This window comes from Rhinopithecus bieti, unplaced genomic scaffold (assembly GCF_001698545.2).
Source record: "Rhinopithecus bieti isolate Rb0 unplaced genomic scaffold, ASM169854v2 scaffold_115, whole genome shotgun sequence".
In the NCBI taxonomy this organism is placed as follows: Eukaryota; Metazoa; Chordata; class Mammalia; order Primates; family Cercopithecidae; genus Rhinopithecus; species Rhinopithecus bieti.
This window is the reverse complement of record NW_016803181.1, coordinates 9,843-78,354: the sequence shown is the minus strand read 5'-3', so window position 1 is coordinate 78,354 and position 68,512 is coordinate 9,843. Positions and strand designations below refer to the sequence as shown.

Sequence of the window (68,512 nt, the reverse complement as noted above, 5' to 3'; positions counted from 1 at the left end):
GCGACAGAACAAGACCCTGCCTCTAACAAAAAAAGGAAAGAAAATTATCTAATAATTTCGTATCTAAATATCAAAATTATCTAATGTTCCTCCATGCTAGTGCCTTATTTTTTTTTACTTTGTCACTGTTACTGCTCTAAGATTGCTGGAAAGCAAAAAATCCTATGTATGTCTCAACTAAAAATATTTAAGCATATATAGTTGAAGCACTGCAACATGACTTGGATCTGAAAGATAATCAACTTAGAAATATTTGCTCTTAACCAAAATACAGCTCTCCAAACATTCTCACATTTGCTTCCCGTACTGATGATGTAAAATGATATATCTGTATCTTTTACATAATCAAGCCCCTCTCCTCTCTGCTCTCCTCGTTTCTCAGTTCACTGTGTTGACACATGAAGTTATTACTTTGAGACTGGACAGTAAATTTAGATTTATTCTTAATATAGGCTTAGCTACTATCTAGTGAATTCTTTAGCAACCTTGACAGCAGGGTGCTGTGTAAGTAAAGCTTTGTTTCTGAAAGTAGGCTGTGAGGAAAGGGAAGAGAATCTGAGGAAGCTACTTTGTTAGAGAACTTGCATCTGTTTTGCCAACCCTCCTTGCATTCCAGTCTCCTCCAACCCTAGCCCTTCTTTGTAGAGAGGAGAAAAGGCACCTGACCAATTAGGACTTACAATGTCTTAGGTTTTCTGTTTGCCTAAGCATAAAACCACAAAGTGAGATTCTTTCCATTTCCCTTATATTTTATGCTTATTTGTCTTGGGAGAAGGAAGCATTTCCTTTTTGGCAGAAGTTTCAAATGGTTCTTATTTCTTGTCTCACTAAGGCAGTAATAGTGTAGTGATGGACCTGGTTAGGTACTGAGGGACAGCTGAAAAGGCAGGAGTTTTACCTTTGTTTGAAAAGAAACCACATAACATATAGCATCTCACCATTCACAAAGTGTTTGTACACCCACCGATAGTGCTCTAACTGATGCCAAACCTGAACCTGGAAATAAAAAGATTTTCCTGGAGCAGTAGGATTTCAGACTGTTGGTTGAGCTTATTATCTCAAGGTAGATAAGAAAGCCTTTGAGAAGGTTAGCATAAGGTTGTTTGAAATAACTCATTGGTGTCTTTAAGCTGAAGCCTTTAAGCAAAGACAGCAAAGAAGTGCTTTTCTGTTGCATCTGAAAATGAGGAATTCTTCCAACTGCACCAGTTCTTTCTAATGTGCCAAAATTAGCTTCTAATTTGGCTCCTAAAATTAAGGTTTCCCTAGTGAGGAAACTGCATTTTAAAAAATTTTTTTTGTGGCCGGGTGCGGTGGCTCAAGCCTGTAATCCCAGCACTTTGGGAGGCCAAGGCAGGCAGATCACGAGGTCAGGAGATCAAGACCATCCTGGCTAACATGGTGAAACCTCGTCTCTACTAAAAATGCAAAAAATTACCTGGGCGTGGTGGCGGGCGCCTGTAGTCCCAGCTACTTGGGAGGCTGAGGCAGGAGAATGGCATGAACCCAGGAGGCGGAGCTTGCAGTGAGCCGAGATCGCACCACTGCACTCCAGCCTGGGCAACTGAGCGAGACTCCGTCTCAAAAAAAAAAAAAAATTTTTTTTGTAATATGGCAAACTTCTACCTTAACGGGGTCCTTGGTTCTACCAGAGACATAAAAAGCTATGAATATTTAATAGGACAAAGATGGCATTTTAAGTCAGTATGTGAAAAGATTATTTAATAACTGGTGTTAAAACTGTGGATTAGGCTGAGTGCGGTGGCTCACACCTGTAATCTCAACACTTTGGGAGGCTGAGGCAGGCAGATCACCTGAGGTCAGGAGTTCATGACCAGCCTGGCCAACATGGTGAAACCCCATCTCCACTAAAAATACAAAATTAGCCATGTGTGGTGTCGCGTGCCTATAATCCCAGCTACTTGAGAGGCTGAGGCGGGAGCATTGCTTGAACCCAGGAGGTGGAGGTTGCAGTTAGCCAATATCATGCCATTGTACTCCAGCCTGGGCAACAAGAGTGAAACTCTGTCTCAAAAAAAAGAAAGAAAGAAAGGAAACCCACAATGGATTAAAGCTTGAACTCTATCCCCAGTGCCACTACTAGTTCATATAGCACCTTTGTGCAAATTAGAAAAGGCCCCTTCCTCTCGTGGATTCAGTACCTCCCAATGTACCATAGCTTGACTGAATTTCAGTCCCCACTTACGCCCTCAGCCTGGTACCTTCGTGCAGCAAATACACTGTGCAGTCTTAGGCATTGATCTTGCCTGTTTCACTGCTTATCCCCAAAATAATTTTGGAGAAATCAGAAGTTTTAATCAAAATTCAATGTAATAATGGTTTTGCAATCTTTTGCCTGTGTGACATAAAAGCAAGATATAAACAAGAAGATTGCTATTACTATAGTAGATTAAAAAATTAAATATAGCATGGCCACCTATCCTGCCCTCCAAAAAAATTAAAACACCATAAATTCAAACTTGGAACATTTACTGGCAACAAATATTTACATCTTTTTTTTTTGCCTTGACCCAGGGATCTTGTTCTGTCGCCCAGGCTGCAATGCAGTGGTGAAATCGGTCTCCTGGTTTCGAGCCTCCTAAGTAGCTGGGAGTGTCGGTGCACACCACCACACCTTGCTAATTTTTTTAATCTTTAGTAGAGACAAAGTCTCACTGTGTTGTCCAGGCTTGCATTGACTTTCATCTGGTCTCATGACTCATCTCTATTGTTCGTACCCACCTCCAGCCAAATCAGAACCCTCCAAAGACTACCATGGCCTTTAAGACCCTACCCTATCTGACCCCACTCTTTCTCTGACCTCCTCCCTGACTCCCCTCTTCCTCACACACACTGCTGTAGTCAGCCTCCTTGCTGCTTCTCAAATGTGCCAACTAATTTCCCTCTCCCTCTCTTTAAAGCCTTTTGGCTTTAAAGGCCAGATTTTTTTGGCAGAAAAAACATTTCTGCCTGAAAGTTTTTTTCCTTGATCTTCAGGTAAATTACTCCCTTTCTTCCTTTCAGGTAGGTGTCTTCTCAAATCTCCGCTCTATCAGAGAGGCTGTCCCTGACCATTCTGTACACTATACAGAATAGCATCCCATCCCACATACACTGCTATCACTTTCTATCCCTTTTTACCCTCCTTTATTTTTTTTCTATAGCACCTGTCACCGCCTCGTGCGTGTGTCTGTGTTGTGTGTGTGCGTGTATACATACACTTTTTTTTTCTTTATCTTTCTACTAGAATTTGAACTCCTTAAGGGCAGGGATTTTCTTTGTTTCCTGTTTGACTGCACAGTCTAGAACAGTACCTGAACGAATAAAACTGTTTTATCTAAAGTACAAAAAACTCTTAAAATAAAAAATTGAAAACCAAAAGAAACAGGCAAAGGACATGAACAATCCACTAAAACATTTTAATGGCTCATATACATGAGATGTTCATTCCTAACTAAATAAAATGCAAAAGATGAGAAATTGTCATTCACTCTAAATGGCTGAAAATTGCATTTGTAAGGATGATAAGAAACAGGCACTCATATATTATTAATTGGGATGCAAATTGGTACATTATTAGAAGTTGATTTGGCAAAATTCACTTAAATATTCCCTTTAGCTGAGAAATTTTTCTGAGAATTTATCTCACAAAAGCATTGACACAGGAGCTCGGAGAAAGCACTGTTTCTAACACTTGTCCTGTCCGCTTCCAACACTCGACAGTCCCCAGAAGGATAATCCACATGACAGATCCCAGGAAGGTAGTCCTGGCACTAGTGCGGAGGCACTGGCAGACCATCTCTGCAGGCTTCAGGGTGCCTCGCCATTGGCAGGGAACACCCTTCCAATTTGCCATGAGCCCCTGTAGATGGCAGAACCTGAGCTAGGCAGACATTTTCAGCCTACATAGGGAAAAAAGCTGTGGGGAAAAGGTGATTGCCTTTCGTGGGGAGAGTGTATGGGAGTGGAGAGAGGAAAGAATGAAGGCTCTTACTTTTCAATTTGTACATTTATAAGCATTTTGAATTTTCGGACCACGTACATGAATTGCTTTTTTAAAAAATGTACTGGGTTAATCTAGGCTAAGAAATTATAGGCCGTGTTTTTATCATCTTTTCCCTCCTCTATATTATAAAAAAATAAGCCTTGTTAAATGTTCGCTTTTTAAAAAACCTTTGACATTGGAAAGCTTTTATTATCTAAACATGAAAGCAAGGTTGATATGGAATTCAAATGAGAGTAAAATAATTTTAAATCATTGAAGATAATATATCTGAGCTTTTATTTTTAGTATATGAAAATTCATGTTTAAATGTTTTATAATGTTCTATTAGAGATATGCTTTGTAAAATTACCATCTTCCTACTATTACAACTTCCTGTGTCTGTGAACAAAGTATAAAATTATATAAAATCCAACTATTTTCAACACAAAATACATTTTTTATGGCTTTCATATAAAAACTTGAGTTTTCACAAAGTGACGTATGTTTAAGAAAAGAACAAACAGTGATGAACTTAGGCTACACTTCTGTAGACATGTGCTTTGTTCCCTCAAAGCATATTACTTCCGATAATCTTGCTCCTTAGAGGCTTGTGTGACCAACCTTCGGCTTATGAGCAGTGTTGTCCTGTAAATTCATGTTAGCCTTTCCACAGGAAACTGTGGCTGTCCCGCCAAACTGCTAGTGTTTAAGCCCCTTGTGAGCAGGGGACTATGTGTCTATTAATTTTATATACTCCCAGAAATGAGCACATGGTTCTTAAAAATAAGTAGTGAATTAAAATATTGGAAAGGAGGAGCCACAAGTTCAGAAAGTAGTTACATTGGAGCCTTGGTGAGAGGGAAAAATATCTGAATGAGGCTCTAGCTGAAAGTATAATCTCACTTTCATTTTTAGTATGCCGGTTTATACATGTTTCTTTAACATGTAATAATTGACTGCTGACCTTACATTGCAATATACTTCACCATCCTGTTTACACCTTTTTAAATTAAATGTTATTTTCACAAGTATATTCCACCAAAATGTGTACTGTATTTCCTATTAAATTGCATCAGTCTTGAAATTAAAGTGAGGATGGCATTTCATGAAAACAAATACCAATTAAAATCTGTGGACAAAAAGATAGATATGCATTTTATTTGTTTTCTTTTTTAAAACTTTTCTTTTTTTTTTTTTTTTTTTTTTTTTGGCATTTTAAAGCCTAGCTGGCTCCCCATACCCCCGCACTCTCCCACCAAGAAATGGGGTTTCACCATGTTGCCCAGGCTGGTCTTGAACTCCTGAGCTCAAGCAGTTCACCCACCTTGGCCTCCCAAAATGCTGGGACTACAGGCATGAGCCACCACCCTGGCCCTTACTTGTTTCCTTTTACATTTTAAAACAAAATTGAAAAATCTGATAACCCTAGAACAAAATGATCAGTTTAAAAAGATGACACGCATGAATCTTCAATGATATTTTCTCATTCAAGGAAATGATAGCTAAGGGTGAATGAGTGTGCAGTGAGTCCAGAGTCCCAGCGAGTCAAGGGGGTCAGGCTGGCAGAAATATGAGTGAGACAGAGTAGACAAAAGCTAACTAGCATGGCCGGGAGGGACCTTTTCAGATCAAGTGTACCCCATCACTGAACAGATATAAAGGCCATTGCTCAGGACTCACTCACACAGGCATGTTCAATATCCTAACATATGGACCAGTGGTCAAGGTTCCATGGTATAGGCCTTTGGGGGCAGCTGCATAGCTCCTCCCTGTATCATTCCTCTGTGACATTTTATTATGAATTGCCTTGGACTTGTCTATATGTATGGCCTTACCTCTCCAACTCATATGAGTTTGTTGGGGGCAAGTTCTCTTTTTTTTTTTTTCCGGATGGAGTTTCACTCTTGTTGCCCAGGCTGGAGTGTAGTGGCACAATCTCAGCTCACTGCAACCTCCGCCTTCCGGGTTCAAGCGGTTCTCCTGCCTCAGCCTCCTGAGTAGCTGGGGTTACAGGCGCCCACCACCACACCCAGCTAATTTTGTATTTTTAGTATTTTTGTATTTTTAGGGTTTCTCCATCTTGGCCAGGCTGGTCTTGAACTCCCGACCTCAGGTGATCTGCCCCCGTCAGCTTCCCAAAGTGCTGGGATGACAGGCGTGAGCCACCGCGCCCGGCCGGCAAGTTCTCTTTTTATGCCCTGGTTAGGATTTCAATATAGTGCCCACATTATGAGGGGTCGACTTTACAGGCCCAAGGTCTGCTTAGAACCTTCTCAGCATTGAGATGGCGCTCTGCCTATGGTACCAAACCAAACACTAGCATGGTGGCTAGAAATTCTGCCTTTAGCCAAAATATCTGGACTTGAATCCTAGCTGTTATAGCACTGGACAAGTTACTTCACCTCTCTGAACCAGTGTCATCTATAAAATGAGGATAACTGAAGTGCCTACTTTACGGAGTATGGAGAACTGAAGCTTTTAAGTACACACACTTGTAGATGTTTGTATTGATTTAGTTCTAATGGTCTAAGGTTCTCTGGAAACCTCTCAAGTAATTTGAGATCTCCGCTGGTTGATCTCAGCTGGTTGGAGCCTTACTATCTTTTGACTTAATATACACAGTATAGCTAAACCTGTAATATAATAAAGTGAAAGAAATGCAGTATTCTGTAATTTAAAGATAAGGGAAAATTAGTTGTTTCTATCAGGATAAGTTTCAGGGAACCAAATATTTGTACTTAAAGAGATAGTCCTTAAGATCAGCTACATACCAAGGTATCAGGAAAGTCCATCCAGTCCCCATTCTCATTCCACAAGGCCGTTTCAGCCCAAAGGACCTCTGGCTTGCGGCTGGGCTGCTTCTGTGCCATGTTCAGAGTGCAGAGATCTTTAAAAGACTGTCTTGGGTCCTGTTTGCTCCGAGGTACCAGGCAGGGTCTTGCTGCCCACCAGCCACTTACAGGTGCATCTCAGTCTTCCTCTCCCAACCAGGAGAAATGGCTTTCTAGCATAGGGGCATGGCCTACTGATCCCATTTAAGGCATCTAGTCCCTTCCTGAGACTCTCTTGTTGCTAGAGCATCTAGCCACACAACAGTGTTGTGGTCAACAGTGAACCTCATATCTGACTGTGGTCCCGTAAGATATAATACCATAATTTTACTGTACCTTTTCTATGTTTAAATATGTTTACTTTTTATTTTTATTATTTTTTGAGACAGTGTCTCACTCTGTTGCAGGCTGGAGTGTGGTGACATGATCAGAGCTCACTTCAGCTCCATTTTCTAGGCTTCAGCGATTCTCCCACCTAGGCCTCCCAAGTAGCTGGGACTACAGGTGTGTGCTACCACACCTGGCTAATTTTCTTTTTTTTAAATTAGAGACAGTGTCTCACAGTGTTGCCCAGGCTGGTCTCAAACTCCTAAACTCAAGGGATCCTCCCACCTCGGCCTCCCAAAATGCTGGTATTACAGGTGTGGGCAACTGCCTGCAGCCTAAATGTGTTTAGATACACAGATGCGTACCTTTGTGTCACAGCTGCCTACAGTATTCAGTACAGTAACATGCTGTGCAGGTTTGTGGCCTAGGGGCAATAGCCTGCACCATATAGCCTAGGTGTGCAGTAGGTTTATACCATCTAAGTTTGTGTAACTACACTCTGATGTTTGCACGATGAAACTACCTAACAGTGCATTTCTCAGAATGTATCTCTATCATTAAGCTAGTATCTGTCATTAAGCAATGCCTGACTGTATTTCTATTTTATGCTCTGCTACATCCCTCACCTGAGCCAATGAATAAAAGGTGATCACTTGCTTAATAGGAAAAAGGAAAGGGGAAATAATAGGAAGCCCTGTGAACTCAATTCAGGAACTGGAAAACCTGGGCTCAACAGCTGCTTGATCTGGTTAGGTCACTGGCTTTGCTTGCCCATCTAAACTAGTACTGATGGCTCCTACCTCAAAGGGTTCTTTTGAGAATGAACACAAGACAGTAGGTGAGCATGGAAGTTCCCTGACTTAGAGCAAGCAGTGATTCGTGTCTTGTTTCCCCAGCATCCAGCCCAGGGCAAGGCACATGGGAAGCAGTAGGAGCTGGTGCAAACCACTGGTGAATCTAAGCCACTGTTGAGAGAGATGCCTGACATTCTTATTCACTCCGGCCTGCAGCTGCAACCTGTTGACTCCCGTTTTACTCTTTGTTGAACACAGAAATGTGTTCATTTTTGCCCTCCAGGACAGCAAGTAATATCTTGGAATGTGGCAAAAAAGATAAGCCCCTAGGGTCAGGCGCAGTGGCTCACACCTGTAATCCCAGCACTTTGGGAGGCCGAGACAGGCAGATCACCTGAGGTCAGGAGTTCAAGACCCACGTGACCAACATGGAGAAACCCCGTCTCTACTAAAAATACAAAATTAGCCAGGCATGGTGGCATATGCCTATAGTCCCAGTTACTCAGGAGGCTGAAGCAAGAGAATCGCTTGAACCCAGGAGGTGGAGGTTGCAGTGACCTGAGATCATGCCATTGTACTCTAGCCTGAGCAACAAGAGCAAAACTCTACCACCAAAAAAAAAAAAAAAAAAAAGCCCCTATATATTAAGTTTTACTGTGGCCTCCACAGTGATGATGGGTACCACGAAGAATATAACAAAATGTAAGGCATGCTCACTCCCTTCAGATAGCTTATAATTTGGAGAAACAGGCCACAACACTTAAAAGCCAAGATAATATATGAGAGAAATAAGTCAGTTAAAAACGAACATCTCAAGGGAAGCCATGAGCAGGAGCCGATGGAGTGAAGCAGTGTATGTGTTAGACTGAAGTAAGGGCTAGTGTGGCATGACAGGGGCTGGAGCTGGCTTATATTAGGTAGTTTTCAGCTGCAAAAAAAAAAAAGAAGAAGAACAACCAAAATATCGTAAGGGGTAAGAATATCGGTTATTTCACGTAGCAGCAAACCTGGAGCTCAGAAGTTCATGCAGGGCCCAAGTTGTTTCCACCTTCCTATTCCTCCATCCTCAGCATGTTGGCTTTTGTCCTCAAGCTGGTTCCCTTGTGGGTCTCAGTTGGCTACCACAGTTCCAAGTTCCACAACAACTTGGAGCAGCATAAGAAAACTTTCTCCCAGCCGGGCGCGGTGGCTCAAGCCTGTAATCCCAGCACTTTGGGAGGCTGAGACGGGCGGATCACGAGGTCAGGAGATCGAGACCATCCTGACTAACATGGTGAAACCCCGTCTCTACTAAAAAATACAAAAAACTAGCTGGGCGAGGTGGCGGGCGCCTGTAGTCCCAGCTACTCGGGAGGCTGAGGCAGGAGAATGGCGTGAACCCGGGAGGCAGAGCTTGCAGTGAGCTGAGATCCGGCCACTGCACTCCAGCCCAGGCGACAGAGCAAGACTCCGTCTCAAAAAAAAAAAAAGAAAAAGAAAACTTTCTCCCAAAACCCTCCCAGCTGGCTTCCTCACATGTCTGTTGGCCAGATTGTCACATATCTGGGCCTACACCAATCCCTGGCAAAGGGAACTGCGTTACCAAGATCAGTTTAAACTTAAGAGTCACCCCTAAGGGCTGGGGCTGGGGAGGGGCCTTTCGCTGAGTACACAGTTAGGAGTGTACATTCTAATAAACAGGTTTTCTTCCAGCAAGGGAGGTGAGATGGATTTAGAAAGGCAACCAAGCCGAGCATGGTGGCTTACACCTGTAATCCCAGCTACTCAGGAGGCTGAGGCGGGAGGATCAGTTGATCCAAGGAGTTTGAGGTTACTGTAAGCTATGATGGCACCAATACACTCCAGCCTGTGTGACAGAACAAGACCCCATTCTTTTTTTTTTTTTTTTTTTTTCTTTAAACAAAAGGTAACCAACAGTGTCTGCTATATAGGTAGTGTGTTGTTGGGAAGAAAAAAGGAAGGATTTGGTAACACAATAGCATCCTAGACTCTGAAATAGATCACCTGGGTTCAAACCCATGTCCTGTCATTTAATGACCTGAGTTAGTTAACATCACGATGCCTTAGTTGCCTCATCTCTGAAATGGGATTATAATGGTTCCTAGCCAGACTATAAATTTCATGGGGACAGGGTCTCAACTTGCTCACTGAGTTCTCCCCAGCGCCTAGCAGAAAGCATTGTACCTAGCAGGTACTCAGTAGATATTTGTTGAATGGGTTAGTTAATTGTATTGTAAGGATTAAGTGAGTTAGTGTATGGCAAGGGTTCAACACAACACATAATCTAAAGTACGTGCTCAAAAAAATAGTGTTTCACTGCAGGCTTTGTAGAGACCTTTGGAACCCTCTGTCAGCGGTCCCCAACCTTTTTGGCACCAGGGACCAGTCTCATGGAAGATAGTTTTTCCACAGATGAGGGGTGGTGGGGGATGGTTTTGGGGTGACACTAAATTCTCAACCTAGATCCCTTGCATGCACAGTTCACAATAGGGTTCGCATGCCTATGAGAATCTAATGCCACTTGCAGGAGGCAGAGCTCAGGCAGTAATGCTTGCTTGCCTGCTGCTCACCTCCTACTGTACAGCCCAGTTCCTATCAGGCCACAGACTGGTACCAGTCCGCAGCCCAGGGGTTGGGAACCCCTGCTCTGTGTGTGTCTTTTGGCTCCTTTGCACCACCTATGCTGCCAGGCTTAGCAGCAGCCCTAGAAACAGGTGTGTCAAGAAGGCTCTGCTCCTGGTGGGCTGGGGCTGAGATGGCAGAGGCCCATCCCATCATATGCCAGAAAGAGGACACACCTGTGAGCCCAGGACTTGGGACTCTACAGTTTGCAGCTCTGCTCAGACTGGCTTCTGGGCAGCTCCTCACTTGGCCATTAACTCCTCAGAGTCAAGACCCAGACGCCGCGTGGACCAGCCCCACTCCTAAGGTCATCTGGTCAGGGTCTGCAGGGGTGACCCTTTCACTGCCAAAAGGCTTTTATTTTTGGTCCTATCCCTAGTGAAGTCCCAGCCAGTCTTGGTAGTCCCCCTCTTTTCCTGCTCTGACAGAGATGGGCCAGCCCCTCCCATAGGGGCTGCTCTGGGGAAAGGCTCATCCACAGGCTAGGCCTCTGCCGGGCCTGCTGCCAGCCACTGAGCCTTTGGAGATTGAAAGCTGACTCCCCACTGAGGTGTAGTCCTCCATCCAGCCAGCACAGAGGGAGGCACACCCCTTGAAGCAGTACCCACAGCCCCGGTCACAGCAGGCTGTGGCCAGACCCTGACTGAGTGGCTCCCTCTCAGCCATCTGTTCAGTCACCCAGAAACAAGTCAAGTCAAAGCTCCCAGTGAGTTCCTGCCTCAGCCATGTGGTATCACAAGGAAAGCCAGGGCGTTGCGACTTCCTGATTTGGGAGAAGATGTGTACACACACTGAGCCTCAGACTCCTTATCTGTAGAACCTGGAATAATGATACCTACTTCATGGTGTTTTGAGGAGTCCATGGAATCACAGATGGAAACGGCCTAGATGTACTACGCCTGACGTGTTGGAGACTTCACATAAAAGGGTTTTCAGCTGCTGCCACCCCATCTTGTGAAATCAAGTATTTTCACAATTCCATACACCTGGTCCTGGAAAAAAGAATTTCATTCCCTGTTCACTTACTTGAAAATCCCTCCTTTTTTTTCCGAGAGAGAGGGTCTCACTCTGTTGCCCAGGCTGGAGTGCAGTGGCCAAATCTCAGCTCACTGCAACCTCAACCTCCCAAGCAGTTGGGACTACAGATGTGCACCAGCATGCCTGGCTAATTTTGTTTATTTTTTGTGAGACAAGGTCTCGCTGTTGCCCAGGCTGGTCTCGAATTCCTGGACTCAAGAGATCCTCCGGCCTCAGCCTCCCAAAGTGCCAGGATTAAGGCGCGAGCCACCACGCCCAGCCTGAAAACCCTTTCTCCTGAGGGAAAACTGTTCGAGAAGTCAACAGCAGAGTCCCTTGCCAGGGCCTCTTCCAATACTGACGAGATTCTGGTCTGTGCTCCCCTCCCTCATATCTTGTATAGCTTTGTGACTAGAGATTGGGTAAAAAGGGAAGACCTTGCCAAATGGTGCCTTCCTGCTACCCTCTCTGGCTGTCTGCTGACATTGGCTACTTGTCTTGAGTCTTTTGTCACTTACTGTGCCCACCCTTGGCCCCTGCCAGCATCCTCCACACACCTTGCCCACAGGAGGACAGCGGGAGCAGGGCCACAGGGGAGGGCTTGCAAGGGACATATCTGACAAGGCCCTGAAACTTCCCTCCCACTGAGGACCCCAGGACTTCACTTAGTCATCCCCTACTTTGCTGCCAATACTTTGGGGGCAGGCAGATGTCCAGGAAGCGTCTGTTCCTCTGTACCCTCCTGGCCAAGGAAGGCACTTGAGAAAAATCTCTTAAAGGTAGAGACCCTGCTTCTGGCCTCGCTCTCCTGGAGGCGCAGGGCTGACGAGTGCCGCCAAGGTAAGGCCATCTCAGGAGTATGGGATATACATGCCTCCAGTGGCAACACCTCATTAATCAAGCCCTTCCTTTCCGGAACCTGCCCTGACTTGGGATGGTGGGAAGGAAGGAGGGCAGAATCTGTTCCTCCCTTCCTGGCCCTGCGGTGAGAGGCGCTGACTAGTGTAGGTGGATGGAGACAGGCCCATCAGAACGCCTGAGTGAGGCACCTTCTGTACATGCAGCACAAGCGGGTGTGCAGTGTGGGGAGGAATCTAAAGATCTAGAAAAATTTGGCAGCAAATGAATTTTACCCACACACTGGAGCCCTAGGCTTTGTTTCTAGAAGTTTTTATTATTCTTTAGGAAAACTTAGGAAGCACTGGTGTATGAAAATTTTTAGAACTTCATTGCTACATGGCCTTTCCAAAGACATCCCCAGATGGTTATTTTAAAACCATACAGTGGGACAAGGTTGATATAAACAGTTGTTCCAGCTGAATCCAACTCACCAAAATGATGCAGGTGAGGCAAATTACTTTTGAGACTGCAAGTACTGTATATGTCCATTAACAAAAACACAGTAAAAGACTAAGAAATTGTAAGGATACTGGCTTGGCTGATTCATGCTGCTGCAAATCCCTAGGAGCCAAGATTCAAAGGTAGAAATGTCTGTGGTGACAGCACCACCACTGCCTTTGACCAAATTACAGATCTGTCACACTCAGAGCTTGCTGCTAGCATGGGGCTGCCATCGGCAGCAAAGGGAACTCCATGGGTCTGTGAGGAGGAACAGCTGAGTTCCTGACTGCCTTTAATTTTCTCTGAGGCTTTGCTGAATCACCTAATCTCTTGGGGCTGTGGTTTTCTCACCTGTAGAAGGAGGGCCAGGGCTGATGTCCCTAGAGTGCCTTTCAGCTCTGGGATGCACGCATTCTAAGGAGGGTGGCTAGAGCACAGAACCTCTAAAGATGTTCATTCGTTCCTTCAACAAAGTTTACTTGAGCACCTGCCATGTGCTAAGCACCAGGGCCCACCACTGGCCCAGAGACGCAAGCATCTGCTGTCCTGCCCGCTGCAGCAGCAGCCACCTTTGCAGGCTAGTGGAGCCCCCTTTCTACAGCCTGTGGAAAAAAAACTGGTTCTAAATTTGCAGATCCTCTCATCAAATCAGGAAGTCATGAAACATGATATAATAGAGGAACTGATCTCAGTTTGCGCAGGCCATCAGTTTCACAAGACAGGAATCAAATATCAACAATGACTGATTATCACAGGAATTGAAAATAATTAGAAAAAGTGGCAGAGATGCTGTGGCAACCATTGGCTGGTCCCCTTTGGTCTCCAGCACCCATTCCCCCTTTGGTTTAGTAACAGCACCCTAACTTCCCTCCCTATATCGTGTGATAACGGAATAGGATACCCTCCCTGAGAAACAGGCATACGACCTGAGCCAGCCAATCAGACTCCTTCCCTGCAAGGATGCACTAGGTGGACAGCATGGTGGGAGCACCTCTCATCCAGGCAGGGGTGATCTGTGGGACTGCAGTCAGTCCTGACGCTTAAGAGACCCCAGGACTGCCATAGCTTCTGTCCTGGACTTGATTCTCCACGCTGACAGAGAACCTGACTGATGCAGATTCAGGGGAGGTGGTTTGTTTTGTTCTCAGTTCCTTTCATGAAATGGCTATTATCTCTGCTAGCTACTATAGCAGAAATCTGGAAAACATTTTTCTTGATTTATGAAATTACTGATGTTTCTGCAGGAATTTCTGCCTGCTTCTCATAAACAGGCAGAAACTTAGAAATGTTACATTTCTTAAAGAGAGTCATGGTAATTATTATCTGAAAAAGATGATAGTGGTTTGAATTTAACGTAATGTACTCTATCTCCTGCCTTAGTGCCCTCACATTGTCATGCTGCCCTCCCTCTAACAACATTTCTGAAAATTTGAAAGACACGAGGGAAGAAAAAGTATTTTCCACATCCCCACATTTTTGCCTTAAAGTGGAATTTGTAGAGGAAAATGTGCAAATGTACAAGTTGTAAGTGCTCTCCATAGCTCTTGGGTTTCTATTATTAGGTTTTGTTTGTTTGTTTTGAGACTGAGCCTCGTTCTGTTGCTGCCCAGGCTGGAGTGCAATGGCGCAATCTGCTCACAGCAAACTCCACCTCCTGGGTTCGAGCAATTCACCTGCCTCAGCCTCCTGAGTAGCTGAGATTACAGGCGTCCACCACCACACCCTGCTCATTATTGTATTTTTAGTAGAGATGAGGTTTCGCCACGTTGGCCAGGCTGGTCTCGAACTCCTGACCTCAAGTGATCCACCCGCCTCGGCCTCCGAAAGTGCTGGGATTACAGGTGTGTGCCACTGCGCCTGACCTATTATTAGTTTTAAAAGCATACACTCCTTTATTTTTAATTTTGTATTGTTTAAATACAACAATACATGTTCACTGAAACAATGCAAGAGTGTAAAAAGTCCAAAGTGAAAGACCCCTGTCACCAGCACTCCTATTTCCAAGGATAACCATATTGACAGTTTGTGGTTTAAACATACAGATACAGAAATATCTTTAAATAAAAAACTTATATGAGATTATGCCATCTCATATTTTCAAGTTAACATTGATCAACGTGGTCTTTTCTCTCAACTATGGTGGTCATCCTTCCTCATACATACAGACTGACCAAACTCATTCATTTTAAGGCTGCAGATACTTCATTGCATGGGAATGTATCATCCTGTATTAATCTGTCACCCAATTAATCTGCCCAATTGATGCACATTTTGGTGGCTTCCAGTTCTTTGCAGTTACAAACAGTGCTACCATGAATATTCTTATACCAATATCTTCAGGCCGATGTGCAACTATTTCTTAACTTGGATTCCTAGAAGTGCATTTGCTGGATCAAGTACATACACATTTTGAAATTTTGGTCAAAACTGTAAAATTGCCCCCCAAGAAGACTGTACCGATTCACTCTCCCACCTGCCTTTTTTTTTTTTTTTTTTTTCACTGTATTATGGCAGGGAGTTGTATATCCCTTTTGTTTTGGTTTGCATTTCCTGGATCATTCATTAGTGAGACAGAGCAGAAGTGGATTATATGTAAGTTTACACACAAAATTACATGGAGATACAAAAAGAAGAAAAATACAGCGTTCCTCTTCAAAGCGAACTGATAGTTAGAGGGATGTGTTTCATATTCTCCTGCCTCAGCCTCCCGAGTAGCTGGGATTACAGGCACACGCCACCACGCCTGGCTAATTTTTGTATTTTTAGTAGAACGGGGTTTCACCATGTTGGCCAGGCTGGTCTCGATCTCTTGACCTCATGATCCATCCGCCTCGGCCTCCCAAAGTGCTGGGATTACAGGTGTGAGCCATCGTGCCCAGCCACAAATTGAAATTCTTATGTTTAATGCCATGATATCTAACACTGCATTCAATCAAAATGTCTACGCATGCAGCCTGAGACCTTTGCGCAGAAGGTGCCTAGGGTCATGGTTTGGGAAGATTAATCTGCCACCAGTGGAGGGGTGGATAAAAACTAATGTTTATTGGGATCAAGATGAGCAGTCTCTGTGCCAGAAACTTTATTCATTTAATTCCCACAGCCCTGTGAGGCAGGTGAAATCATCACCATTTTATGGATGAGGAAATTGAAGTTCAATTGGTTCAATAACATGCCAACGGTCACTCAACTGACGAACAGTGGAGCTCAGATGCGGAAGACTGAAAACTCAGAGCCTGGGCTTTTAACCAAACACCACATGGCTTCGCTACAGAAGAAAGTTAGAGTTTTCAAAAATAAAATGTGGAGCCGGGTGCCACCTTGGATATAAGGGACTGGGGGACGGAAAGAGTCAAGAACTCCCAGGCTTCCCTGTGGCTGTCAATAGCCAGTGGGTCCTGGCAGTGGGAGCTGGGCCATCAGAGGTGGCGCCTGAAGTGGGGCAGGCACAAAATGGGTTTTGGGGCCAGCGTTTGCCCAGGTGATGGTCAAAGCCACAGAAAAAAGGTGTTTTGATGGAGTGGTGGCTGAATGTGGGGAGAGATGAGCAGGGGACCAAGCCTGGAGCTTGGGGAGCCCACAATTGGACACTGGGAGAAGAAAAGGGGCCAGCGGAGGAGACACTGAGGCTAGGAATGGGAAGGGCACTGTGGAAGTCTGGGCTCCACCTGGCGCTCCGGGGAGCTGGTGGGGGGCACATCAAAGAGCTCAAGCTGCCTCACCAGCAAATGCCTCTGTTTTTGACCAGTGAAATAAAGGCACCCAGTTAAGTAACTGGTTTCTGGTTCCTGCCAACCCAGGAAGCCGGCACCGGCCCTGCCTCACATCCCGTGTGCCACTCTCGCCTTCGAAGCAAAACCAGCTGAGGCCAGCACCTGCCAGGTCTGAATGCGCAGCTCCAAGTTCTGGGGGGTGGGGGTGGGGTGAGCCAAGGAGGTCTGGCTTCTCTAGGGCAAGGGTAGGGAGGACAGTAGGGAGGCTCACCCTGAGCCCGCAGGCAGCCCTTCCTCCTTCTCCCCTTCAGCAAAGAAAGGCAGAGAAAAACGTGTTTTTATAAATAGCTCCAGCCCCAGCTGATTTGTAAATTCCGTGGGTTTTTTTTTCTGTCAATGACATCACCTTCCTCCCCATGGCAACCCCCGACGATATCAAAATTGCCAAGCAACGTTGGAGCAGCTCGGCGCCCCAAACGAGCAGGTCGATGCCTGAGGATTTAATGGAGAAATCCCAAAGTGAGCCGGGGCGCACGGTGGAGGAGGGGCGCGCCGCAGCCGGGGCCGCCAGGCCCTGATGGGCGGGAGCGGGGTGGAGCGGCCTCGCCTGACAGCCCCGGGCGCTGGGCTCCGCGGCCACACTCTGGAGACAGTCACGGTCCAGGCAGGTGGGGGAGGGCGCTGCTCCCGTCCTGATGTACCAGGAGCCGCCAGCAGCCATCCAGGTGACTAAGCCGGCCCACTAGCACTGAGTCACCGCCCGCCTGGAGCTGTTCTTGCTTCTCCTTTGCATCTGATTATTTTGGGAGCTGGAAACTTGGAGCTGCACCTGAGTCCCGCCCCTTCTAGCTCTCCCCTCCCTACCTTGGGCTCCAGGAAGATGGGACTTGCTGTGAGTCTGCTGCCACCCGCTAAAGATATGGAAGACGCTGTGGGGGCCAGAGGTGCCCGGGGGGCTGTGGCAGCAGGCAGAGTGCAATAGCAGATATGGTGGTCAGGCTGCCCGTGTGTGTCCTCTGGAGGTGTAAGGACAGAAGGGCAGTCTTGTCCGAGCTGACTGGAGTCCTCCCGGGCTGGCTGTGAACTCATCTCCCACGGGGATGTTTCTGTAAAGGAGTGGCTTCTGGGGTCGGAGTGGCATTTGGAGAGCGAGGCTGGATTGGCTTAGGCTGGCCTGGGCAGGTAGGTGGCTCTATGCTGGGCGTGGACCCACGTGTGCGTGAGTGCGAGAGTGTGTAAGCCAGTGTGTGTGCCGTCCGCCTGCTGGGGACAGCAGCTGGGTCCAGCAGAGAGCTGGCTGGGGGCCTGACAGCAGTTTATCCTAACTGATGGTGGGTGGGCGCAGGCCCTGAGATGGGCATCAGGGAGAGGGGACGCCAGACACACGGCCTGAGCAGGGTGAGGAGCAGCTGCCAGCCCCGGCAGGCCCAGGCCCTGTCTGGGTGCACAGGACTGAGACACAGCAACATGCCCAGGTAGGAAGCCTTCCGGAGGGGCTGGCCAGGGTGAGAGCCCATCACTGGGGGGCTGGGCTGCCCCTTCATCCTGGCAGGTCTGGGTACCAAGGAAACAGCTTCCTACCAAGAACCTTGTCACTCTCTTAGGCAGAGCCAGTCAGCACCCATGTGTGTCTCTGCTGAGCTCGCAGGGACACCATTCAGTGAGAAGGGTGCTGGCCAGGGCATGGCTTCCCCATGATCAGGACCCAGCGGGTGCCACCCTCAAGCCCCTGGTCCCCACAGGGCATGCCCCAGTGTGTGTCAGGAGGGGGGAGGTCCCACCTCCCCACACAGCTGGCAGCTTTGCGGGCACCAGTGAGTAAGCTGCCAGAGGGAGGGAGGCTGTGTGCCCACAGAGGCAGGACGACACCAACCAGGAGCCTTCAGGAAAAGAGGCTGGGTGAAAAAAGCACTGAGGTTTTCTTTTCCTTTTTTTTTTTTTCTATTTTGCCTGAAGGGAGTGCCGCTTCCTGGGCTAGAAACAAGCACCAGCCTGCAGTGGAGAACGCGGGGCCCCGCTGCCCAGAAGGAGCGGCCACGGTAAGGTTCCCCTGCCGCTGCATGCTCTGGATTCCTGGGCTAGGGACAGGGGTGCTAAGGTGCCCAGGCTGCCTCCCACCTGGGACAGGGAGGCTGACTCCACAGCTGTGGGTTCCTGGGTCAAGGAGCTCCACTCCCAACCCGACCTGCCACCCTCTTTCCAGATTGATTGTGAAACAGTCCAATCCCAACTAGACGCTGGCTCCCTAGCTAGAGGGAGAGGTGCTTGTTTCTGCTGTTCCTGCATGTACTTCCTGCCCCTTCTGGGCCAAGCCAGTGTCACCAGGACACCCCTATACCAGGCCCCTCTCACTGTACTGCCTCTGGGACATTTCCCTTGTGTATTCATTCCACAAATATTTAGGGAGCACTGCTGGGTTCCAGGCTCCAAGTCACACCCTTTTGCTGGGTTTCACCTGGCACAGATTCTGACTCTGAAACTCAGTGTCAGGGCAAGTTCAGGGAGCTGCCTGGCTGAGCATGGTCACTCCTCACAGGCCTTGGGCTCCCCACCCCTGCTGCAGGGTGGATGCCTGGTCAGCTTTGGAGACATCAGGCCCAGTGAGCTTGGGTTTATAAAGCACTGGGCCCCACCAGGAAGCCAGGCTAATGTCCTGCGGTCTCCAGTTTTCCTTTCCCTGGCATCATACACCAAGAGGTTTGTGCGGTTCTGCTTGGGGTCTTCCTGAGGCTGGTTCTGGTGGGAACTGGGCTGCAGGAGGAGAGGATGAGCTTAGGAGGCGTGTGGCCCCAGGCCTGGTGGGCCTGGGACTCAGCCCCACGGGAGCTCATCGAGCTGGGGTTGAAGCATTTGGGGCAAGCAAGGAGTCCCCTCTGCAGGCAGACTTCCCTGGTGGTTGTCCTGGCCAGGCTTGGAGGTGGTACCTGGGAGCCCTAGTGAGCAGAGCGACTGGTCAGGGAAGGGTCAGCGCCAGAGGCAAGCCCTTCTGGGAGCAGCTGATTTAGATGGAAGCTCTGCGCACCTGAGATGGGGAGTGTGGGGACTGCACGGCCTGTCCAGCGCCCCGAGGACAAACGGAAGCCCTCCTGGACTTGCCAGACACAGGGAGGATGCAGTGGGTGGGGTGTCCAGCCAAGGAAAGCCCACTCTGTGCACAACTCCTAAGGATGACCAAAAAATTCCCCATCCTGGAGGAACATGTGCACTCAGAGGCAGGAGGAACCCGTAAGTGTCTCTCACGCCAGTGAATTCCCACACCTGGCTCCCGGATGAGGAGAATGACCCAGCTGTGGGGTATCTCCTGCTGCCTCACAAAAGGTGACTCTGTGCCTAGGAGTCTTCCACGAATGCAGAGCTGAGCAGGGGCTGCTGCCCAGTTGGGGCAGAGGGGCCGAGGCTGTTGAGCACCAGGCAGACAGCAGGCCAGCAGCGGGCAGCAGGCTGGGCCAGGAGGGAGCAGAGAGTACGGGCCAGTGCAGGCTGGGCAGGAGAGGAAAAGGCGCCTGGGGTCCTGAGGGCTCAGGGAGGACTCCAGACAGCTGACCTTCTTATGCCAGCCCACTTCTGTGGGAGAGGTCCCCTGCATAGGGGACTGGGCAGGGAAGAGGCTGAGACACTGAAAGACTGAATTCCTCACCCAAATGGCCCAGAGATGCCCACTGCACACAGTGTCCTGGGTGCGGAAGGCAGGAAGGACTCATGGGAGGCTGTCCTGTGGACTGAAGCAGAAGGTCCTTCCCGTAAGATGCCGTCACCCTGAGCAGGAAGGCCCAGGCTGCGGAAGCAGTGCCTGAGACCTGAGCAGCAGGAAGGATGCCAGTAAAGCTCATCAGGAGGCATCTGTCTGCCTGCACCTAGCGGGCCTCAAGGAGAGAGCTTGGCAGACTAGCCAGCAGGTTGGGGTGGAGCATTGCAAATGCTTCTGACGGCAGAATGAGTTCCCAACTTGCTGAAGCCAAGGCTGGCCCTCCTGCCCAGGGCGAGCAGTCTGCCTGGGCCTGGGAAGCTGCCCCCTTCTGAGAGCTCAGCCCTAGGGCCCAGGAAGGGCTAAGGCGAGCAGAGTGAGGTGTGAGATAGAGGGGACCGTGTCTTTTCCTGGCAGGGTGTGGGGTCCGGCCGCACCTTGTTCTGACGCACAGGCTGCCAAGCAGATGACAGCCATGGCCTGCCTACTAGGTACAAGCACTGGTGGCAGGAAGAGGGGGTGGACCAGGCAGGACAGAGCTCGTGCCCTGGGGATGCTTATAGCCCTGGAGCAGAGCAGTGGAGAGGAAAGCTGAGCTGAGCGTGGGGCCAACTGCACCAGAAACAAGCGGAGCCACACAACCACAATCAGCCCCCGGGCGGCTTCGTCCTTTTGCCCACTCTGTGTCCCAGACTCATCGCTGAACTTGGCAGCCATGACCCATCCAGCCCAGATAATTTATACATTTACACCAACACTGGGCAATGGTTCTTAACATAGAACTTTATAAAGATGGACAAAACAGATAACTTGAGAATGACAAAGGAAGAAGCAGCTTCTATCTGCAGTTGCAGGAGGAGGTGAAGGCTGGGGGAGACAGACCAGGGCGGGAAGAGGCAGGACGGTGGTTGGTTAACATGAAGTCAGCAGCGTGAGCCTCAGGCCCGGTGCTGCCTCTTCCTGGTGACTCGGGCAAGTTACTTCATGTCTCTGGGTCTCAATTTCCTCTCCTGTCCAACAGAGATAATTATAGTACCTACGAGTTAGGGTTGTTGAGAAGATTAAATAAGATAATAAGTGAATGCTCTGAACGGCATGACCGGCACGTACGTACATGTTCAGCAAGAGATAACTATTATCACTGTGATGATAACTGGTGTCAGAGGAACGAAGTGCCAGGAGAGACCATACCTTGTTCAGGGGAATCAGGAAAGGCTTCACGGAGGAGGTGACTTTGAAAGAACCCTCCTCCGAGGAGAAACGAAAGCTCTCAGAATGCCCGGGAAAGCTGGGAAGAAACAATCATGTCAGGTCTATTTTTTTCCCAAATAGCACATTGTTTGTCCACTGAGACTTCCTAAGGAATAACTTGAGATTCCTCCTTCTGGGGTCTAGACTTGGAGATCTTGAGGACTTGAAGTGGGCTGCCCCTGGTGAAGGGATCGAGAGCCCAGCTGTGGCCCTGGCTCTACTCCTTTTGGGGCCTGGAAGCTTTTTTCACATGCTGGCCCTAACTCCATGAGGAACTGCGTTCTGCTGCGTCCCATCTAAAGCCTACACTTGGCGATGCGGCAGGCAGAGGGGCCAGACCGGGCCGCGGCAGGCTCCGGACCACCCTGGCAAGTGATTTAGAAATGCCTAGTAATCGTGGCCCAGGCGCTGTGGTTCATGCCTGTAATCCCAGCGCTTTGGGAGGCTGAGGTGGGCAGATCACGAGGTCAATAGATTGAGACCATCCTGGCCAACATGGTGAAACCCCATCTCTACCAAANTTTTTTTTTTTTTTTTTTTTTGAGATGGAGTTTCGCTCTTGTTGCCTAGCCTGGAGTGCAGTGCCGCGATCTTGGCTCTATGCAACCTCCGCCTCCCAGGTTCAAGCGATTCTCCTGCCTCAGCCTCCCGAGTAGGTGGGATTACAGGCACCCACCACCACACCCGGTTAATTTTTGTATTTTTAGTAGAGATGGGGTTTCACCATGTTGGCCAGGCTGATCTCAAACTCCTGACCTCAGGTGATCTGCCCGCCTCGGCCTCCCAAAATGCTGGGATTACAGGTGTGAGCCACCACACCCAGCCTGTTTTTTCTACAAAGGGTTATCTGTTCTGTGAATTTAGGAAAGGTAATCCTAAAGCCTGTTCACCTAAGAAAAACGAGGCAACCCCAGAGCATGACAGGCTTTCTTGGGCTGGGGGAACTCACATGCGAAAAAAACAGGTTCCCTCATAACCACACGAGAGGCTGCAACCGCCTCGGCCCCAGCAAAGGGACACCTCTGCTGGCCAGCATTTCCTACTAAACCTCATTACGACACATCAGGCAGGCCAGAGACCCATGTATTCACAGAGGGACAGTGACGACTTTTTTTGTACACCTGTGGATTCTCTGTGGCAACCTATTCCCCAAAAGTGCTGTCTCGGTCAGCAAATCCCAGTGTCTCTCTGCCCAGGCAACAGTCTCTTGTGCTCTGGTCTGCCCACAGCCTCCATGCATGCAGCTCCTTGGGCCTCTTGCTATGGGGCCAGAAGCAGAGCTGTGTCCTTCAGGCTGTCAAGGACCTGGCTAGGGAATCCTCTGGGTGTCCAGGGAAGCAGGATCAGAAAGCTCAGTTCAGCTGGGGCTGTGTTTTAATCTCTGATCCCAGTGCAGCGGGGACCAGCCCGCTGAACTCAGGGCAGACAGCAACAAACCAGTCACCTCTCCCGAGGTCTGTTGCCTGCCTGCCTGCCTGCCTGGTGACCAGGACTCCTGAAGGCTGCAGCAGCCACAGAATTAGAACTTTAAAACCGGGAAGACTGGTTATGTGGCTCAGCTTCCTGGCCTGAAGAGGCTCCAGCCTCCATTTTCTTTCTTTGAGCTTAGGGAATTGTGCAAGAAAGCACAGAGGGTGGAGGGAGTGAGGGGACCACTTATGCCACAGCCTCCTGCACCACCAGAGCACAGTGGTGGAGCTCCTCACAGCAAGGAGGAGCTCTGAGGCGGAAAAGGCTGTCCCAGGAATGAGCTGGCCATCTCAGATTGCTGTAGCACATTCAAGCAGAGGGAGTCCCCAGAGGATGTTTCATCCAGCCCCCATAATTTTAAAGCGGGAAAGAGGTCCAGAGAAGGAAAGTGGGAACTGAGGCCACACAGCTAACTAATGGCAGGGTGAGTTTCCAGCCCAGGGATCCTCAGCTGCCTGCCCAGCACTCTTGCTACCCAGACTGCCCCCTACCCCGCCCCCGTGCTACCAAGGGCACATGCAGGAGGAGGCAGCAGTCACTGGGTAACCTGATGGATTGGGAGACGCAGCCTGGCCTGACACATTGGGAGTCTGGGCAGGTCCCTTCCCTCCTGGGTGCCTCCTGCCATCCCCCCAGCATCCTGCTAGACCTGAAACCACAGCCCAGCCCATGCTTGTCAGTCAAGTGCTTCCCGAGGACGAACTTTGCACACGGCACCCAGGCCACTCTTGGGTACCAGGCCACTCTCTGATGAAGAGATCTAACTAATTTATGAATGGATTGATTCAAGTTCTTTTTATCCCAGGTAACTTCATGTCTTAAGCCAAAGAAGGGAGTCATGATGAGTGTCAGAGATGAAACAGAGGTTCTGGGGCGGAGGGTAGGGGAGGCACCTGGGAGGCCCTGTTCCTCAGGTGATCTTCTGATCAGTGTAGACTTTTGACCCCAGGCAGGCATTTACTTGTCCAATAGCCACCATCAGAGGTCAGTTCCCAGAGGCAGGAGGCCTGTCACTTGTCGCCGGTCACCAGGCCCAAGCTAGACAAGAAAACCTTTTCTATTCCACTAGAGTGGATCCTGCTGGAAGACGATGTGTCTGGGATCCAGAAAGGTGGGGAGAGGTAGAGGTCTCAGATCCTGGGGAGGGATGGAGCCGGCCCCGGGGGGAAGAATGCAAGGCCACGAGTGAGCAGCATTCAGAGCTCCTGTGACGAGAGGGTGGTCAGGACAGGAGGAGGGGCTGCCTCATGGACGATGAGGTCCATCATCCTAGCAGAGGCTGTTGTACCAGCCGCTGGTGAGGGTATGGCAGTGGTGTTACCAGGACCCTGCTTTGTCAGCGTTCAACTAAATGTCCCAGCAGGCCAACCACCCCTGCAGTAGTCCAGGGGCTCTGTCCGGTGTGTGCCAGAATACTGGGGAAGGGAGGAAACTGAGAAGCGTGGCAGCACAGCACAGATCCGCCATGTGGCCGTTAGGCCATGCCTTCTGACCCAGGGCACATGCAGAGGTCCACAGACTCTAGGACCAGCTAGTTAGAGTTCCTAGGGGGCCGCACAGCCCAGAGTGTGTGTGTTCTGTGCATCTGGAACTAAGGTGTTCTGCCCAAAGTGTTGGAGGTGGGCCTCAGGCAACAAATACCCTGCTTTCTCACACCCTTTTCTTCCTTGGAGCTTGGGCCTGGGCCCTCACCTAGTCAGGCACAGGCCTCCGCTCCCTCACGCTCACCTGTCCTTCCTGAAAGTCAGCCACTGGGCTCCACGCAGGAGCGTCACAGTCACAGCCCTCCCCCAATCTCAGACCTGGGGCAGTCGCTGGAAGCTCAGAAGGGAGAAGACAAGACAAAGTTTCCCATTCAAGAAGGCATCCAGCTATTAGTTCTCCCAGCAAAAATGCCAGCCAGAGAGCTGAACTGCCAGCAAAAGATATTTGGATGAAAGTTTGGAGGCCATTAAGAGCAGGCGCTGCAAAACAATTGTAGCGAGAAGATATTAAATGAATCCATCATGTCTCTAAAATGAGTGTCCTTACCACAGATCTGGCTCTTGCTGTTCCCCAGCCCTTCCCAGGGTAGCCCAGGATGCACCTGGGATGGGCGCCACAGCCTGCAATGGTCCCTGCATCTGAGGGGCTCCTCCCAGGTCACCAGGCCCCTTTGGGACTGTCAAGCAAGTTTAGCCCCCAGTGTCAGCTTGTGTTTGGAGAGGATGGTTTTATAGATTCTCGTTGGCACAGGAAGCCTAGTACACATGCAGAACCTGAGAGAAAGGCAGGCAGAGAGAGAGAGGCTCGAGGTTCTGCTGAGGCCCAGGGTATCAGCAGGACATGTCTGTCCAGCAGTCAGGCAGGGACCAATGGGCTTTTCCAAAACACCTAACCAGGCCCCAGACAGTGCTACTCCCTAGCGCTGGGCTCTCTTTTCGGAATCTGGGGTGAACAGACCTGTTGGGTTGATTTAGTAGCAAGTGGTAGTAGCCTTGTTTTCTGGACGAATCCTGGGATTCGACTCCGTGGCACATCAAACCAAGCTCCAGTGTGCACGCCCGGGGTCGGGGAGGGGAGCTTTCTCCTTGGTCCCTTCCGCAACTGTGAGGGCTGAGGGTTAAGAACCTCTCACCCCGTTTGGGGGTGCTGCTCCTCCATACTTCTGTATCCCAATGCTCTAGACCTCATTATTCCACCACCCTCCCAAGGGAGGGAGATACTCTTTCCATTACACGCATCAGGAAACTGAGGCCAGAGACATGCCATAAGTCTCGAGAGGCAAGAGAGCTCCCATCCGCAGGACTCCACGGCTCTGCAGCTAGACTCCATCAACTTCTCTCCTGCCTGGGGGCCCCAAGGGCCTGGCAGCGTCAGCTCCCTAGGCTCACACTTCCAGATGCGCGGAGGTCCGGAGGTTTGCACCTCCCTCTTAGTCCCATCAGCAGAGAGAGATGGGTGGTCCCATCGGGGTGAGGAGCAGGAAGAAGCAGGTGCCGGGCAGCCTGGAGGAGAGTGGGAGGAAGGGATTTTCCCCCAAGAGTGCCTCTCTCCCAGGCCTCGGGCTCCAGGGTGAGTGGGCGGGGACCCCTCTGGGAGCCTCGGCTCCTCAGGGCTCCTCCTGCCAAGCATCCAGCACACGTGCCCCCACCTCCCTGGCAGGTCCTGCCTGAGGGCCTGAGGCGGCTGGGCCGCTGGGTCTGTGAAGGTCAGGCGTGGGATGCAGGAACTTCAGGCAGGGTGCTGGCTTGTGGCCAGGAAAGCCTAGCACCTGATTCCTAGCAGGGAACTCAGTGACAGAGTGGGGGAACCTGAGGACCCCTCTGCCCCTCACACCCAGTGCCATGTGGGGGTCCTCATATGTTACTCAGAAACAGGGAGGGACAGTCCCCTACCCCACCCCAGCCCTCTTGTGTCTCATGTGACAGCCTTCCTGGGCAGTGATTTTTTAAAAATACAAATGCCTTATATTAAGGTCTGAGTTGGTCTCTCCCCACTGCCTGTTCAAACATTCCATGGCGCCAGCAGCCATGAGAGAACCAGCTGTGGGGTCAGATACACTTCCATTCAAATGCCAGCTCCTCCACTCAGTAACTGGCTTACATAGTCTTTCTGGACTGGATAACAAAATACTGTGGACTGGTGGTTTATAAACAACAGAAATTTATTTCTCACAGTTCTGGAAGCTGAGAAGCCCAAGAGCAAGATGCTGGCAGATCTGGTGTCTGGGGAGGGCCTGCGTCCAGGTTCAGAGGTGGCTGTCTTTTTGCTACAATCTCACATGATGGAAAGGGCCAGGGATCTCTCTGGGGGCCTCTTTCATAAAGGCATGAAGCCCATTCATGAGGGCCCTGCTTTTGTGACTTAATCACCTGCCAACAACCCCACCTCCTAATACCCTCGTATTGGTGATTAGGTTTCAACAAATGAATCTTGGGGGGGGACATAGGTTTCAACAGATGACTCTTGGGGGGACACAAACATTCAGTCTATAGCAGTAATTAGGACACCTTCAGCTGTTCTTTAACCGCCCCGGGCCTCAGTTTCCTCATTCGTCAAATGTGAATAATGAGTGTACAGGACTTCCATCCCAGGGTTGTTGTGAAGACTAAGGGAGGTAGCACAGGTACATAGCTTTGTACGGGGCCTGGTCCACGGGAAGCATGCCATCATTGGCAGCCATTATTATTTCTATTATTAGGGGAGGGCGGAGTCGCCCAATGGAAGGAGGCTGGAAGGAGTAAAAGAGCTAGTTAGTCGCCTTCCTCATCCCCAGGAAGCTTTTCAAGTCATGGAGCAGAAAGATGCAGGGAAGGGATAATGTGTTTGTCTTTCTAAACCACAAGCTGATCCCTATCTTTCCTCTTTGGCCCTAGCCCGAGCACTCAGCCCTGGCTGTTGGCGCTCAGATGTTACAACAGGCCCCGACAGCCACAGGCTGAGGGAGAACCGGGAAGTACCTGCCCCACCCGACGTGCCCGCCTTGCTGCCCTCCCAGACCATACTGGTCTGCCAATACCTCCGAGATGGCACCACTCCAAGAGCCATGTCCCGTGGTGAAATGTCTGTTTTGGGTGTCTCTTCCAGAGCTCCTACCCAATTTGTAGAATGGGAGTGCCTGGACAATTCCTTCAACCAGAAGGTCTGTGCCAGCAGCCAAGGTTCCTCAAAGGAGGATGTGCCTGGCGCTCCCTGTGCTCAGCATGGCAACCTGGGAACAAGGCAGAGGGTGGCACGTGGACGCTGCAGGAGACACTGTCCCCAGACTGCTCCTGACACTTCCCGTGCTGTTGTTCTACCCTTTCCTCCCGGGCAGGGCTGAACTGGGCATGGATCAGAGGAGAATAGAGAAGGGAGAGAGTCACACACAGGAATGAATCACTCAGGACCTACCCTCAATGGATGATTCAGTGTGGATCCCCAGCTGTCTCAATGTGTGGGGAGGGGGGCGGCAACGGGGGGGACCATGCAACCCAGTGCAGCTGAACTTCACGTAGATGAGACTGGAAGTGCAAAAAACTGGTGCTGTGATGGACCTGAGGGATTCCCCAGTGTAGTCTTATATCCAGTTCTCTGGCCTACCTGACTGACAGTTATTCTTGAATACCTCCAGTGATGGGGCACTCATTACCTCCTTGGTCAGTCTAACTTGACCCTCTGCCTCTCTCAAGGCCCCAAACCCACTGTAGCTCCCAAGGAGTGGGAGGAACCCAGGGTTTCCTAGAGTTACTCTCTATAGGGTGAGGATGGGACTTGGCTAGTAGCCATTCTAGGGTACCTAAGCCTGGATTCAAACCAAATTAAATACCAGTTCATTTCTGGTAATATTCTAACATTCACACTTTATCATAGTTCTGTTCAAAAGTACTGCTTGGAGCTGTGATTTGGGTATATAAGGCATTTGTAGTAAAAGAAAATAATTCGCATGTGCATTCATGAATCAGTAAAAATAATTTAGGGTGTTGATTCCAGGTTAGACAATATAATGCATTTCATTCTAGCTTTGGTTCATGGTTCCTTTCAAATCCTCAGCAACGAATCTCTCCCGCCTCCACGCAGCATATTCTGCTTCTGCAGCCAGCATCCGGCCAGTGCACCCATGTCCTTGGGTAACTCATCTGTGGGGGGAGCCATTCTTGTATCACCTGGTCCCCCTCCCACTGCCCCCTCATCCGAGGCCTAGCAGTCAGCTTCCTGGGTGACCAAAGGAGGTCAGAGTTTGTCTAAGTGGGTCAGGCCTACAGTATTGTCCAGTCAGAGGAAAGAGAAAGAATCCGCGTGGGAAAGACACAAAGAGGAGGAGGAGGAGAGGACGGAGTAAGGGGAGGAGAACAGAAACTAAATATAAATATTGTGTTGGGGATGTTGGGGATGGCAGCGAGGACCTATGGTTAGCTGGCTGGCTCCCACACCACTGTCCCATGGCACACAGGGCCAGCATCTGCACCTGGCACCATGCTTTTCCAAGGAAAGCTGAGGGCATTGGACTTGTGGTGCAGCCACACAGGGTACAGACCTGTTTGGGGCTGGCAGGTTCCCACGGGTTGCCTGAGCTCTATTTGGTGGGTGCCTTAGAGTAAACTGTGTGTAACCAATACAGCCTGTAATGCAAAAGATTGAGCCATGAGTAGCATTGATACGTCTAAAGAATCAGTGAACAAAGATAAGTGGCCATAGTGACCTCAGTTAATCATTGAAGTCTGAGGTGCCCAACAATGATTTTTTTAAATCCCTGCACTGTCCTTGGTCCCCGCTCTGTGACACTGGCAGCCACCCAGCCACCACTTGAGGGCAGCCATTTAGAGTCCACATGTACTGAGTTTCCAAGCCAGAACCTCCTCAGCACTCAGCACTCAGAGAGAAGAGCACACATCTTCTCTCTGGGGGCCCAAGACAAGGAGAGCAAAGGTCTTCTCAGTTCTTTATTTGGGGAAGAGACAGGTGATCCCTGTCCCTTCCCCCAATATAGAAAACACCCGGTACCCCAAAAGAAACATGGCCCGGGGGGCAGCCAGGAGTGAGCCCCTTGGAATGGCCATTCTGATCTCAGGCAGGGACTGCTGAGGACAAGCAGGGGATGCCGACTCTGGAACAAAATCACAGGCAGAGAGCTCCGAAACAGGCCCCAGCGGCGCTCCTGGAAGCTTTCTGTCGGTGCGGGTCTTCTGCCCTAGGACTCTCAGGCTAGAAAGTCCTCAGGACTCAGGACTGCGCAAGGTCTGACAAGGGAACTGGAATCCCTTAAATCCCACTTTCCTGCCTGCGCAAGGGGCTACCTCAGCACAGTCTTGGGGCCCTGTCCACATGGGACAGATCATCCAACGTGACGGGTTTTCGGACTTCCGCGTGGGCTCTCCAGGATGTGTGGGTGGGCACACGCGGCCCCGCGACAAAGGAGAGTCGGCCCGCGGCTCTGGAGCGTGCATCTGCGATGCCAGTGAACCAGGTGATTACACACAGCCGGCACCCAGCTGGTTCTCCGGGTCGGGTTTCCGCGAGGCGGCCACCGGGCCGTGGAGCCGCAGGCAGGTCCCCGCGGCTGTGGCCGGCCAGGGCCCGGAGGCGAAGGGCGGGCGGGAGCTGGGGGCAAGCAGGTGGAGAGAGAGTTAGGCAGCGGGGCGCCCCTCGGGCAGAGGCCCCGGCGACCCTGGGCAACTTCTCCCGCGCTCTGGGTTCGCCGCCGCGTCCTACCTGAGGCCACACCCTGAAATCAAAACCGCGGCCAGGTGAAGCCGGCGCTGCACCAACGTGTAAGCGCGGCCCCTCCTCGGCGTTCCCGCGCCGAGGTCCCTCCCGCAGAGGGCGGGCCCGGCTCCCACGGCCTCTTCGAGCGTTCCTGGGCTTCCCGCTCCTCAGGTGGGTGCCCCGGCTGCCCTGGAGGGTCGCGGCGAGAGGACAGGCCTCCCAACACGCGCGGCCCCCTTCCTGGGTGCCCATGCCCCGAAGTTCGGGACCAGCTGGCGCCAGGCGAGGGGCTTTGGGCGTAAGCATCTGGAGTTCCGCGCCCCTGGAGCGGGACCTCCCTCCGCGGGCGCCCGCCCGGCTCGGGGCATTCGCGTCCCCGAGAGGGCGCAGCAGTGGGGCCTGCGAGCGGGGGCCGGATGGCCGCGCCAGGTCGGAGTGCGGCGGGAGAGGGGCCGCCCCGGAAGCGGTGCTGCGCCCAACGTCCCCTTCTCCCCGTGAACCCCGCAAGGAGGCTGCCGCCTCTTGCACCTGAGCCAGGAGTTCAGTGGGGAGGCGGGAGCGGGGCGGTTCCCAACGCCTGGACGCCAGCCAGTCGCAACACCCGCGGGAACACTTGCTGCATTTGCCATAATGCATTTCTGATCTGTTTCCGCGCAGGCCTGCGGAGGACTGGCCCAGGAAGGTCCCAGGTCTTCCCTCTCCTCGGCACCTAAGAGAGCTGTCCAGAGCGGGTGAGGAGTCTCGAGGAACAGGCGAAAGGCGCCGGAAGGTGAGTGAGCGAGCGTACCCCGGCCCTAGAGCCTTCTGTACCCATTTTGAAGAGCAGGCAGGGAGGGACAGTGGGAAGGCAGGTGGCCCTCCTGGGCTGGCTCCTTCCTGGAACTGCTAGGCAGCGGAGGTGGTCCCTTCCAAGTGCCGTCTCTCGATCCTTAGTGGGTGCATGTTAAGTCACTTCCACCACTTTGCCCCATGGCCCCACGGTAGGCTGGTAGACGTCAAGGCCTCAAATGGCCCGCCCTGCCCCTGGGTCCATCTTCAGGTCTGATTGCCATCAGGTCTGATGCCAGTCCTGGGTGAGGGTGTCACCGCGGCAGAGTGCAGGGAATTCATGCTGGGGAAGAGGTTTCCAAACAAGAAGGGTGGTGGCAGGCCCAGTGGCTGTGCAGGGCAGGGTGGGAGGCAGCCGCGGGAGACTCCTGCAGGAGTCACACGTGAAGCTGCCGCGCTCCACACACCCCAGCCCACTGCTCATTCCCCAGGTCTCCAGACCTGCTCAGGTGGCATCCATCCGATCTGGAGTGCAGGTGCTGCTAGGAGCACTGGAGGCTAAGCCATGAAGAGCTCCCAGGGTTGCATTTTCTGTATCTTGCTCCATTCTGGTGTTTTGTTTTGTTGGGGGGGGGGGCGGGGGGCTTTTCTGACTTGTTTTTCTGGGTGAAGGGGGCAGAGGGGCTCAGGTCTGTATCCATGCTCATTTTTTGTGGCTGGTGTGGCATAGGTTGCCACACTGGGTAAAAAAACGCCTGATTCCATGCAAGGTTAAGAGTCAGCCTGCAATGCCATGAATTCTACATGGTATATAGGACAGTAGTCAAAGACACATTTGGAACCAAAGAGAGTGGGGTTTGAATCCATCCAGACTTTGCCTTTGACTCCTTAGACAAGTTGCTTCACTTCTCTACGAACTTATAAAAGGCCTCATCTGTAAAATGGGAATGTGAATGCCTTCCTCATAAGGCGGTTGTGGGGAGTAACTGCCTCATCAGCCTCCAGCTGCTATGTTGGGAAGGGCTAAACCACTCTGAGTGCTCCCATCCTGGAGAGCTTTGAGGGCAGTCTGGCTGTTTGGCAAGCTATTGTCAGAGGGTATTAGAGCAAAGCAATAAGAATAAAGTAAAGGTAGGGGTCCTTGGAGGTCACTCGAGTAGTAAGAGACCCTAATTCAGGGTCTCTGGACCTTGTGGTGACCGAGGGAAGGGGCCATTTCTGGAAGAGGATCTGGCTTGGGCATCAGAAACAGCAGCATCCCCTGCATGTCACACATGTTCATGTGTTCATGGGTGACTCTGGAACCTCAACTGTTGCCTGGGACAGAGGGAGCCTCTGGCTTGAGCTTCCAGTCCCATCTCTGCTCTGCATAGCTGTGTGATCCAGGGCAGGTCATTTGACTTCTCTGGGCACTGGGCATTGTGGATGAACCTGGAGTTTGGAGTCGGAGAGATCTGACTTTGAATCCCAGCTCCACACTTCATGTCTTGGACAGTTACTTCTCTCTGAGGCTCAGTTTCTTCATCTGTAAAACAGAGCTTGCACTGGCTACAAATAGTACCATTAAATACATGAATAAAAAGCACCTAGCACCATCTTTCCTGATGGGCACTTTATAAGCATACCTTTCTTTTCTTACCTCCTCCTCCTCTCTCCAGCTCCCTGCTTTCTTTAAAATGGGCCCAGCAGGTTCAGCCCAACTCACAGTGGTGTTGTGAGTATAAGGAGGTGAAATAGAGGTCTGGAAAGTTAAGGGCTGTAGGAAAAAAAGGCAATCTTGTGATTAGGGATGCCAGAGGTTCCTTCTACCTAGGCATTGAGGACCCTGTGCTGAGGACTCAGACCTTTGTGTGCAGAGGCTGTGGAGAATCTGGGGTAGTGAGAAGGTTCCTGGCTTGCAGCCCTCCCAGGAAGCCATTCTTCAGGTCTTGCCTTAGAAATAACCGCACGCCCAGGAAAGCCCAGTGCTGTGCAGCAGGAGGGGACAGGCAAGAGTTGGGATTCGAGGTACAGTAAATGGAAGTCAGAGGGCTGGTCTGGCCTGAGCTGCTGCTGGACCGCAGCACTGTGTGTACAGGCTGAAGCTGGGCCCAGGAGGAGGGCCTGAGTCAATATTGACCTTCCTTGGCTGGCCGGCCTGCTCTTCAGCATCTCATTCAGCTGGAGTGTTGACACAAGTGACTGAACGAGCTGTATTATTGTATTCTTTTAAACAGCAGCCCATTATCTCTCCTCTGGGGGTTCACTGGGGCCAGTGGTGTGTGAATGGTGACAAAGGCAGGCAGCCCAAACATTTTGACAGATTACCTGTCCTGCTCTCTGCCCTGGCCCATGCCGCATCTCTCTGGGTCCCTCAAGTGGGACAGCAGAACTTCAGGGTCCTGCTCATCCTCCCAGGGCCTCTCCACACTTCAGCACAGTGACCCTGGGCAGGTTGCCTGAAGCTTGTGGGCATCCACATGAGGGCCACGACCTGCGTCTAGCACCCTCCTCCCCTGCAGGTGACAGCTGAGCAGAAAAGCAGATGGAATGTCCTTCCTCCATGTATTTTGGGGGCCAGGATAGGGTGCTGGGGTGCCGCCTCTCCTGACTCTTGAGTCACGTGAAGAGGAGCAAATGGCAGACTCGGACCCCAGTGGAGGCTGAGGTGAGACAGAGTTCAGCTCCACATAAGGATCAGCGAGGGGACAGAGGGGACAGAAGGCAGGGGCTGCAGGGGGAAGTTTTCATCGCTGAATGAGTTCTGGCAGAGTGCGGGCAGCCTCCTGTTGGGAATACCAGAGGGACTGCAATTTGGGCTGAGGGGAAGGTCAGACCATGTCAGGAGCCCCACAGATCTTGCATTACCATCTCTTCTGGCTGCAGAAGGTTGGCCTAGGGCAACATCTGTTTGGAAGAAGCAAGCAACCGCACAGGAGTGAGGATTTCCTCTCGTTTACCATGGTCCCCAGAGCCTGGAGTAGAGTAGGTCCGTAACAGATACTTTTTGAATAAAGGAATAGTATGATTTCCCAGCCGGGCACAGTGGTGTGCTCCTCTAGTCCTAACTACTCAAGCAACTGAGGTGGGAGGGTGGGTTGAGGCCAGAAGTTCGAGGCTGCAGTAAGCTCTGATCGTGCTACTGCATTTCAGCCTGGGCGACTGAGCGAGACTCTGTCTCTAAAAAAAAAAATTTTTTTTTTTAAACAAACTTCTGAAAGTAAAGTTTGAGAAAAATCCTTCTGGCCAATGAGAATAGTCCAGTGAAAGACTGTCTTCTGTTCACAGTAATTCTCAGCCAAGGGGTCGGGTGAGGCCTGTCACCTGTCAGAATGTGTGTGGGATGACAGTTCCCAAAGGGGGTCACGAAGAGGTCAAGAAACCCTGCTGCAGGTCTCAGGGCGTCAGGGCCCAGCCCTGGAGGTGACAGGGTCCTCCGGAGGCCACTCAGACAAGATGGTGATGGTAGTCGGGTACTTACCTAAGTTTTGTAGCACTCGAGGGCTCACCTCTGTCTTGGGGCTGTGATTCTAGAATGGGCCCTTCCCCAAAGTGTCTTGGGTGGGCCTGAGAATAAAAGAGGGTGGTGGTAGGAGCAGATGGCCACTGCAGCCAAGTTCACATCCGGTTCTGGGTCAGACTCGTGGCTGCCTCTTCTTTGCCTCTTGGCTTGAACAAGTCACTTCGTCTCTCCTTCTCTGCATAATGGAGACAGTACTCGTGCTACCTCACAGGCTTGTGGCGAGGAGATCACATGTGTGAAATGCTCAGCCCAGAGCCTGCTGCTTACAACTTACGCTAGGCGTTTCCTGAGTGACGACCATGAGAAATACCCAAAGCTCCTCCGTGAGCAGGAACAGATGCTCCCCCTCACTGTGCCTGGAGAAGCTGGCAGAGGTGAATGAATCCATCCCTTGTCACCTACAAAAATGCCGAGGGCTACAGAAGGCAAGTAGGCCAAGGTCACAAGCTGGAACTTAGGAACACCAAGCCCAAGGTCCACGCCCGCTCGGCCTTGTGGCTCAGCCACGCTGAACCGGTGCTCGGCCTTGTGGTCAGGACTTGAGCCCTGATAAGCAGACATGAGCCTCGCTGTGAGAAAGCCGGGGCATGACAACCCCCTCTCACTCCCTGGCACCTTCAGCAACCCAGGAGCTGGCCCACTAGGCAGCAGCCTCCTCTCTTCCCAGTCACCCGGAAATGGCAGGGAATTCCACCAGCTTCATTTCTAACAGCTTCCCAGCAATCCGAGCACTTACACAGCCAACCCAAAGCTGACCCCTCCAGGTGGCTGCAAAGCCCTTTAGACTCACTTTTTGAAAGCCAGCTTCCCAGCCTCAGCACGTTCTCGGGAATCCCTTCAGTGGGCTGTGCCCTTTCCTTGAAAGGGACTCAATATGTGCAAACAGCCCAAACTTACCTGAGGCCAGGTCTGGAGGGTCAGGTGGGTGACCACGTGGGATACCACCACTTCTGGTGAAAAGTGGGGTGACGGGTTAGGAGGACAGCTGAGGTGGGCTCACAGTGGCCCCAAAGGCAGTTCCCAAAGAGGAGTTCTGGAAATACCAGAGCATGTTTGAAACAGGCAGGTACATTCCCAAGGGGTCTGCCTCGCACAGCAATGCTCATTTGAATGCCCACGCTCTGGCTTGAGGTTTAAAGGCAGACTCATCCTCTGTAGTGCCACCCTGCATTTGTGGGACCCTGATGGCTCTGGTGGCCCTGGCATCCCAGGGCCTGGCACAGGGATGTCTCCTCTCCAGGGAGGAGACGTTGTTGGGGAGGGTAGTCCACCCACAGCGCAGCTGCTTTTCTCAGCTGTGGACACTAGACCAGCCAAGCCTCAGTGCTGTGCTCTGGGAATCCCCTTGTCTCTGCGGAACAGCAGCATCTGCCACAAAACTTACCCCGCTTCAAGCCAAGGCTGCAGGTTGCCTTGGGCTTGGTGTTCCTAAGTTCCGGCTTCAGGCTGAGCCCCTGCAGAAGGGTTGTGGGCGCACCCTGTGCTGGAGAGAACACGCACCTGCTGTTTCTGTAGCTTTTCCTAGATGCCAGGCCCTGACCATCACAGCCCCCACCATGACCTCTTGGAAACATTTTACTCACCTCTTGCTGGGCGGAAAAACACCTGGTTCCTTGCAAGGTAAGGGTCAGCCTGCAAGTTAGGACGGCCCCAGGCCCCGTGGCCTCTGACTCACAGGTCAGCCCAGGAAAGAACTTAGCAGGCTCCTTCCCTGGAGGGGCCAGCCCTGTCCTACATATCTCACCATATCTCACCCGTTTCTGTTCATAAAGACCTCCAGCAAGAGAGAAGAACCACAGCCAACTCAGTCTGGGGTGAGCATGGTGGACAGAGCAGGGGCTCCGGAATCAGATCTGGGTTCAAACCTCAGCTCGGTCATTTCCTGGTTCTGCGCCCTCAGGCAAGCTGTTGAACCTCTTTGAGCCACATCTGGATTTGTGGATAACAATTCCTCCTCTCAGGGGCGCTGTGAGGATTAAATGAGTTAACCCTCGGAAAGGGCTTGGCACCTAATAGGTACTCAAGAAAAGTTCCTTCCCTTTCTGTGTCTGAGACTGCCACTCCTCCAACACCACTGTCCCACTCCTCAGCGACCCCAGGTGCACGGCTCCCTGAACTGTCCACCGGCTCTGCCTGAACTCCTCAGCTCCCTGAACTCCTCAGCGACCCCAGGTGCACCAGCTCTGCCCTTGGCTCCCTCAACTGTCCACCAGCTCTGCCCTCAGGTTTACTGGAGGTAGCAGCATTTCCTTCAGAAAGCCTGTGCCAGGAACTGTTGGCCCCCACTGGCCAGGCTCCGGCTGGAGGAAGCCCCACAGCAGGGGAGCTTCCTTCTTGAACTGGTTTGGGCTGGACCCTTCCCTCCCAGCCCTGGGCATCCCATCCCCCTGATGCAGTTATGGGTCAGCCAGCAGGAAGATGTCCGCAGACATCCAGAAGAGGGAAATTCAAAGCAGTCCTCACATACCGCGGTGCATTTCCAGCCTGAGGTGGAATCTTCAGTGTGGCCTCCCTCCCCTGTGTTAGGGCAAGGTGTCAGCCAGGAGGGGCTGGGGCTGTGCCCGAGCTGGCCATCGCGCTCTGCTTGTTGCCACTTCAGGGTCTTAGGCTCACATCACTTCTTTCAAGCTAGGCAGGAGAAATGGCAGAGTCTGGCTGGCTGAGGGGAAGTCCTCCTCCTTCCTCCTCCTGGTGTCTTCTTGAAGGAAAGCTGCTCCACTAGATGAATTGCGTGCCAATGGAGATGCTAGAGGGGTGACAGGTAACAGCTGGCATGGCCTGTTTGACTTAACCTTGGGGCCTCATGGCTGGTACAGCACCTGCCTCCGTCAGCCCGGCGGCCTTGGAGATATGGATGGGAAAAGGAGCCCTGGAAATGGCAAGTGGAGGCCCTGCTGACCGGGTGGGTGTGCTCTGAGGACGTGGCCTGATGCTGAGGAGAGTCAGGGCATGTTTTGTCCTGGATGATTCACTCACGATGACCAGGGCAACACTGGTCCCATTCAGGTGGGCGAACGTCTCTTAGGCACTCAGTCTCCATGGATCACTCTTCTCTGTATTTAAAAATACTTTGTTTTTGGCCGGACGCAGTGGCTCACGCCTGTAATCCCAACACTTTGGGAGGCTGAGGCGGGTGGATCACCTAAGGTCAGGAGTTGAAGACCAGTCCGGTCAACATGGTGAAACCTCATCTCTACTAAAAATACAAAAATTAGCCAGACGTGGTGGTGGGCGCCTATAGTCCCAGCTACTCAGGAGGCTGAGGCAGGATAATCACTTGAACCTGGAAGGCAGAGGTTGCAGTGAGCCAAGATTGCACCACTGTACACCAGCCTGGGCAACAGAATAAAATTCTGTCTCAAAAAAAAAAAAAAAAAAAAGTGTTTTTTTAAGAGAAGCAATCGTCATCTTTAAGGAAAACTTAGAAAAAGAGTAGAAAGATGTGACAGAAGGACGTCACCTGTAGCCCCACCAGGAAAATGGGACAACTAATATTTTGATGTATTTCCTTCAAATAGCCATTGTATTCACACTGCATTGACAAATTACCATAGGCAAAATCTTTAGAAATCCCCTACCCCTAATCTATATCATCAAGAATTCCACTTTGGGCAAAGAAAACCTTGATCTTTAATTTGTGTCTGGGACATATCAGTGTAGACAGGTTTAGGCCCCAGCAGGTTGTGGGCTCCAGGAGAGCCCACCAAACCGGGCCCCTCAGAATGACCACACTGGACCTCAGGGAAGGGACAGCCAGGCTACGGGTGCCCGCCACCACTCCCACTGGCTTTATTATTTTACTTTTCACGCTGAGGTCTGTGATCTGTCTGTATAATTTTGGAGTATGATATGAGCTCATTCTTCCAGATTCATTTTTTTTCATGCAGATATCAAATTATTTCAACTACATTTATTAAAAAGATCATCCATTCCCCCAGCATGTTGCAGGGTCACCTTTGTCATTAATCAAATGACCTCATAAGAGTGGGTCTATTTTTGGATTCTCTCTTCTGTTCCATTGGTCTATTTGTCAATCTTTTTGCCAATTCCATACTAAATTGATTATTGTAGCCTTATAATAAATCTTAGTATCTATTTAGTATAATCCTCCAATTTTGTTCGTTAAGATTGTCTTGGCTATTCCTAGTTCTTTATGTTTCTGTATACATTTTAGAATCCGTTTATCAATTTCTACCAAAGGAAATATGCTGGGATTTTGTTTGAGATTTAAGTAAATCTGCAGGTTAACTTGGGAATAATTGACATTTTTACAGTATTGAATCTTCTAATCTATGAACATTCTTTAATATCTTTAATAATATTTTGTATTTTCCAATATAAGGACTTTTATATCTTTTGTTAGATTTATTCTAGATATTTTGTATTTTTAATGTAAAATGGTATCTTAAAAAAAATTTTTTTTTTCTTTTTATTTTTTTGAGACAGAGTCTCACTGTGTCACCCAGGCTGGAGTGCAGTGGCACGATTTCGGCTCACTGCAAGCTCCGCCTCCCGGGTTCACACCATTCTTCTGCCTCAGCCTCCTGAGTAGCTGGGACTACAGGCACCCACCACCATGCCCGGCTAATGTTTTGTATTTTTAGTAGAGACGGGGTTTCACTGTGTTAGCCAGGACGGTCTCGATCTCCTGACCTCGTGATCTGCCCACCTCGGCCTCCCAAAGTTCTGGGATTACAGGCGTGAGCCACTGCGCCTGGCCCCTTTTAAAATTTTTATGTTGTTACTGGTGTGTAGAAATCCAGTTGATTTTTTAAAATATTGACCTTGAGGCCAGGCATGGTGGCTCACGCCTGTAATCCCAGCACTTTGGGAGGCTCAGGTGAGTCGATCACAAGGTCAAGAGATCAAGACCATCCTGGCCAACATGGTAAAACCCCATCTCTACTAAAAATACAGAAAGTAGAGCTGGGCGTGTTGATGCACGCCTGTAGTCCCAGCTACTTGAGAGGCTGAGGCAGGAGAAGCACTTGAACCTGGGAGGCGGAGTTCTCAGTGAGTCGAGATCACTGCACTCCAGCCTGGGCAACAGAGCAAGACTCCATCTCAAAAAGATATATGTGTGTGTATATATATATATATAGTCCTTGAATCAAGGACCTTTTAAATTCACTCCCTTAATCCCAGTTTTATGTAGATTCTTCCGCATTTCCTACTTACACAGTCATGTTGTCCCACGCAGTGTTGGCCTCACATTTCAAATGAGTCCTGGCAGCCCCCTTTACGTGGTTGATTTTCCAGAGCTAAGTGATGGCCTCTGGTTTCTAAAGCTCTACTCCCTAGGCCTCAAAGCCTGAGCTCAGCTGATTGCTTCTGCCGACTCCCACCCTCACCATCACCACTCCTGGCCCTGGGACAGCCTCTGGGCTGTCCTTCTTTCTTCTCCAGCCTCCCTGCTGCCTCTGGGAAGAACTTGTGCCGGAATGGCTCACTATTAGAGTGGACTCAGGAGAGGCCCCCAGAGTCACTGAGACCATTTGCTAAAGATGCTCTCCCTGTGCATCTCCAGAGCAAAAGCTGAGTGCATGGGAGGGGCAGGGGAGCTGGGGAGAGGGGTGCTCTCGGGTGGGTGGTGAGGGGCGAATTCGCCAGCTCTTCTTCAGCTGCAGTCTGTGTCCCTGCACCTCCAGAAGACTTCACAGAGCTAGGGAGGAGGGCAAAACAGGCAGCTCAACTAATCCAGGGATAGCGGGTCTGTCCAAGAGACTGGGGGAATAGACCTGCTGAATAAAGCCTCTTCTGTAGCAAAAGGCAAAGGCTGTAATCTCAGCACTTTGGGAGGCCAAGGCAGGTGGATCATTTGAGGTCAGAAGTAAGAGACCAGCCTGGCCAATATGGTGAAATCCGTCTATACTAAAAATACAAAAATTAGCCGGGTATGGTGGTGGGTGCCTGTAATCTCAGTTATTCAGGTGGCTGAGGCAAGAGAATCACTTGAACCTGGGAGATGGAGATTGTAGTGAGCCCAGATGGTGCCACTACACTCCAGTCTGGGCGACAGGGCAGCAAGACTCCTAGAAAAAAAAAAAAAAAAAAAAAAGGCAAAGGCCAAATGGGAGGAGGACAAATTCTACCAAGCCATGATGTATATATGGCAAGGTCCCCAGGTCCCAGACCCCTGACATCAGGCATGACCCCTTTGACTGGTAAGTCTAAGCAGAAAGTGGTTTGGTGTTACTCCCAGACTTGTATCTGCCCAAGTGCCAGTGTATGGAGGGCCTGAGCGTCAAGACAGGGATACAAAGAGAGGTGACATCCCAAGAGAAACAGCCATCATGTATGGGGACTCTGCTTACTTCACACACCCTAAACCCTATGAGCTGTGTTTCATTAACCCCACTGGCTCAGATCATTTCGGTAACTTGTTCAAAGTCTCTCCAAATTAGTGGGAGACTCCCTACAACTCACCTGCAGCTCACACAGGTTATTTTATTGCAAAGTGGTTGGTCTGTAAGGGTCCCGCCCATGTGGCTCTGCCTCTAGGGAGTGTCTGGTGGACTCCCGAACCTCCAGACCCAGCAGCACGACTGACATTGAGATGTGACGTGGGTTCTGATTGAGTCATGCATGGTGAACTCCTAGTGGGGAACCACTGGCTGTCCAGGGTCCCTGCCTTTCTGCCAGCTGCCTCCCAGGTCTGCGACCTCCTTCAGAACCTGCCAAAATGACTAGGAAAATGCTGTTTCCAGAGGAGGAGCCAAAAGAGAACACGACGGCCCTGCACTCCAGATCCTCGGGTGGATGAGTAATCCAAGCTTTCAGTTCAAGAATCACGTTTCAGTGTGTTTCTTGAAGCCTGGAAGTGACCTTTTCCGATACATAAGAACCCAGTGAGCTGTTTCGAACCTCTTCAGATCCGAAAGCATTCAAGTGGCAGCCCTGACCCTGTCTGCCATCAACATGTGATCCCAGGTCCTGGGCTCCCCTGAAGGCAAAACTAGAGCAGCCCTTTGGAAGTGTCCTTCCCCTTCCCAGGCCCCCAGCTCCCCACTCTCCAATCTAGCCACGCTATCCATTGCAAGCCTGTATCACATCTGTGGATGGAGCTCAGCACAACCTTAGGCAAAGCCAGAATCAGCAAGGCATGAGACACAGGCTTGATTGCAGGTTAAGTGTTTTTGTTTTGTTTATTTTTTTGAGACAGAGTCTCACTCTGTTGCCCAGCCTGGAGTGCAGGGGTGCAATATCGGCTCACCGCAACCTCAGCCCCCTGGGTTCAGGCGATTCTCCTCCCTCAACCCCATGGGTATCTGGGACTACAGGCACGTGCCACCAGGCCCGGCTAATTTTTTTGTATTTTTAGTGAAGACAGGTTTTCACCATGTTGGCCAGGCTGGTCTCAAACTCCTGACCTCAGGTAATCCACCTGCCTCGGCCTCCCAAAGTGCTGGGATTACAGGCACGAGCCACCATGCCCAGCCCAGGTGATGTTTTACATAGAGCTCCAACACCAGAGAGAAGAGTGTCAAGGGGAGGTGGTGCTTTCTGCCTTCTCTGGAGAGCTTGACACCTAAGTTAGCTGCTCCTCACCCGCCCCAGGCTCTCCTCTTGGCTCAAGGCCTTTCTGGAATTGAGGTAAAGCACCTGGTAATCGTGAAGGCCCTTTGGAGGATCCCTGATACATAATAGTCCCAGCCCAGGCGGCATGTCTGTGATCAGCTGGTTGGTTTTTTATTAATGTATCATATTAACAGGTTCGGCCATCCGGGGACAAAGCTGAATTGTAATAAAAAAAAACAAAAAGCCAACAAAAAAATAACTTTAATATACTGTTGGATTCAATGTGATCGTTTTGTTTAAGATTTTCATAGTTATGTTCCTAAATGATATTGAGTCAAATTTTCCTTTCTTGTACTCTCCTTATCTGGTTTTAATAATCAGGGTCATACTCGTTTCGTAAAACAAGCTTGCTAACTTTCCTCCCTCTTTCCCCCTTTTTAAAATTCGTTGACAGTGGAATGATACTTGTAATGGGCTTTGGATTTTATAGAAACAAACGCCCCGAGTCTGCCTGCTCCGCAGGGGACTTGGCACAGACAAGAAGACACCTCTTTTCCTTGTTTATAGTCTGCATTGGCTTATTTATGGCGCTTTTGTTGTTTCTGGGACTGTTCTGCTGGGAGCCAGCCATTTCCCTGAGGAAGCAGAGATGAAAGTGGAGGGAAGCCCTAGGCTTTTAGGGGAGTTTTGCTGGGGGAGGGGAGGGAGCCCTGAGCCTGGTGCCCCAGCCCCTGCTGCAGCCACCCCTCTTTCCTGCAGGAGCTCAACCTGACTCTACCTTTACAGGCATCATGTTCCGCAAGAAAAAGAAGAAACGCCCTGAGATCTCAGCCCCACAGAACTTCCAGCACCGTGTCCACACCTCCTTCGACCCCAAAGAAGGCAAGTTTGTGGGCCTTCCCCCACAATGGCAGAACATCCTGGACACACTGCGGCGCCCCAAGCCCGTGGTGGACCCTTCGCGAATCACACGGGTGCAGCTCCAGCCCATGAAGGTAAGAGGGGCAGGCAGGGATGAGGTTCAGCCTCTCCCAGTACACAGACAACCATGCCTGGTTAAACTTCAGAAAGGCCCCTGGAGGAACCACCTACTTCACAGCTATCAATTAACCAGTCATTTTAACTCCCTGCCTGTCAGCCTGCCATTCTCTCCCTGGGTAAGCCAGGGTGAAGGAGCCTGGGGAGACCCTCTCTCCAGGATGGTGGGGTTGCCAGACTCAGCACATGAAAATGTAAGATGCTCAATTGCATTTATATTTTAGATGACAACGAATAGTCTTTTAGAACATGTCCCATTCAGTATTTGGACCTGCAGCCCCATAGGGACTGAGGGCTCTCCCAGACCAGGAGAATTTTAGTTGTGAGGGTCAGGACTAGTAGACCCAAGAGCCTGGTAGAAGTTGGGATCAGGGGCCCTATCAGGGTTTGGAGCCCACGACGCCAGTGTGTGTGGAGGAGCCTCCTGGCCTGGTCTCTTTTCCTCAGTGGGCTGGGCACATCTCTCCCAGCCACCCGTGGAGCTAGAGAATGGAGCCCCGCCCCCTGAGCCTCAGCTCCCTGGCCCAGCCGACCACACCCCTGGGCATGCTGGATGCAGCCCCATGGCACTCACCATCTGCTCTGCTGATGCTGGGCCTTCTCCCCGCATCCCTGCATCGGGCACAGGTGGGACCCACAGTGGCCCTATTAATGGAAGCAGGGAAGGTCTTTAGGCAGTCCTCCCCAGGGCCCCCAAGGACATTCTCTGACCCTGATCTCCCGGCTGCCCCTCCCTGCCACAGTCAGGCGGCTCCCACATACTTCTCTCTTCCCCCTACAGACAGTGGTGCGGGGCAGCGCGGTGCCTGTGGATGGCTACATCTCGGGGCTGCTCAACGACATCCAGAAGTTGTCAGTCATCAGCTCCAACACCCTGCGCGGCCGCAGCCCCACCAGCCGGCGGCGGGCACAGTCCCTGGGGCTGCTGGGGGATGAGCACTGGGCCACCGACCCAGACATGTACCTCCAGAGTCCCCAGTCTGAGCGCACCGACCCCCACGGCCTCTACCTCAGCTGCAACGGGGGCACACCAGCAGGCCACAAGCAGATGCTGTGGCCCGAGCCACAGAGCCCACGGGTCCTGCCCAATGGGCTGGCTGCAAAGGCACAGTCCCTGGGCCCCGCCGAATTTCAGGGTGCCTCACAGCGCTGTCTGCAGCTGGGTGCTTGCCTGCAGAGCTCCCCACCAGGAGCCTCACCCCCCACAGCCACTGGTAGGCGTGGAATGAAGGCTGCCAAGCATGGCTCTGAGGAGGCCCGGCCACAGTCCTGCCTGGTGGGCTCAGCCACGGGCAGGCCAGGTGGGGAAGGCAGCCCTAGCCCTAAGACCCAGGAGAGCAGCCTGAAGCGTAGGCTATTCCGAAGCATGTTCCTGTCCACTGCTGCCACGGCCCCTCCAAGCAGCAGCAAGCCAGGCCCTCCACCACAGAGCAAGGTAAGTCAGGAGCCTGGTCTGCAGCTGTCCACTGGGGAGTGGGTGTAGGGACACAGGCCCTGCCTGGCCTTCCCCTTGGAGGACTTACAAAGAGGCTCCCTGGACTGCTTCCGCCTAAGGCGGCAGAAATGTGCACGGTAACCTCTCCTCTAAGGAGGGTGGCTTGCCGCCTCCTTCCCTCCCTTCCTTTCCTTCTTTTCTCTGTGGCAGTTGTGTTGTTTCCCATTTCTGTCATTATTTGTTCCCGAGTGTGTGGCCATAGGAAAAGCTGGATTTGCCTTGTCCGGGGGCAGCAGGAGGCCGACTTGTGGCATGTGTGACTGGACTGCTTCAGATGCGCATTTTTCTTGTGAGAAAGGAAAAGATGAAGGGAGCCCCGTGGTGGCATTTCTTGGCAGGCAGAGTGGAGCACCTTGCCACTTCTTGTAGGCTCTCCAGCATCCTGTCCGTAGCGACGGTAACCTCCTTCCCCATTTGGCAAAGAGGAGACTGACAGAGAGAGGGTGAGACACCCCAGGCATGATGGAGAATGAGTCAGAGAAGGAAGGTGGGGAGTACTCTGGGGCTGCCTGTCTGGCCCGGGCCCTCTTGGCTCATGACTCTTGCGTATGAAGGCTTTACAAGCACAGCAGTCGCTTGTTCTTTAGCTCCTTCCTGGGAGGGTGGAAGGCAGGCCTAAGAAACGACTGCTGATAGTGGCATGGGTCATACAGCCTCCCCTCCCTCCTGGGAGGGCTTTAAGACAAGCCTGGGTCCTCCCCTGTCATCGGTGGGGTGAGTGTGGCCTGCACAGGGTATCGGTTTGGGGATGGCCTGGACTACAACCTCCCTCGGTTACTGCCTGCCGGCTGAGGTACTCAGAGAAGGTTCTTGGCATTGTGCACTCCAGTCCCCTACTAGGTTAAAGGACAGTGGGTTGGGGTCCCCATGGGGTGTGGCTTGATGTACCTGTGAGAGGAACATGAGAATCTGTGAGCTGCAGGGTGTTGGGAAGGCTGTGCCCCTGGGGAGACTCGGCCAGAAAACTAAGGTAAGATCAGGACAGTGCACCCTGCTGGGAAGGTGAGAATCACAGCCTGACCTCCCTCTGTCTCTCAGGAGTCCTGCTGGGAGGCCTCAGGGATTTGGAGAAAGGGGTTGTCAACACTGGGCTGGGCACTCATTTGCATATTTCTGGGCTCCTACCAGCTCCCCACAGCACGGGGGAGGCCTGTCCATCCCTGCACAGTGCACTGAGTACTCACCATGGGCCACTGCTGCGGGGAGAGGCCTGTCCATCCCTGCACAATGGACTGAGTACTCACCGTGGGCCACTGCTGCGGGGTGTGCTGGAATGCCCCCCATGCTTGTGGGAGCAGGTGGTAGTTATCTTGAGTTCGACAAATCCAGGGCAGTGGTTTCCTTCTGGGCAACTCAGACACACCTTTTGAGAGTGCTGCTCTGGAGCCAGACCTCTCAATGGCAAGGCTGAGACCCCCTGAGCTGCTCTGGGCCAGGGCTTCTCAGTGTCCGCACTGCTGACGCTCAAGTCAGGCCATCCTTTGTGGTGGGCTCTCCTTGCACTGTAGCAGCCTCCCTGGCCTCTACTCACTAGAAGCTGGTGGTACCCCCGGTTGGAATAACCAAAAATGCCTCCAGATATTGCCAAATGTCATTTGAGCACCCCCATTAAGAACCACTGCCTTAAGCAAATTCAATAACACAGATGGGGAGCATCAGCCTTCCTCCTCCTCCTCCTCCACCACCTACCCCAGGAGCCCCCAGATCAAGCCAGCAGCCCTTGGCACTGGAGCTGACTCTGGACACTCGCAGCAGCTTCCAGAATGGCAGTTAGGCCACAGAGGCCATGCAGTGTGCCAGGCATGGCTGCAGGACGGTCTGAGTATAGACTCCGGGGCTCCTGTACCTAGCTCCAGGCAGGGAGGCCTGGAGTCTCTCTAGCAAAAGAGAACAGGAAGACATGGCTTGGGGGCACAGAGGCCAAAGAGGCAAGACAGTTTGTTAGGAGCTTGCAGGGTTTAGACATGTTCCACTTAGAGTCGGAAGGGCAAACATTGGTTAAGCACCCACTGTGTACTCCGATATATGTCAAGGATACATGGCACCAGTGGGATTGCAGCAGGGGAGTCGCAGCCACGGGCGTCCGTGGGTTCCAATGCCTACAGGACAACCAGACAAGCCACAGGGTTATGAGGATTACATGAGATAGAGCATTGAAGGCACTTGTCAAAGTGCTAAGCCCTCAATAAATGGCTTTATTAGTAGTATATGAGATGGCTTCTCGCTCTGTTGCCCAGGCTGGAGTGCAGTGGCGCAATCTTGGCTCACTGCAACCCCCACCTCCTGGGTTCAAGTGATCCTCCCACCTCAGCCTCCCAAGTAGCTGGTGTTACAGGCATGCTCCACCATACCCAGCTAATTTTTATATTTTTAGTAGAGATGGGGTTTCACCATGTTGGCCAGGCTGGTCTCGAACTCCTGACCTCAAGTGATCCATCTGCCTTGGCCTCCCAAAGTGCTGGGATTACAGGCACCTGAGCCACTATGCCAGGCCGGCTTTATTATTTTTAAAAATATTATGCCATGGCCTCTCCCCTTTAGGATACTTACAGTACAGCCCCCTAAGCCCGCAGCTGGAGAACCATGGCTCAGGGCGGGAAATGAGGCATTGATGTAAATGTATGCATGACTCTTCTAGTGGCTTTCTTCCCAAGAGGTCTGTCACATGAGTAACTTCAGAATTAATCCAGAGCCCATAACAATTAATTAATTCCACTGTCGTGTCCCCCTTTCCCTTTCTTGTGTGGCTTCACAAGTTTCATCTGATCCTTGCTTGTGATTACATCGATAAAAGCTCCCTCCCTGTGGAACAGGCAGTGAAGCCAATGAAAGGACACTGGGAACCCGACCTTGCCAGGCTGAAGACCGAGCCAGCTCCTGGGACTCCCCAGCCGGTGTTGCAGACTCTGCTGGTGCTGGGCTACCCCTCCCCCAGTCTCCAGACGCAGGCTCCGCCCTGAGCCCAGCCAGCACCTGCAGCAGCAGCAGCACAGGGACCTGGCCCGTGGAGACAGGGAAGGAACCCCCACCTCGGCCTGTCCACGTGGCTCTCGCTCCCACGCCCACACGTCCTCAGAGTAGAGCTGGCCCATGCAGAAGCCCTGGAGGCCAGGAGGGGAATGATCTCATTTTAGAGCCTTTCTTAGGAGCTTCAGGATGAGAGGTCATCAGAGCCACCTCAAGAGGAGCTTTAGGTGGTCCCCAAGCTTCTGCCCCGACCCACATGGATGGGTGCCTGGAGAGCATGTTTTCTGAGTTAAGTCCACACTCAAGCCAGCAGGCAGCCTCCTTAGCACCCCGAGCCTTTCTACAGGTTGACTGTGTGATGCAGTGAGCCCTGCCCCACTTCCCTCCCTGTCCCTGCCTGGTGACGTCTCATGGAACCTCTGTTCCCAGGACCTGGCATCATAGCCTCAGTCATGGCCATGCTCCGTCCACCCCCTTCATAGCCCTCCCAGAGGCTCCCTGAGGCCATAAGATCATACTGCCCACTCATGCAGAGCTTCTCAAAGTATGTTCCATGAGCCTCCTAGGACGCAGGGACATTGTTCAAGTGCAGAGTCTCTGCTCTAGGGCCCCACTGAATCAGACTGTGAGGCGGGAAGTCCGCAGTTTACCTAGCTCCCCCGATCACTGTGTATGTCCCTGCATCGTAGCGGAGACGGGGGCGCAGAGAAGATGACTCGCCTAAGGCTCACTGCAGGGCAGAGCAGCCCAGGGCCAGGCCCCAGGTCCTGACAGCCCAGTCCAGGGTTCCCACTGCTCCACCACACAGTGGATGGTGACAGTGTCACAGTGGATGGTGACAGTCAGGTGCTGGCGACGACATGGGAGAATGTTTACTGTCCAAATGCACTCATTAGGGATGGAGTGAGTCCAGGCAGTCCTGGGAGAATTTCTAGCTTCTTTCCTGTGAAGGTCAAGCACACACTCGGGTGGGCAGGCAGGTGTGGGGGTGGCAGAGGTCTGCCCCAGCATGGCTTTGGGCCAGTAGGTGTACCTGTTCCACCCTAAGCAGGCCAGGGATTTGACTGGAGAGTGGAAGCCCTGAAGCCGTGGGGAGTCGGGAAGGAAGGGAGTGAGGGTTGCTAAAGACGTTGAAAAGACTGTGGTGGGGCCCAAGGCCCAGATTTGGGGTTTGGGGTCCCTGAGCAAGCATCCCAGCTCAAACTTACTGCTTGAGATTTCCTGCAAGTTGTTTCAGCTCTGGGATCAGGACCAGGACCCACTGGGCACCTAAGACAATGGCTTCCATGATGGGTTTGCAGAAGTTCCTAGAAGGCTTTCTCTGCAGCCCCTGAAGCATCCCTCTCCAGGTGCCCTTTAAAACACATAATCCCTGGGAGGGGTCATGGTGCACATCACCGCTCTTTGGGGAGAACCCAAAGATGGGCGGGTGCCTTTCCTGCCAGAGAGAGCAGGAGGGCTTGGGCTCAGAAAAGCAAGAAGCCCCACAGGCTTCCAGGGCTGGGCCTGAGCAGGGCTCACTGGGCGCCCAGGCTGCCCCTCTGCTCCCCCTTCCCTCCCTCCCCGCCAGAGCCCACGAGGATAGGCCCCCTACCTTCTCCTTCCTCCGGGAGGCTCCTTAGCCAGGAGTTTCATGCCTAGGAGGAAGTGGAAGGATTCCTTTATGGGGTCTTTAAGACATCTCCTCATCCCTGGCCTCAAGGCTTGGGTTTGGCTGGACCTACCCTCCTAACTCCAGATCTCTCTGGCACCAGATTCCCAGCCCAGGGGAGACACCTGAGGACCCCCCAGATGGTGACATACCTCTGTGGTCCTCTGTCAGGGACATAACCTCCCAGCACAGATTCACAAGCAGGCCTATCAGGCCCCAGGTGTGGCTCCCCTGCCTTGGTTCGGGGAGTGGAGACACAGCTGCCCACTGCTCCCCACCCCACTGCCTGGGCCTCTTCTGCCCCCATGGGTTCTGGAGTGGAGGAGCCTTGGGAGTGAAGAATGCCTCTGACCCAGATTCTTCAAGCAGCCTCTTAGCACAGAGGAAGATTCGGCCTTACAGCAGCCTCCCTGGGTCTAGCTACCAATCGCCAAGGAAGAAATACCCAGCACAGGACCCGGTGGGGAGTGGCCTGCCCTGTCTTCCCCGGTGCAGTAGGGCAAGTGGAAGCAGCTGTCTTGGGCCTGCCCAGCTTGGCGCCCTGCGGGGGGCTGCTCACACAGGACTGTGGCTGGGCTTCAGCTCCGTCTGAAAATCTTTGCTCAGAGCACCTCCCTAGTTTGATCTGACACCCTGCCTGACCCTGCCAGAGTCCAGAGGTCACGGCGGCCAGTCCCTGCCTCTGGGAAAGTTATTCCAAATGCTCACACAGCCATGCCCCTTCCTGTTGCTTTGTCCCTGCAGCCCAACTCCTCTTTCCGACCACCACAGAAAGACAACCCTCCAAGCCTGGTGGCCAAGGCCCAGTCCTTGCCCTCGGACCAGCCGGTGGGGACCTTCAGCCCTCTGACCACTTCGGATACCAGCAGCCCCCAGAAGTCCCTCCGCACAGCCGCGGCCGCAGGCCCGCTTCCAGGCCGGTCTTCCCCAGCAGGTTCCCCCCGCACCTGGCATGCCCAGATCAGCACCAGCAACCTGTACCTGCCCCAGGACCCCACGGTTGCCAAGGGCGCTCTGGCTGGTGAGGACACAGGTGTTGTGACACATGAGCAGTTCAAGGCTGCACTCAGGATGGTGGTGGACCAGGGTGACCCCCGGCTGTTGCTGGACAGCTACGTGAAGATTGGCGAGGGCTCCACCGGCATCGTCTGTTTGGCCCGGGAGAAGCACTCGGGCCGCCAGGTGGCCGTCAAGATGATGGACCTCAGGAAGCAGCAGCGCAGGGAGTTGCTCTTCAATGAGGTGGGAGGACAGGGTGGGACAGGCGGGGGCGTTGGGGATGGGCAGTGAACAGCCAGCCAGGCTGGACATCTGTGAGCAGGGGCAGTGGGTGGCCATGCTTCTGGGCACCGTGCCCGGCACTCAGGCCCCCACCTGCCCCCAGGTGGTGATCATGCGGGACTACCAGCACTTCAACGTGGTGGAGATGTACAAGAGCTACCTAGTGGGCGAGGAGCTGTGGGTGCTCATGGAGTTCCTGCAGGGAGGAGCCCTCACAGACATCGTCTCCCAAGTCAGGTGGGCAGCTGGGAGGGCTGGATCCTGAGTGCGGGCTGCCCTCACCATGGCCCTGCCAGAGCAATGTGTTGTTTTGCCTGTGGCCCAGAAGACTTGGGATACCTGTTGGATCATCCTGGGCTCCCCTGCCTGCTGGGGTAACTGACATCCAGGGGTCTTGGGACTGGAGAAGAGAAGGGTGGCTTCTATCCAAGGCTCAGGCCCGTTTTCACCAGGGCTATGGCCTGAATGTGCTGCCAAACAGATTGCCTGGGAGCCATGGGGCCTAGCACCAGGGACTCCTACTCTGCTCAGCCACCCCACAACCTGCCAGAGCTAACGCTCTCTTCCATCGGGCGGCCCCACCTTCCTATCCAGGCTGAATGAAGAGCAGATCGCCACTGTGTGTGAGGCTGTGCTGCAGGCCCTGGCTTACCTGCATGCCCAGGGTGTCATCCACCGGGACATCAAGAGTGACTCCATCCTGCTGACCCTGGATGGCAGGGTAGGTTCCATACTGTCCCTGGCATAGCCACGCTCCCACTTCCTCCTGGTCCACCACTCACTCCCCTTTCAACCCTAGGTGAAGCTCTCGGACTTCGGATTCTGTGCTCAGATCAGCAAAGACGTCCCTAAGAGGAAGTCCCTGGTGGGAACCCCCTACTGGATGGCTCCTGAAGTGATCTCCAGGTCTTTGTATGCCACTGAGGTAATCGTTCCCTCCACCCGCCAGACCTCCCAAAAGCAACTTGGAAACTGGCAGCCCTTCTGTTGTGGCCCCTCCAGTGACCTCACCAAAAGCAGCCCTGGTTTTCAGAGTCCCACCTAGTCAACACTCTTCCCCCTTTCCATGGGGCTGCTCTCGCCCATGACCTTGCTGCCAGGAACAAGTCCTGCAAGTGCTTTCCTCAGCTCAAGGGCAGAATGGGGTATGGCCAGGCCTCCCATGGATGATGGCCTTTCTCTGAGTGACTGACAGCTGTGTCCCTATAGGCAGTGGTCACTCATGCAGGCAGTAACTGGCCACAGGGCAGGTGGCCGGGGGAGGAAGAAGACAGACTCACGAAGGAGAGCTGGGGCCAGCTGTCCCCCCTCCACCACTGCCGCCACCAGGACACGGCTACCAACGGGCCGGGCCAGGCCAGGCTCTGGCCATGGGGTCAGGGACATTTTCCTCCTGCAGGTGGATATCTGGTCTCTGGGCATCATGGTGATTGAGATGGTGGATGGGGAGCCACCCTACTTCAGTGACTCCCCGGTGCAAGCCATGAAGAGGCTCCGGGACAGCCCCCCGCCCAAGCTGAAAAACTCTCACAAGGTCAGTTGGCACACAAGGGTGCGACCTCGCAGACCCCATTCCTCCTGAGGCAAGAGGACCAGAGCCTAGGCTCCCAGCATCTCCCTCCCACAGAAGCTACACGGTCTGGGCTCCTGGAAAAGGCTCCTCTTTTTCCACACAAAACCTGCCCCTGGGTGTGGAGCCGCATCTATGCACAAGTTCGCATGTGCGCTCCAACAAGTCGCCTCCCACGGCTGTGGAGGGTTGCTACTCGGCAGGCACTGGTCGGAAGCCCAGGTGGGCCCATGAACAGGGAAGGCCAGGACACCAGCAATCCCTGCTGTCCCAGAAGGAATCCGGGGAAGCTTCACTGAGCACAAACCTTTCTACCCCAAGTGTCGGGAGATCCATACCATGATTCGATGTCCCTGTCCATCACGGCGAGTCGGCTCATGCTTCATTATTGCACACCCCGACACAGCTGAGCCACAGCATTCCCCTTAAAGCCAGTATATGTGCATGGACGTGTGTGTATACATGTAACCCTTTTTGCCAAATCCGCCCCAACCCCGCAGGCCTTACTGTGGACGCCCCCTGCTGGCAGGTCAGCACGAGGCTGCTAAGTGGCATCGCCATCTGGTGGCCAAAGCTAGAAATGTCTCAGGGGGCTGAAGCCTCGCCTCTAAATGGCAAAAAAAGAGTTCTGTGGCCCCAATACAAAGCTGGATGAGAGGACCAACAGGAAACATCTTCCAGGACAACCGCCCCTTGGAGCCTGCACTGCTAACTCCAAAATTAGCATATAAAGATCTCTAGTTGGCTAATTGCTCAGAGGATGTAGCCTTCTGCCCAAGACTCAGCCTCATCTCAAGATACTGGCTCAAAATGAACCAAGATAAGCCCTTGCCTTAGACTCTAAGGCCTAGAGCAACAAAGAAATCTTCCTTTTCATGTCTCACTTTCTTTTCTATTTTTCAGAACACTTCCTCATCCTTGACCTGTTTGTTTTGTTGTTTTGTTTTTTGTTTTGTTTTGAGATGGAGTCTCTGTTGCTCAGGCTGGAATGCAGTGGTGCAATCTCAGCTCACTGCAGCCTCCGCCTCCTGGGTTCAAGCAATTCTCCTGCTTCAGCCTCCTGAGTAGCTGGGAATACAGGCACGTGCCACCACGCCCGGCTAATTTTTGCATTTTTAGTAGAGACGGGGTTTTGCCATGTTGGTCAGGCTGGTCTACAAACTCCTGACCTTGTGATCTGCCCAACTTGGCCTCCCAAAGTGCTGGGATTACAGGCAATGAGCCACTGCACCCAACGACCTGTTTTTAAAATTTTCTCGAAAGCCCTATGTGGCAGACAGGGCAAGCATACTTTATCACTAGCCCATTTTACAGATGAGAAAACTGAGGCCTAGAGAAAACTGTGACTTGCCTGAGATCAGGGATAGAGCCAGGCCTGGATCACTGATGCCAATTCTCTGCCCCTTCCACAGAGCTATAGCATCTGAATGCTGAGAGCCTTGGGGGGTGGGGAGGGGCAAGGGGACAGGAAGTTAAAAAACCAGCGAATTCAAGACTTTCAAACAATGACAGGGCCAGGCAATCAGGTCACCCCAAAGTGACTACAAATGTGGCTTAATCTCACTGCCCTGTCTCTACAGGTCTCCCCAGTACTGCGAGACTTCCTGGAGCGGATGCTGGTGCGGGACCCCCAAGAGAGAGCCACAGCCCAGGAGCTCCTAGACCACCCCTTCCTGCTGCAGACAGGGCTACCCGAGTGCCTGGTGCCCCTGATCCAGCTCTACCGCAAGCAGACCTCCACCTGCTGAGCCCACCCTGAGTACAACCTGCCACCTGTGCCCACAGGCAGGGCACACGGGGCAGCCAGCCTGCCGGCAGGGCTTGCCTGCCTCCTCCTCTCAGTATTCTCTCCAAAGATTGAAATGTGAAGCCCCAGCCCCACCCTCTGCCCCTCAGCCCACTGGGCCAGGCCGGACCTGCCCCCTCAGTGTCTCTCCCTCCTGAGTGAGTCCCCAGATGGAGACCCCTTCTACAGGATGACCCCTTGATATTTGCACAGGGATTATTTCTAAGAAACACAGAGACCAGCGTTCCTGGCCTCTGCAGCCAACACAGTAGAAAAGGCTACTGTGGTTTTTTAAAGGTAGTTGTCCACTAGTGTCCTAGGCCACTGCAGAGGGCAGACTGCTGGTCTCCACAGATACTTGCTGTTCTCAGCTCCAGCTTCAAACCTCGGGTCTCGAGAGGGCCACGGGGTGGTTTTTATGACCTGAATCCCACTTCCTCCCTCACGTCTGATGTCCTGAAGGTACAGTCCCAGCTGTACGGCCCCTCCCCACCCAGAACTGTGAATGGCCTGCTCCAGGCCATGGCTGTGGGCAGGGAGTGAGGGGGCAATTTCTGAGTGAAAAAGAATGGGGTCGGTGGTGAAGGTGCTCTCACTTTACAGAATGGAGAGAACATCGTGTGTGTGTGTTTGTGTATGTGTGTGTGTGTGTGTGTGTGTGTGTGTGTGTGTAAGGGGGAGGAAAGCCACCTTGACAGCCCAGGTCCCTTCAGGTCACCCACAGCCAGCTTCAGGAAGGCTGCCCCATCCTCTCTCCCACTAAGTTCTGGCCTAAAGGGACCTGCTTTCTTGGCCTGGCTTCCACCTCTCCAGTCCTGTGTCTACCTGGCCATTGGAGTGGTCCATGCTAAGTCTAACACATCCTGGGGGCTCAGGAGGCTTCTGAGCTTCTCCTGTACTGTGCAGTGTGAGGGCCAGAGACAGCAATGTAAGGAATGGTAACTGTGTTACCTTTCAAGTTTATCCCAATAACCAGGCCATCAGGGACCCATTGTTCTCTTCAGAACCCTATCTGGGAGAGAAGGCGAACCACCTCCGGGTTTCCATCACGCCAAGGTCACAGGCACCCGTTTGTGCAAACCATCTGCCCCGGCTGCCTCCACAGACAGCTGTCTCCTTGTCCTCCTCAGCCCCGCCCCACTTCAGGGCTGCTGTGAGATGGAATTCCAGGAAAGAACTTCAGGTGTCTGGACCCTTTCTATCTAGATAATATTTTTAGATTCTTCTGCTCCCTAGTGACCTACCTGGGGGCAAAGAAATTGCAAGGACTTTTTTTTAAGGGTCAGAGTTTTCAAAACAAAACATCTTCCCTAGAAATTTTGTGAATTGTTTGCACTTGTGCCTGTTTTAAATTAAATTGAGTGTTCAAAGCCATTGGGCTTCCTGTGTCTCTGGGAGTGGAGACCGGCCGTCTTGGAGGGGGGGCCGCCTGTGGTGGGTGAATCTCGTGGAGCCTCCCCTCCTCCCCCACGTGAGCTCTCCAGCAGCCAGGCCACAGAACACCCAACTTCCCTGGTGACCTGTGGGCCGGAAAGGAAGGCAGAGAGGAAGGGAAACAGGAAGTGAACGGCCCTTGGGAATGAAGGCGATGAAAAATAGACGGGGCTACTTCCCCAGGGGAGAAGAGCCCACGAGGAAAGCCAGGGCCCTGCGCTGCGTTTGCTAAGGGTGGCCACAGTGGCTGACGACCACCCTACGTGTCGGCTTCTCCCATCCTCTGCGGCGCCTCACCCCCACCCCGGACCTCCAGCCGTCCACAGGAAGTGGTCTGAAACTGCTTCCAGTGGGAGAGCAGTCCCTGTCTCACTCCTCAGTACTGAGGCAGATGGTGTGGAGTTGAGAAAGAACGGAGCGGAGCCTGGAAACCAGGGAGCCTGGGCTCTCGTCCTGGGGGTGGGGAGGTGGATACAATTATCTTGCGATTTCCAGCTCCCACATGGATTCCCGCACTTCCTTCCTGAGATCTCCCACTGCCCAGGGTTCAGGAGCAAGCCAGGAGCAAGAAACCATGCAGCCTTTCTTTCACTTCCCAGTGCATTCACACCGACAGGTGCCCTGGTGCTGCGGTCAGGCCCGGCCCCGCCACCCAGCTCAGCAGAAGCAGCACCTGTGACTTACCTTCAGGAGCCAGCACAGTGGGACGGGCAGGGCAGAGGCTCACTAAGGCAGGGGCCTCCATAGGAGGCAAGGGCTCAGTCCATCTCTCCAAAGGGAGCCGAGGGTCAGGAGTGCTTGATAAGGCAAAGAGAGGCCAGTTCTCGCAACGGAATAATACTGGATTTATTAACTATTCTTTGAGTTCTAACAGTCCTTCCACCACACAATATCACTCTGAAAGGGTGTGCGTATGTCCCACAGCTCACACACAGACCGCTTCTGATCTTAGGGTACCGAGCGCTAGCATCCTGGGTGACTCTTCACAATGACAAAAGCAACAAGAATTGGAAAAGCAAAAGATTTAGAAAAGTCTCTTCTGAAGGTAGAGATTGCTAGAGAGGACCCAGCCTCAACACCCTGGGGCTGACAAAGGGAGTTCAGGGGAGAAAACTGTGGAAGTTCTGCATGGAGCCGGGCCTGGGAAGGAGTCTGTACGGACAGCAAGGCAGTCAGACACACGATGCAGTTGTTTAGGAACGTCACTTTCTACCACCAAGCTCTTGGCAGCTCCACAGAGAAGAGCCCTCATGGTGGTTTATCCAGTCAAGAGGGCCCAGGGTGACATTCAACCAGAAAGCCGCATATCAGAGATACTGGAAAGATTACGGCACCTCTGATACAATGTGGAACCCAGACTTCATGCTGTTGAGCCAAAATACTTGCATTCCTACACCACTAAAAACGTCATTAAAATGCAACACAGTTGAAAAGGGAGTACATGAGCAAGCAACGGTCAGAAAGCAGCAGTTTGCACTCGGGGTGTCCAGTGGTCCCCACCCCTCTCCCTGATCAAGGACTTTTCAGGCACTCGGTATTGTGCACCCACCACCCAGACAGGGGGACTGAGGAGAGGCAGATGTTTTGGGAGAAGAGGGGAGGGAGAGGGCAGAATACCTCAGAAACCAAAGCAAGTATCAGAAAAAAACTGCATAATCGGCAGGCCCCAAGGGAAGGGTTGGCAGCTCCGACTTTTCGGAAGAGAGCAGTAGCTCTCAGGACACGCAGCCTTAACTTGGAAGATTTAACTTGGGGTCCTTAGTGAAGGGTCTGGGCTCCTGCTACTTTCAATACGAGTGTTTTGTTCATTGTTCCCTCGCTTCACTGCTGTGAAGTGACTTCAAGTATCCGGATTTAATATTCAACAAGAGGAAGAGGATTCCACGATAAATGCACATGGAGGAAGAAGTACACAGGTGTGATCCCAAAGAAAACCAGGTGTCTGAGCTCCGAGCCGCGGCCCAGCGGGGAGGGCCCAACGCTGCCACCAGGGGGCACCAGAGATCACGTCCAGTGCGCCGGCCTGCGTGGCCTAGCGGATGGGGGCAGCGGGGTGCAAGGACTGGGTAGGTGTCCTGACACCTGCACGAGGCCCACTCCTGGCCCCCCACCCCTCACCGCCAGGCCCAGCAGTATCTCGGCACAGTCATTCTCGCTCTGGGCAGTTCCCTGGGAGTTACTGGCGAGAAACCGTCCATACTGTAAAGGCAAACAGATCGACGTCTTGCAAAGACCCCACTGCAGGCAGGTGCAAAGGCTTCAAGTTCCACCCTCAGGGTTCACAAAAGAGCCCCACCTGCCGCCTCCCCGTGGGCCCGGCGCACTGACACACGTGCTAGCACTTCCGCAGGGTCCTAGCGCACGCGCCCCGCCGGACCCCCGCCCCCAACCCCGCCGCCTCGCTAGGCTAGCACGGGGCAGAGGGGTGGAGGCGAGCAGGCAGGGGACAATGTCAGGAAAGGGACTCTGACTCACTCATCTGCCCAGTAATAAACCTGGGCCGGCCTGCTTCCCACGCGGTGGGACCAATGCAGGAGTCCCGGGTCTCTACCTACAAGCATCGATCATCCGCCCTGCCCTCCATTAACGGCCCAGCGAGAAGCAGGAGCCGTTTAACAGGCCCCTTCCAGCTCTCGCCAGAGTTTGATGTAATTTAAACCTGGGCCTGCGGCTCGTGTGGGCTCCCGACTCCCGCGCGCCGCCGTTTCACGTCGCAAACACTTCAGTCAATTATCCCCCTCGCGGAGCTTCTATTTAAAGAGATATTGTCAGGCTCTTAAGCCTCGGAATCAGACCCGCTGCTTTCTGCTTCATATACAAAGGCTTAAAACACGAGTTCTTTGAGGATTGGAAGAAATACAATTAAGCACAGCCTTCGCAACCGTTCCACCCCGCGGGAGCACCCACGTGCGGGACGGGGGAGCTGGGAGACGGGGAAGCGCTCAGTCCTTTCCTTTTCAGGCCTCTGTGAGCCAGCGGAAAGAGGGCTTGGGCCTCCAGGGGTGAGGTGTTGAACCTCGATGATGGAATTCAAATGCATCCGAGCTGAAGAGCGGGCTGGCTCAGGAGCCCGGATTTGGCCTGGGTAGGGGTTGTGTGGAGCAGTGACCCCACATTATCAATGAAGCTGAATCCTGGGGCAGAGACAGAGGGAGCTGGCGTTACCCAGGAGCTGATTCAAGGGACAATTGGTGTTCAACACTAGGGACTCTCCCACTCCCAAAATATGCTTTCATTGTCTTGAGGCAGGAGTTTCTACCCTAGAAAAACAAAACAGCCAGACCCCTTCCTCCTCAACCCTCCAGTCCAGAAAGGCTCTAGGGCCCCCTCGGTCCTTTCCTTCTCCCACACTTCGAGGGAAAGGAGACTTTGGTAGTTTGTGGGATTATTCTCAGCATCAGTAGGCAGAGAGTGGGGAGGCTGGGTCTTGATTCTCCAAGGTGGACCCTTCTATTTGCCTGGCTGCCCGGGTGTTAGGAAACCCAGCGAGGGGAGGGGGCCGGAGAGGAGCGACAGGTGGCTAGGCAGACCCAGGACTGAACCTGAGGGCTGGGGAGGGGGAATCCACCTTCCTGGCTGTAGCCTACGGAACCAGTCAATCGACACCTCTAGACCTAGGCCGGGAATACCGAGGAACACAAAAAAGATGGAGGTCCCTTAGGGCTGGTGGAGGTCTCGCCTTGGCAGGGAGGCAGGTTCCAAAATGGGCTGCGGGGGGCGGCTGCCGAAAAGGTGAGGGACCTATAAGGAAGAAATACCAGTGGAGTAGAAACGGGAGGGTGGGGGAAGCAGGCCTCGGGCCTTGGCGCCGTTTACCGTTGAGCACGCAGCACCACAGCCTCGGTGCCCGCCTGCCAAGGGTTCGGCCCAGGCACCGAGACAGGCAGAGCGTTGGCCTCTAACTCCGGGCCACTCTCGGGCCCTGGCGCCTCCCCGACCAGGCTGGGGATATCTGGGGCTGTGGAGCGTCGGCGCAAACCCAGGCGGCCGGAGCCGGGGCCGCCCTCCGGATGGGGGCTGAGGCCAATGGGTGCTTGCACTAAGGTTGGGGCCGCTCCCTCCAGCACCTCCTGTGAGCGCCACCGCCCAGTCCCCGAAGACTGGGGCGAGTTTGGTAGGGCCATCAGGGCCCCAGCCCGCAGGCGGGCCGCCTCCTCCTCGGTCACCGCACCCAGCGCCAGGCTCATGCTCCGGCCCAGCTCGGGCCGTTCACTGCCCTGCGCCCGGTGCCGGCCCGAATTCTTGCCGCCAGCGCCCGCGCCATGGGGCCCGAGGCGAGCCGGGCCGCGCGCTCGCGCAAAGCCGCCAGGAGAGGCCGCGGGAGGCGGCGGGGGCTGGGTGTCGACGCTCGGGGCTGGGCGCGGGGGGGTCGGGGCGCCAGGGGGGACTATCGGAGTTGGAGCCCCGGGCCGCGGCTGCGGCGGCAGCGCGGCCCCAGGGCCCGGTGAGGGCCTGCACACAGGTCCCATGGCCGCGGGAGGCAGCCAGTTGCAGCGCGGTGAGCCCCGCACGGTTGGTGCGGTCGAGGCGCAGGCCTAGGCGGCGGAAGGACCGCACCAGGAACTCGAGCACTGCCCCGTGGCCGCAGGCCGCCGCCCACATCACCGGGCTGTTGCCCGCAGAGTCGGCCGCCTCGGGGTCACCACTGAACTGCACCAGCAGCTGCACGGCGTCCAGGTGGCCTCGCTCGCACGCCAGGCTGAGTGCGGTGCGGCCGCGCTCGTCCCGCAGGTTCACGGCAGCACCCTGCTCAAGCAGCAGCCGCACGAAGCGCGCGCGCAGAGCGGGGTCCGGCAGCCCCACGGCCACCATGAGCGGCGTACGGCCCTGCTCCGCGCGGCAGTCGATGATGCTGCGGTCCAGCGCATCCAACACGAAGCGGGCCAAGTGCACTTTGCCCGCCTGCATGGCCTCCAGGAAGGTGCGCGTCCCCGCTCGGGGACACAGGTCCTTGGGTTTGAGCATGGCCCCGACCGCCGCGCCCGGGCAGCCTGGCACCTCCGCACGGGGGCGCCCCTGTTCTCGCGCCCCGCGGGGCACCGGCCTCCGCCCGCGCTCTGATACCTCTCCCTCCGCGCGTGGGCGGCTGCAGCCGACGGTCCCGAGGTTCCTACTCCGGTGTCCCGGAGGCTCCGACTGCCCCGGAGGCTCCGACTGCCCCGCCGCTGCTGGGCCGTACGCCTGGCGTCTCGCCGCTCCTTCCCCGGGCCTCCCGCCTGGAGGTGTTGATTGCTCGCTACTCCGGGCTCCGCTCCTGGCCCGCCACCAAACGTCGGCAGCCGAGGCTCGACCCTCTCCCGGCTCTCCCGCCGCTTTCCCCGTGTCCGGCGCCCCTCAGTCCTCGTGGTTTGGAGCCGTGCCACTCACCCGCACCCAGGGCAGCCCCCGCTCCCCCGCAGCGACGGTGGCGCCCGCCGTGCACGCCTGCCTCCAGCCCTGGCGGGGCGCGCCGCTCCTCAAGCTGCTGGCGCCGTTCCTCCGCCTCCTCCCCTCTCGCGGGGGCCGGGCCACGCCGGGGCGCTTGCTCCTTTCTTGGGGGGCTCGGCGGCGTGGGAGCTGCCGCCCGCCTAGATACCTGACTTTATAGCCTTGGGGGTCTCCATGGCAATGGCTGCCCTGGAAGCCGACTGCCCCGTCAGGGCAGAGACGGACGGGGCGGGGGAGACCGCTCCTGACCCCCACCCCTTCGTGGCCCACGAAGTCGGGGAGCGGCTCCTCCTCCGCGCTCCGCTGGGAATGCGGCGGCGGTTGCGGGGCGGGGCGGGGCTGCTCGCCGGGGCCACATGCACCCGACCGGGCCAATCCCAAAGTTGCAGTCTTCTCTCCCCGCCCTCCGCCCCCACCCGAGTCCGTGCCCTCGGCTCCTTAGAAACTGGCGGGAGCTCGGGCTCGTCGGGGAAGACTGAGAGCTGCCCCCAGCAGTCCAGGGTGAAAGGAAATGGGACCCCATGAGCGCAGAACTGGACCACGCGCGAGCTAGGGGTGGCAGCGAAAGGCGGATGAGGAGTAACTTGGGGGAGGGGGTATACGTGCCGCGGGTTGGGGGCGCTCAGCCTGGCTGGAAACTGCTACTCGAAGTGCAGAGAATCACGCACTCACACACAATTGTTCCTCCCGCACACGCTCCGTGGAACGAGAGGTGGGGGCCGAGTGCACTCTCCAATTTCAGACGTCTCCAACCCCGACAACGCACCCGCGTGTCAACTCCCGGTGGCTGCCGAGCGGGCAGAGTGTAGACGCCCAAACCAGGAAGGGGCTCCTTAGGACCCGGGAGTGCCGCGGGCATGTTAGGAGTTCCCTGGCGCCGCCACCCTGGAAAGAGCTAGGGACCCACGCGAGGTTGCCTGCCCCTCGCTTCTCCCTTGAGCACAAAACAACCCCCAGGCCACAGGGTTCTGGCTCTGACCACGGGCTGGCCCCTAAGGACAGGAGGCGAGCACAAGTTCCATTTGCTGTAAGATGCTTAGAGAAACCACTGCATCTCCTCTCCCTCCGGCCAGCAGGTCCCCCTCGGTCCTGGAGGAGGGGGATGATACACAAGCCTGGGCGGAGCGGAGTTAGGGCGCATCAGAGCCCGGGTGTGGGTGGTGGGGGGGGAGTGAGTAGGGTTGGAATGGATATTTGTAAAGGAGTGAAGCAGGTATCAGCTGCAGAATTGACTGAGACTTTTCATGAGCCGCACATTTTGTTGCCGGCAGCGGTAAGAGAGAGGCAGAAGCTCGGTTCTGGATGCGAGACGTTCCCCCTCTTAAGAAGACAACACTGGGACTTAAAAAGTGGACGTTGTCATCTGAGGGCTGAATACATCTGCTAAATACCTACCAACACAGTCCTTGGATGAAAAGATGGAGTTGTGGGGAGGAGAGGGCTCTGGGGCCTTCTAAAGATGGGACTTCGAGGATGTGCGGGATCTGGGCTATTTCCAAGGAAGGAATCCCAGGCCGGGCGCAGTGGCTCACGCTTGTAATCCCAACACTTTGGGAGGCCAAGACGGGCGGATCACGAGTTCAAGGGATGGAGACCATCCTGGCCAACATGGTGAAACCCCGTCTCTACTAAAAATACAAAAATTACCTGGGCGTGGTGGCACGCGCCTGCAGTCCCAGCTACTTGGGAGGCTGAGGCAGGAGAATCGCTTGAACCTGGAAGGCGGAGGTTGCAGTGAGCCAAGATCACACTACTGCACTCCAGCCTGGGTGACACAGCGAGACTCTGTCTCAAAAAAAAAAAAAAAAAAAAAAGGAAGTAATTCCAAACGGGTTCTGGAGGCAAAGACTTGGAAGCAGGATAAACCTTCAGGGGACACTATTGAGGGCTGCTTTAAGGGGTCCCTTCCTATCAGAGACGGGAAATAAGGAAAGAATGATGGTGTTCTCAGCCTGAGCAGATGAGCTCAGATGAGCAAAGCTCATCTCCTCAGCTTTGCAGTAGGAGATGCCTGGGGAAAGGTACTGGGCATAGATGGGCGTGGCAAGTGGGCTCATGGCCCTGCACCCTGAGCCCCTTGCCTCTCTCCAGCTCCCAGGCTCCAGTGATGTCTATCTTGAATTTGGCGCCCAGGCCGTGGAGCAGAGGCTCCCACTCCCCTCTGTCACGTGAGGAGCATGTGATGTGTACCTGCACCCACTATGAAGCCCCCCTTTTCTCTTTTTGCGTTTGTTAAGCCTTTGGTCAGGGCTCTGCCAGTTTTCTTTCCTGGTGTCATAGAAAGGCCACAGATCTGACATCAGCGTTAAGTCCCAGCTTAAAGGCATTTACTAGCATTGTGGCTCCAAGCCTGCATATTCTCAGCTGCAAAATGAGACTGATAAATACCAGCCTTGCCTGCTTTACACGAGAACAAGTTAGAGAGTGTCAGGGAAAGAGCTGCATAGTTATTTCAATTTTTTTTGTTTTGTTTTGTTTTTTCTAGAACTGCATAGTTATTTAGAGTGCAACCCTCAAAGCTGCTCCCGCCCCCAGAGCTAGGGCCCCCTTCTGGGGTGGCCCCAGGAATGGGTACAGACTCTCCACCCCCGATAACTGGGCAGGAATGCTCTCCTTCTTTACTCAGCAGAAGAAAGGCTTTTCTTCCCTTTATGACTCAACTTCTCTTTTCAGCAGTGTGAGGGAAATTGCTTTCTTCCCTTCTATTTCCAAGGTCAGAGGCGGGAGCAACCCTGGGACCTGCGTGTGGCCCGCCAGCCTGATGAGCCATGACTCGCACCCCCAGGTGGAGGAGAGAAACAGTAGAAACCCCGAATGGGCACTTTCTTGGTCCTGAAGAGCCCCCCTCCCTGAGACAACTGAGCTTCATTTCTGTCCCTGTTCCCCGTGGCAGATTGAGACAGTTCCAGAGAAGAAGAGTTGGGGCAGAAAGTGCTGTGCTGGGTACCCTTTGGAAGGAGCAGTTGGTTCCCATGGCAGGAAGGGGGTGGTGGTGCCAGGTCTCGAGCCCTGGAGCCTTTGCTCTGACTTCCCTGTGGGCTCAGTATGTTCTGAACAGAAAAGAAACAGCAAAGCTGAAAAAAAGCTGAGACTTTGCTGCAGAGCACAGAGGCACCAACAGCCGGAATTAGAAGCTGTCGCTTAGGGAGCTGAAGGCTGACAGGAGATGGAGCCCAGGCAGGCAGGGGGCAGGCAGACACGTCATACTCACCTCCCCTCTTCTCCCCTCCCATCCCACCGGCTGGGCCTGTCCCCCCAGCAGGCCTCAGGCTGGCAAAAGGGCTCCCTCCCCAAGATGCCTCAGTGTGGTCTGTCACTGTGTCTGCAACTGCCTCCTTTCTGGGCCCCTTCTTTCCTCAAGTGTCACCAGCCCCCTCACACTGTCACGTTGCACCAGCTTGGCAGGGTTGGGCCTGGTGCACGTGTCTGGGAGATCCCGAGGGCTGCTCAGGGGATGCAGGGGGTGGGGTGAGTCAGCAGGGGACTTGAGTCTGAGTCAGCAATGGGATTGGGAAAAGGGTAGAGACCCTTCTCTTTGTGCAAAAGATGAAACTGAGGCATGAGGGGTGAAAGAGAGCCTTGCCCCAGTCCCATAGATACATAGCAGTGATGGAACCCAGGTGTCCTTCACCTGCCCCAGTACCCCAAGGGAGGGCATCAGCTCTTCCTCTGTACATCCCCTGCAGCAAGAGACTAATTCATCTCCAAGGCCCAGAGATGGCATTTGCCCAAGGGGCACCTTGCCTTTTTGGGAGGAAAGCAGGGAGGCGGGTATCCAGGCCTGGCCACATGGGAAGGCCCCAGTCTGCTCTGCAGAGGCGTCTCCAGGGGCAGAATTGCATCGCCTTCCCCATTCCTGGGCTACCCAGCTCCAAACTGGGAGCCCAGAGACTCTGCATGACCTGGCCCAGAGGCGAGGGGAAGGCAGCTTTTCCTTCTTCTGAACAGTCATCAGCAAAATCTGGGGGCTGCCCAGTGGGCTCCACTGAGCTCTGGCTCTGGCCCACATGTACATGCCTGGGTCAGTGAGTTCCTCTAGGCCTGAATCCTCACCTTTACACCCCAGTGCCTGGCAGAAAGGTTGAACATAGGGCACTGCCCTGGGGTGTAGGTGGTCTGCCCCAGTGTATCCAGTCTGTAGTGATGTAGCGAGCAGGCTGATCAATGCTAGGCCTTAGTCCAGTAAATGATCAGGCCCCCTCACCTCACCCTACAGCCAGGGCCTGGTAGAATCCCAGAGGTCAGACTCCCAGAGGGATGGGATGGCAGGGTGGGGGCAGGAGGACCTGTTTACCTTCCAGAGGAACAGGTGCTCACAGCTAATGGCATCTGCTGTAACTCTAATAAGAAGACAACCTCTTCCCAGAATCAACCCCCTCTGCCTCTCCTAAGACAGTGCCTATCCCTATTTGGGATATGGGATCATGTCATCGGTGCAGTGAGTGGCTGCCCACCAGCCCCTCTACAACAAGTTTTGAGGTCAACCAAAGCTGCCATAGGGGCCTGAGCATCCAACCACTCTGTCTTCCTAAAGGGGCCTAGATTGCCTAAAAGTTTGGAGTTCCCCCAAAATAGGGGACATCTTTGTACTCAGCTCTTCTGCTCCAACCCTGAGAGTGGAAACAATGAAGGGCCACATCTGTGTGGGGCAAAGAGGGGTGACATAATTTTCCAGTGATCGTGGCATCAGGGCCAGCAGAAGGGGAAATGAATCCTCTTCAAGCCCAGAGGCAGGGCCGTTTCACTGGACTCTGGACAGGACCTCACCCTGGGTTCAGCTCCCAAGAGAATTTTTTTCCCCAGCCTGTTTCATTTCAGGGGCACTCCACTACCCTGCTCCCCATTTCCTACCTGTAGAATAGAGACCAAGCTTAAGCAGGAAACACTGGGATGAGGTTCTTTAATAAGAGCAGGAAGGAGAAAAATAAATAAACCTCATAAATTCAGGAGAGCAAATGATGCCGACGTCAGGCAGGCAGCCTGAGAGGGGTACATGCTAGGAAGAGTCTGCCCCCAGGCCTAGGAAGAGGGGCGAGCCAGGTTCAGGGTAGAAGAGCACCCGAGAGGCCACTGCCCCTCGTGACTCAGCCAAGCAGGGTGGAGGCAGCTTTTCCATTTCAGCCTCTGGTTCTGGACAGGCAGAGGGGAGGGGAGGGCCCTCAGCCGGGGAGTGGCCGTCCCCAGGGAGCTGTGAGGTAGTGCCAGGCTCTGCCTCAAGGAGTGGACAAGGCCAACTCAGGGCAGGCCTGATGGGGCCTGGAAGCCTGGCAGAGCTGCTAACATTGGGGCAGGAGGGTTTGGGGCTAGAGTGGAGGTTCCAGGTGGGTGGGTCCAACCCTCCAGGTGAGGAAACTGAGCCCAGAGTGGGGTACCACTGGTTGCTCAATAGAAAAGGCAGAGCGGGGCCAGGACCCCACTTTCTGCCTCCCAGTCCATAGTCTTTTGCCTTCAACAAATATATGACACTTATCTAGAGATGTGGGGGTAGGAAGTCAGCTTGAGAAGACTTCTAGGCCCCAGAGAGGCCCTGCTGTGAGGGTGCCTAAGTCCTGTCTCGGCCTCTGGCCTGGCTGTTGAGGAGGGGGCTGCAGCGTCCAAGGCAGCCATAGCTTCCCACAGCCTCAGAAGGCCGGGGCTCCTTTTTCCTGGGGGAATAGAGCCACATCCCAGAGAAGGGGCTGAACATCCTTGCTAAATATCCCACTGGGATGGGGGCATCAAAGGCGGCTCTCCTGGGCATCTGCCTTTGCTATGACTGGGTCCCGCTCACACAGCTCTGAGGGGCACTCGCAGTCCCTCTCAGGCTTGTCCTTGGTCTCAGAGGGAAAGCAGGTCCTGAAGCAGGCCCTCACCGACTCCTTCACCTCTGCCTCCAGACCCTTCATCCTGGCCTCATACTCTGCCAGCGCCTCCTTCTGGAACTGTGGAGACAGCAAGGACCCCTGCCTGGCTCAGGAGGGCCCCCTGTCCACCCTCGCTCCCTGGACAGTGGGAAAAGGAGATGCCCAATATCCATGTTCGGAGCTCCTAGGAGACTGGGGTGAGAGGCGGGGTGGGGGAGTGGTGGAGCCCATCAGGAGCCTGTCAAGAAAGGGATCCCAGCCAGGCAGAGATCTGCAGAGCTGCCTCATTTGAAAGGGCCTCGGGACCCCACAGTGAAGGATGATGGCCCCTTCCCTGCCCTCTGACCGGCAGCTCCCTGGGGCAGGGCCCCTTTACACCCCAGAACCCATTCAGTTCTGCTGGGGGCCCCAGTAGTGAACCTGTTACCTGCTTTTCCATCTCCCGTATCTGTTCCAGGCAAGCAGCCTGCTTCTCTTCCAGCTTCTCCTGGTGCTTCTCCAAGTTCTCTGTCATCTGGGTGGGAGTGGATGGCAGAGAATCAGGACAGCACAGACGGGCAAGCTGGGTCAGAATCCAGCTGTAATCCCAGCTAACTAGTTGTAAGACCTTGGGCAAATTCCTTAACATTTAGGTAGTTTTTTAAATTTGTAAGATAAGGATAGCAGCACCTGTCTCACTGGACTGTAAAAGATTATACAAGACAGCTCATGTGAGGCACCTGGCAGAGTGCCTGGCACAGGTCAGGACCCAGTAGGTGGCAGCTCTGTTCTGTGGTTAATCCCCAGGGGAGCTTCAGGTCCATTCTCTCTTCTAACTCCTTGGCACCTCAGGAAGCCTCCTCACTCGCTCTTCATCCCCCGACCCTTGCCAGTCCCAGCCTCCCTGGCCCTGATACGGGCGTTAGCCCATACCATTTCCACACATGAGAACTGGCCAGAGACAGACCCCTTCAGGCTGGTACCCCAACCTCCATACACAGGCCAGAACCCCAGGATGTCCCCTTCCACCCCAGCTGCATGGACAGTGCTGGACAGTGCATCTCCTAAGGGCAAAGTCAGGGCCTGGGGCCACCCCTTCCCACTCGTGAAGAGAGATTGTGTGTGTGTGTGTGTGTGTTTAGGAAGAACACAGCCCTTACACACCTGCTTGATCACCTGCACCACTTCCTGGATGTGGGAGTTGTTAATCTCTCTCTTCAACCTGTTGGTGTAATTGGAGTTTTAGAAAAGGGAGAAAAGCCCTAGGGAGAGTGGGGTAACATGCAGTCTACGCAGGGTGCAGGCAAATGAGAAATCCAACATAGGGCAGGAAGCAGCTGGGGGCAGGCGTGGGGACCCAAGGAGTATGTAGGGGCCACTGGGAGTCATGGGGCCCTCTGAGGGAACCATTTCCCCACCAAAACCCGCTGTCCTTTAAGGCTTCCGTGGGAAACAGTGACACTACAGTGGACAGGCTGCGGTCCCAAGGCCTCAGCTCCCTCCCTGCAGGCTCGGCTGCCTCCAGGGCTCTGCCCCTGTAGTGTCCGCCTCCGTGTTTTGTCTGAGGAGGACACTCTGATCAAAGGTGACAGGTGGGATCCGCTTTTTGGAGAACCAGGGGACAGGTGAATCTTTGGGAAGTGAGTCAGGATCCACTTGTAGAGAGGCCCCTTTCCACCTGAAGTGGGGTCTGCCCAGCCCTGGGCCTCCCCTCCAGGGCTCACCTCTCCTGGGCCATCTTATCTGTGGTGACTTTGGTCATGCCCTGGATCTGCTCCAGTCTCTTGGTCTCCAGCTTTTTCTTCATCTCTTTGGTGTCGCTGCAGAGAGACAGGCATGAAGGAGCTGTTTTGGGCGGCCGAGCCCTTGCTGGGAGGTGAGGCAGGTGTGGGAGGGAGGCAGTCGTACATCTCCGCCATCTCCTTCAGGGCCTTCAGCTCTGCCGCCTGTTTCTCTCTGGCCAGCTCCATCATTTTGGAGATTTGCTGCAGGGAGAGGAAGCAGGTTTGGCGAGAAGCCCTTTGTTGTGCAAAGGGAGTTCAGGGTAGGGGGG

At 53.5% G+C, this 68,512-nt stretch overlaps 4 protein-coding genes across 9 annotated transcripts in view; 1 reads left to right on the top strand and 3 right to left on the bottom strand.

Annotated features, from left to right (window-relative positions):
* Positions 1-16,970: 16,970 nt before the first annotated feature.
* PAK6 (p21 (RAC1) activated kinase 6) lies at positions 16,971-55,150 on the top strand. 5 transcript variants are annotated; one of them, XM_017867914.1, is made up of 11 exons: positions 16,971-17,146; positions 18,584-18,666; positions 30,858-30,969; positions 42,775-42,983; positions 43,808-44,461; positions 49,884-50,381; positions 50,524-50,657; positions 51,015-51,141; positions 51,220-51,345; positions 51,820-51,954; positions 53,571-55,150. In XM_017867914.1, the coding sequence occupies exons 4-11, from the start codon at positions 42,780-42,782 to the stop codon at positions 53,736-53,738; spliced, it is 2,046 nt and encodes a 681-aa protein (XP_017723403.1). In that variant the 5' UTR covers positions 16,971-17,146; positions 18,584-18,666; positions 30,858-30,969; positions 42,775-42,779; the 3' UTR covers positions 53,739-55,150. The 5 variants fall into 5 exon arrangements, with proteins under 5 accessions (XP_017723403.1, XP_017723413.1, XP_017723423.1 ...); XM_017867924.1 differs by having other exon boundaries at positions 16,971-17,809; XM_017867934.1 differs by lacking the exon at positions 16,971-17,146 and adding an exon at positions 17,804-18,102.
* On the bottom strand, positions 29,793-34,858 carry LOC108526792 (uncharacterized). Its single transcript, XM_017867686.1, has 3 exons — positions 34,745-34,858; positions 30,207-31,004; positions 29,793-30,095 (listed from the first exon to the last, which is right to left on the bottom strand). Exons 1-3 carry the CDS (start codon positions 34,856-34,858, stop codon positions 29,793-29,795), a joined length of 1,215 nt encoding a protein of 404 aa, XP_017723175.1.
* A 3,872-nt stretch (positions 55,151-59,022) lies between the features above and the next one.
* Positions 59,023-60,175, bottom strand: ANKRD63 (ankyrin repeat domain 63). The gene is given in 3 exon segments (XM_017867855.1): positions 59,023-59,513; positions 59,516-59,551; positions 59,554-60,175. Coding segments are annotated over 3 exon segments (1,149 nt in total).
* Positions 60,176-65,520: 5,345 nt separating this feature from the next.
* Positions 65,521-68,512, bottom strand: part of PLCB2 (phospholipase C beta 2) — a 12,304-nt gene continuing 9,312 nt past the window's right edge. For both annotated transcript variants that reach the window (XM_017867870.1, XM_017867880.1), the window contains exons 20-24: positions 68,368-68,444; positions 68,184-68,279; positions 67,624-67,681; positions 66,908-66,994; positions 65,521-66,558 (exon numbers count right to left, since the gene is read on the bottom strand). In XM_017867870.1, coding sequence (XP_017723359.1) covers positions 66,355-66,558; positions 66,908-66,994; positions 67,624-67,681; positions 68,184-68,279; positions 68,368-68,444 — 522 coding nt within the window. In that variant the 3' untranslated portion in view covers positions 65,521-66,354. The remainder of the gene's footprint in view (positions 66,559-66,907; positions 66,995-67,623; positions 67,682-68,183; positions 68,280-68,367; positions 68,445-68,512) is intronic.

What these genes read in the sequence shown, in the direction of transcription:
- LOC108526792 (XM_017867686.1), bottom strand. Translation starts at nt 34,858, where the DNA reads ATGGATTCATTCACCTCTGCCAGCTTCTCCAGGCACAGTGAGGGGGAG. An exon ending in TCACTCAGGAAACGCCTAGC is followed by an intron (nt 31,005 to 34,744) that starts GTAAGTTGTAAG and finishes AAATGGGTACAG; the next exon opens with AAGGCTCTAGGGCCGGGGTA. An exon ending in ATTTCAGGGTGTGGCCTCAG is followed by an intron (nt 30,096 to 30,206) that starts GTAGGACGCGGC and finishes GCTTGCCCCCAG; the next exon opens with CTCCCGCCCGCCCTTCGCCT.
- PAK6 (XM_017867914.1), top strand. Translation starts at nt 42,780, where the DNA reads ATGTTCCGCAAGAAAAAGAAGAAACGCCCTGAGATCTCAGCCCCACAG. An exon ending in GGGAGTTGCTCTTCAATGAG is followed by an intron (nt 50,382 to 50,523) that starts GTGGGAGGACAG and finishes ACCTGCCCCCAG; the next exon opens with GTGGTGATCATGCGGGACTA. An exon ending in GACATCGTCTCCCAAGTCAG is followed by an intron (nt 50,658 to 51,014) that starts GTGGGCAGCTGG and finishes CTTCCTATCCAG; the next exon opens with GCTGAATGAAGAGCAGATCG.